The 70,971-nt window shown below is 53.4% G+C and overlaps 1 protein-coding gene, 2 non-coding genes and 1 pseudogene across 4 annotated transcripts; 2 read left to right on the forward strand and 2 right to left on the reverse strand.

Moving 5' to 3' along the window:
• Positions 1 to 2,962: 2,962 nt before the first annotated feature.
• On the reverse strand, positions 2,963 to 44,419 carry PLPP4 (phospholipid phosphatase 4). 2 transcript variants are annotated; one of them, XM_008159504.3, is made up of 7 exons: positions 44,318 to 44,419; positions 30,723 to 30,831; positions 25,819 to 25,909; positions 19,879 to 19,942; positions 17,921 to 18,045; positions 5,180 to 5,350; positions 2,963 to 3,224 (listed from the first exon to the last, which is right to left on the reverse strand). In XM_008159504.3, exons 1-7 carry the CDS (start codon positions 44,371 to 44,373, stop codon positions 3,025 to 3,027), a joined length of 816 nt encoding a protein of 271 aa, XP_008157726.1. In that variant the 5' UTR covers positions 44,374 to 44,419; the 3' UTR covers positions 2,963 to 3,024. The 2 variants fall into 2 exon arrangements, with proteins under 2 accessions (XP_008157726.1, XP_054584648.1); XM_054728673.1 differs by lacking the exons at positions 17,921 to 18,045; positions 19,879 to 19,942.
• Positions 28,473 to 28,600, forward strand: LOC114229002 (small nucleolar RNA SNORA38). The gene has a single exon (XR_003615103.2). It is a non-coding gene; the product is annotated as a small nucleolar RNA SNORA38 (small nucleolar RNA).
• Positions 31,890 to 32,477, forward strand: LOC114228996 (40S ribosomal protein S7-like; annotated as a pseudogene).
• A 23,202-nt stretch (positions 44,420 to 67,621) lies between the features above and the next one.
• LOC129152118 (U1 spliceosomal RNA) lies at positions 67,622 to 67,785 on the reverse strand. The gene has a single exon (XR_008558833.1). It is a non-coding gene; the product is annotated as a U1 spliceosomal RNA (small nuclear RNA).
• Between the last annotated feature and the right edge of the window lie 3,186 nt (positions 67,786 to 70,971).

The raw sequence follows: 70,971 nt of genomic DNA on the forward strand, positions 1-70,971 counted from the left end.
CTCGAGCAGGAGCCTGAACCTGAGGAGCCAACCCTGGAGGGAAAATGGCGAGAAAAATAGTAAAACGATGACCCATCATTAACTCCGCGGCGTACCAGGCTCACTGCCCCGGCCCCGGGCCAGGCCCCGGGACAGGCTGGGGGAGGCGGCGAGGGGAGAAACGCACGCGTGCGCCAGGCTGCGGGCCGGGTGCGGAGACCACGGAGCCGTCCCACCATTCAGGGCCGGGAGTCCGAGACCCGGGGTCCGCAGGGCTGGGGCCTCTGGGGGCCTCTGGGGAGGGTCCGCTCCGGCCTCGCTCCCGGGCTCGCGGACGCTCGTCCTCGCGGCTCGCCCCTCTGTGAGCAGCTCTCTCCAACGGACCCCTCATCAGGGTCACCAGGCACGCTGGGTTAGGACCCGTCCGATGACGTCCCATCGAGGAGCCCAGGGTCAGGACCTTAAAATATAAGCTTTAAGGAGCACAATTCACCCGTGAGGACATGTGAATGCCATACCTGTGACGTGAAGGAACTCAGTAGGAGAAGAGGAGAGGAAAACCTTTGGCTCTAGCCAGTGTAGTTCAGTGGATAGAGCATCGACCTGCAGACTGAAGGGTCCCGGTTTCAATCCTGGTCAAGGGCACATGCCTGGGTTGCAGGCTTGATTCCCAGTAGGGGGCGTGCAGGAGGCAGCTGGTCAATGATTCTCATCATTGATGTTTCTCTCTCCCCCTCTCTTTTCCTCTCTGAAACCAATATATATATATTTTTAAGAAGTGCCACATTTATTAAAAAAAAAGAAAGAAAAACCTTTGTGTGGGACCCTCACGTTGTGGGGAGGGCATCTGAGCTGAGACCTGGAGAGAAACCCCAGGCTCATGGAACTGAGCAGCAGCTGCCGATGCGGAAGGACCCAGGGTGCGGAGGGCCACGGGGTGCGGAGCGGGGAGGGCCATGGGCGGGGGAGGGGGAAGAGGGAGGACACTGGGGTGTGGAGGGCCATGGGAGGGGGGCCACAGGTGGGGAGGGACCCCAGGCAGGGAGGTGCCATGAGCAGGGAGGGCCATGGGGGGGCATGGGGGGTAGGGGGGCCACAGGCAGGGAGGGCCATGGGGAGGCATGGGTGGGTAGGGGGTCCCGGGTAGGGAGGGCCATGGGGAGACATGAGTGGGTAGGGGGGCCACGGGCGGGGAGGGCCACGGGGGGGCATGGGTGGGTAGGGGGTCCCGGGTAGGGAGGGCCATGGGGAGACATGAGTGGGTAGGGGGGCCACGGGCGGGGAGGGCCACGGGGGGGCATGGGTGGGTAGGGGGGCCACGGGCAGGGAGGGCCACGGGGGGCATGGGTGGGTAGGGGGGCCACGGGCGGGGAGGGCCACAGGAGCAGAAACAACCGTGCAGCGTTAGAGCGTCGGAGAGGAGGCACCATGAGCAAAGGGGAGAGGCCCCAGGAGACCCACACGGGTGGATATCGGGGAGACGGCTCTCAGAACGGACAGAAGTGGAGAACAGGAGGCCACACGCCTGTGACTGTTTTTATGACGTTTTAGAAAAGGTGAAACTGGAACAACCAACGGAAGGAGAGGAGCGAGGGAAACTTCCAGATGAGGAAGCAGCGTCTGTGGACCAAAGGTCACGGGTTCAATGCCTGGCCAAGCGCAGGTACCTGACGTGCAGGTTTGATCTCCGGCCCTGGCTGGGCACATGTGGGAGGCAACCAATCGATCTCTCTCTGACATCAATGTTTCTCTCTTCTCACCCTCCCACTCTCTCTAAAAACCCGTGGGAACAAATATACCCTCCGGTGAGGATCAACGGCAACAACAAAACCGGCTCTCACACACGTGACGTCATTCTATGCAAAGAACCGTTAATGGGAAAGGTCACAGACACCCACTCCCGCCCGAGGGGAGACGGAGGAGGGAGCAGGCGGACGTGCGACAGGAGGCCTCACACAGCGGTGACACGGGTGGCACAGCGAGGGGGCCCCGGTGGGGTGGGGACGTGCGAGGTGTATCTGAAGGCAGGACCCAGAGTTACTGATGGGCCCAACGAGGGGATCGCTTAGGGGAGGCGTCGATGGCGGTCCCACAGCGCGCGCATAGTGAGCCGACTGTGAAATTCCAACCGAAAGTGAGGGGCACCCTGTCGCCGTGGCCAGGGCTCAGGTGGACACACACTGTCGCTGTGGAGACCCCTCCCTCCCTGAGAGGTCACCCTCAGACCAGCCTCCTCCCCATCCTTCCCTCGGGGACCACGGAGGCCGATGCAGGGCTCCCGGCCACAGGGGCCGAGGGTCACCTGGGGTGAGGGCTCCCCGTCCCGGAATCTGACTCAGGAGCCGCAGGAGGCAGGTAGGACGGCAATCAGACCAACAAGAAAACCACCTGCACCCGAGAGTGAGGGCCTGGGAACCGGGGGTGGGGGTCCAGGGGAGGGCAGGGCCCGTCCACACTGCCCACAGCTGAGCCTGGGATGAGTCGGCTCTGCCTTCACCGGCAGCTCGGGGCAGGCAGCTCTGAGCCCGGAGGCACTGCACTGGCCCCCACACCCCGAGCCACTTCCGAGGCCATGAGCTCGGGCCGCCTGCTGAGGACGCTGTGGGATCAGTGGGTCTTCAGGAGATGGGCTCGGTCCCGGGGCCATGACTCAAGGCCGAGCGTGAGACCACAGCCCAACGCCCCCCCGCCCCACCTGTGAAACCTGCCACGACCTGCCACGACCCCGCTCCTGGCTTCCACGTGGGAGTTTATTTTGTTTCACAACCATGAAGACACGGGAAGTGGCCGCGACAGCGAACCTTCCGGGGGCAGAACGGACCGCACGGCACCCCCCGCCCCAGCCTCGTCCCCGTCTCCCTCCCGGGTGGTCCCGTGTCCTTCCTCTGCGAATCCAAGGACGTGCCAGGTCCACATCTAAAGTGGCGGGAGCCAGCGGCAACGTGAGGCAGGACGGAGGAACACGGATGGGGACGTGGCAGGAACCTCGCGTGTGACGACGTCGGTGGGAGAGGTGCCTCCTCGCGTCCACCTCCTGAGCCCTGGTCACACGGGGCCCTCGGTGGCGCCCTCCGGGGGCAGGCTGGGCGCGCTGTCGGCCGCCGGCACCTCCTCCTTCTTCAGCGAGGCCGGCACCCGGAGGCTGACGTAGGGTTTGTGACACGCCGTGTTGGCCAGAGGCGGGTAGTGCTGTCGGTAGCAGATGTAGGCGAACAGGAGGCCAATGACGCCGCCCACGAACGAATCTAGGCAGAAAGAGCAAACCGGGAGAGGGGTTACGATGACGAGTCCTTCAAAGGGGCCACGTGTGTCTTCCGGGGAGCACGTGTTCCAGGAGCCTGCTTGCTGGCTGGGCCCTGACGGCCTCCAGGAAGAGAAGCTGCACCGGAGGAAGAACTTGGTGGCCCTGCAAACTTTCCTAGACCTTACACATCCCTTCAGAATGTGTCCTTGAGCCCGGCCAGCGTGGCTCAGTGGTTGAGCATTGACCCAAGAACCAGGAGGTCACAGTTCGATTCCCAGTCAGGGCACATGCCCAGGTCGTGGGCTCGATCCCCAGTGGGGGGCGTGCAGGAGGCAGCGATCGAGGCCTCTCTCTATCCCTCTCCCTTCCACTCTGAAGGTCAAGGTGCGTACCTCATCCTTAGCTCAGAATGTCATGTACAGCTCATCTTTCCGTCCTGTCTCTGAGTCTGCCATGAATGTGGGGCCTCTAACTCTCTCACGTATGTGGGTCTCCCGTACGCATGTAGTTAAACGTGGCCATTTCCTCATGTTAATCTACCTCGTGCTGGTTTAATTATTAGACCCGCGGAGAGAACCGAGAGGGGCCGAGGAAAACTCCTTCCTCCCCCACAGCCCAGGTGCCGGGGGCAGGGACGGGCTGCCGGGTTCACCGTTCTCTCTCAGACATCCCCTCCCCTCCCACCTTGGTGGCTACTAACCAGGCTGAGCCGGCACCAAGGCTTTGCTTGCCCTTCTGCCACCCACACAGCAGGCTGACCTGGGCCTCACATTCCTCTGAGCCTCATGCAGGTGTGTGAAGCGCTATGTGACACCTGCCACGAGGGACAAGTGCCATCTGTGAGGTCACCACGGGGGTGGCCTGGCCAGGCGGGACCCGGGGTGTGCCGCTGAGGACGCCACCCGTGGGCCGGCCCTGCAGGGCGAGCAGGCGCCACCGGGGAAGTGAGAAATGGAGGCAGGGAGGCCCCGCAGGCTCCCAGCCAGAAGAAGGAGAGGCTTAGCCAACGTGAGAGACGGAAGGCAGGCCCAGCGGACACCGAGGGGCGGAGTCTGTGATTCTGCAGGACGTACGTTGGCCAGGCTCCCGGTGTGGGCCCTTCCGGGCTCAGGTGAACCCTCAGCACAAGCCGGGGCCCCACTGGCTCCTGTCTGCCTCTCTTTAGCCCCCTCACCCCCCCCACTCAGCGCCTGGTAGGGAGGCATCGCAATCATCCAGGCAACAAGCAACGGGGTTTGCACTAGACGGGGACGCGGACGTTGGATTCTGGAAATATTTCGGACACAGAACCAAGAAGAGAAACCAGGGAAAGCCACGGGGAGCAGAGGGGAGGGTCCGGGAGGAGCAGGAAGCGAGGCTGCCCGTGGGCTGGGAGCCGCATGAGACCCCGAGCGAGGCCTGGGAGATGACGGCTGTTCACTCGACATGAACGTGTCATCAGAAGCCAGACGAACTTCGCGAGAGGAACTCCCACCCTGGGCACAGCTACTCAAATCGAAACAGAAATGGAGTCACGAAGCCTCATCATATTCACGTTAACGACGTCTACATGAGGGATGGCCCCGCCCACGGACGCTGGGCAGCTCAGTCACCACAGAAAAGCAGCCACTCCTCTATCTCAGTCAGGCCGCTGCCCCGCGCCACCTCCTCTGCAGCCCGAGGCCTCGGGTGGGTCCCTTCTCCAGCTGCAAACCTGAGCCTCCTTGTTACCCCCCCTAATACGTGAGTGGGAGGAACACAGCTCCCACGCCGTGAGCACTGCTGCTCCTGACGAGTGACGAGGGGGAGACCGAGCTGAGGCTGTGCGGCTGCGGGTGTTCACCGGCCCTAGCGCTGCCTCGCCACCACTGGCACGAACCCCTGGGAGAGGGGAGAAGGGCGTCCCACCGGCCTGGGCGGCAGGAACAGAAAGAGTGGAGGAGCAGCAGCACCTGGGCAGAGGAGGGGGAGGCTCACCTTGCCAGTGGTGCTTGTAGTCGCACATGCGGGACAGCGCGATCATCATGGCGCAGTACAGGGGCAGGATCGCGGCGCACAGCCGCCAGCTCTTCCCCCGCCCGCTCTCTGTGAAGCAGTGCAGCTTGCCGGCCAGGTAGAACGTCGTGAAGCCCAGTCCCGAAAAGGCAACTGCCGAAGAGAAACAGCAGGGGTTACCTGGCAGGTGGTGAGTGGCAAGGATGCAGAGCACCCAGACACCTGTCTGCCCTCATGCCCTCCACCAGGATGGCACTGGCACCTTCTGGGAAACCTGTGCTCTGCTAGGACCAGGCTGGTATGAAGCTCTCAACCATGAGAATGCCCTCCCAGGCTTGCATGTGACCAAATCTATTTTATCCATCCATTCATCCATCATCCATCCATTCACCCACCCACCCACCCACCCATCCATCATCCATCCATCCATTCACCCATCCACCCACCCATCCATCATCCATCCATCCATCCATCCATCCATCCATCATCCATCCATTCACCCATCCACCCACCCACCCACCCACCCATCCATCATCCATCCATCCATCCATCCATCCATCCATTCATGCATGCATGCATCCATTCATGCATTCATCCATCCATCCATCCATCCATCCATCCATCCATCCATCTATTCACCCATTCATCCATCATCCATCCATTCACCCACCCACCCACCCACTCATCCATCATCTATTCATCATCCATCCATCCATGCATCCATCCATCCATTCATGCATTCATTCATGATCCATCCATCCATCCATTCATGCATTCATCCATCCTATCCATCCATTCATGCATTCATCCATCTATCCATTCACCCACCCACCCACCCATCCATCCATCTATTCATCATCCATCCATCCATCCATCCACCCATCCATCCATCATCCATCCATCCATCCATCCATCCATCCTGTTGAGGAGCGTGGGTTCCTGAGACACACCAAGCAGGGGTGGTACTCAGCTCTGCCATTTACACCTGTGAGCTCCCCTCAAGGCCTCAGTTTCCTTATCTGTACAATAGTGGTAGCACACCATTCACAGAGTGACCCTGAGGGTTAGTCTGTGAAGAACTGTAAATTGCCAGCATAGTGCTTGGGACCTACTGACCAAGCTCTTCACATTGCTGGCTCAGTGGCCACTACTGTGTGCAGCCTCAGGTCTGGAAAGTTCCATCCTGAAGAGAAGCCTTTGCAAGAGCTACCGTGCAATCTGCGCTCCTGAGTTATGTAACGCAATGCTTGCTTAGAGAGAATTCCAGAGCCGGTTCTCAAGATCTCATCATGCTGCAGCACTCGGGGCTCTCAGCAGATGCAAAACCATCCCCACTGTAAAGTAACGAACCCGAAGGCTCGTGAGGTGAATCAGGAGATGGTGTTCCCATCCCGCTCTGCAGAACGCCGAAGCTCTCACTGAGGTGAGAGGGACAGACAGCCAGGAGCCATGCCTGCTTTTCTCCAAGATTCTTCAGAAACAAATTTCACTTTCGAACCCGTTTCCATGCCCCCATGACCCCAAATCCCTTAATATGGCCAGTTTCTTGGTTATGGTTTTAATTTCACAGTTTCTCAATCCATAGTTTAGCCTAGCTAAGATGCTTGTTCTGTTTCCTTTTTTATGACAAGCTCTATGCACTAGTATTCTAGGATATTAAGGAATTGCACTTTCAATAAGAAGGTGAAAGAAGACGGTTACAAATCTGAGAAGGCGGGTCTACAGTGCACCTACAGGTGAAACCATTCAACGGAGCACCCAGCAAGGCAGTGATTTCTTCCTCATGAAATCAACAGAAGTTCATTATCATCCGATGTAGCGACCCAGCCAGAGTTCAAATTTCAAGGAAAAATCTTGATGAAAACTGCAGAGCAGACTCAATATGCACAGTAACTTTTCAAAAAAAAAAAAAAATCTCGCTTCTCTAAACCCTCAGCCACGGGATACTTGCGCTCTGTCTGATGTAGGAAACAAAATCTGTCTCTGCTGGGTTGAAGAGAATTCTCAGAATCCTTGAAATCTGAATCTCACACCAATAATTCCTTTAAAATGTCTTTTAAAGACAAGAGTTCATTGCAATTATTGGTGGCAATAATTCAACAGCCTAAAAAATATCAATTAATTCAACTAGATAATTTAGGGGAAATGATTTGGTCCTGATATAATTTAATAGGCTCATTTTATGGATGAGAAATAGAGGCTCAGATAGTCAATTATTTACTGAAGGTTAACACTGCCCTTAGAGAAATGAATTGCCCGGGTGGTGTGACCCATGAACCAAGAGGTTGCTGGTTTGATTCACCGTCAGGGCACATGCCCGGCTGTGGGTCCATCCCTAGCAGGGGGCATGCATAAGGCAGCTGACCGATGATGTCTCTCTCTCTCTCATTGCTGCTTCTACCTCTCTATCCCTCTCCCTTCCCCTCTCACTAAAAAGCAATAAAAACGAATTTTTACAAAACCACCACCAACTGTGAATTATTTCTAAATAGAAAAGAAAAAAATCACCATAGGATTCCTTGCAGAAGGCAGTCACAGGACTGCTAACTGCCCATTTGTTTCTATGCCCTGCAGGCGTGTGGCCATCGGAATGGAGTTAATACGGAGGGAAGAGCAAGGGAAGTCACCGTTCATGTGTGACTGAATGGATATAAACATGGCTGTCCCTGCTACGTGTTCCTGCAACAGGCCACAGTCCTTGGGGGCAGAAAGACACACATGGCCACCAAAGGTCATGCCCTTGACCCCTGTTTTGGGCAGGGCGATACTTAAGCCACCTGAGCCAGGTGCAATGTCCATCTCAGAATGGAAATGACAGTGCAGTCTTGTTTGAGCATGAGCAATGGGGAAAAGGAAAAGGAACTAAAATGCTCGTCATTAGCCTGGAAGCAAATGTCAGAGGCAGGAAATGCAAACAGAAAAGAAGCAGACAATAAACTCCTTCTGTGGCACCAGTTTGCATCTTCAAAGAGGATTGTGTTTTGGGGGAAAAATATCCCACCTGGGCACAATGCACGAAGGCGCTGAGGAAGCATGAGGGGCAGGGAGAACGGGCTTTGTGGGGAGAAGGTGGCTGCCCTTTGGTCAATCCTGTGGTCCTGGGAGTGGGCAAGGCCTTGCCCAGGAGGATTAAGGACTTTGAAATGACAGAAGCCACTCTGCCCTCCCCCCTTCACCCCGCACTACTCAATGAAGAATCCTTATTAGATGCTGCTCCTTACCCTAGAGAGAGTTACGAACTGTCACCGAGATCGGAAGCAGTTTCAATCCCCAGGACAGCCTTCGCGTTTCCCGTCTTGATGATGTGCCACAATGATCAGAAACATAAATATGAGAACAAGACTTCAGGAGGGAGAGATTACCCTGCTCCATATCACCGTTAGGGGAGCTGGTAAGAGCCTGGGCAGGATTACATAAAGATAACATTTTTATGAAAAATAATTGCATTTTACTTCCAAAGGCCTTACTAGGACATAAAAGCGATAGCAAGATTCGAATGGCAACGTACACGTTTGAGAAACAACTACGAAGACCGTAGCCCTTACTTACCCAGGGTGCTCATGGGATTACCCTCTCCTGGGGGGCAAGGACCTCAGGAGTCCTGGAAACTGTAATGACCGCCACTGCCCAGCCACCATCGAGGAGATGCCTCAGATGCACCTGCCTTTGGTGAGATGTTGTACCACCTGCACTTGGGTTTGTTAGGAAAAAACAACCCTTCTGATCAGACCCCCAGCCGTCTAGATTGGGGACTTGAGCCTCACAGGAGGGAAGGTGTGAGAGAACAGAAATACATATTGGTCTCTGCCCTCGGTTCCTGGCACAGAGCTCCTAACCCTACGTGATAAGAGCACCGAGAACAGCTTTTATCCTAATGAGGCGACGCGGGTGGTGCCTGGATGGGACCTGAATGGAGGCCGGTCACCCCAAGACCAGGTGATGAGAAGCTTGGGGTTTCAGCCCGATCCCCCATTCTCCAGAGCTGGGGAGGGGCTGGGAGCAAAATGAAGACTTAATCAGCCTACGTGATGAAGCCTAGATAGAAATCCTGCCCTGTGTTCATTGCAACATCATTCACGGTGGCCACGACATGGGAGCAACCGAAGTGTCCTGCGATCGAGGACTGGATCATGAAGATGTGGTCCACATGCACAGCGACAGCACGCATCCATAAGAAAGGAGGAAATATCGCCATCTGCAACCAAGGATGGACCTAGAGAAAATGATGCTGAGTGAAATACGTCAGACAGAAAAAGCTAAGAACCATAGGATTCATTCCTAGGTGAGATATAAACTGAAACAGCAGTGTGGTAGTTGCCAGAGGGAAGGAGGTGGGGCGGAGTGGGCGGGGGGAAGGGTCCTAAAATATGGTGACAGGAGGAGATTGGACTTCGGGTGGTGGGCACACGGTGCAACGAACAAATTTTGTAACACAGAGACCCACCCTGAAGCCTTGTTCATGTTGACCAATGTCACTCCAATAAACTTAATTAAAAAAAAAAAAGAAATCCCAACAGCACAGGGTCTGGATGCTTCCAGGCTGGTGAACACGTCTACATGCTGGGGGGTGATGCACCCCAACCCCACGGGGCAGGAGCTCTGGACCTGGTGGCCCTCCCCTGCCCCCAGACGCTGCCCTGCGTCTCTCTCCATCTGGCTATTCGCCTGTGTCTTCATCACACCCTGTAATAAAGTGGGAGGTGTCAGTGTAATAAAGTGGGAGGTGTCAGTGTAATAAAGTGGGAGGTGTCAGTGTAATAAAGTGGGAGGTGTCAGTGTAATAAAGTGGGAGGTGTCAGTGTTCCCTGAGCTCCGTGAGCCGCTCTAGCAAATGAACCAAACCCAGGAGGCAGTCACGGGAACCTGAGATTTATCGCTGATCGGCCAGATGCACTGGCAACACCTTGGACTTGGGATTAGATCTGAAGTGTGGGGGCCAGTCTTGTGGGGTTGAGGCCTGAGCCTGTGGATCTGACACTCAGCGTCAGAACTGAGTTAAACTGTAGGACGCTTGGCTGGTGTGGAGAATCGGTTGGTGTGGGAAGACCCCCACACGGCTGGTGTCAGAAGTGTGACTGTGACGGAGGGTGAGAGTAGGGAGAAACGTGGAGGGGAGACTGGGTGTTTCTACACAGAACTCGAATGGCTGGGCATCCGTGAGATCTCAACCCAGACGTCAAAATATTCCCCAAATAAAGTTCTGGGGAGAAGTAAAACACCCAGAGTTAGAAAAGTCTAACACAAAAGATTTCAGGGCACAACGCAGGAAAACGGGACTCACAACCACGTTAGACAGTAAGAGGCACAGAACGTAAAATCATTATTTGCAACAGGTTTAAGGAAACTACGGGGAAGCATAAAAAGAAAGACAGAGACGAATCATCACAAAAAAATAACGAAGCAGGTACTTTGTAAGACCAACGTTGAACTTTTATAAAAACTCAGTAAATGGATTAAATAGCATGTGAGACAAAACCTAATAGAGAATTAGAATTGGAACGTGATGGGTAGATAGATAGATAGATGATAGACAACATGAACATCTTGAAGGAGAGGTTAAGTGACGTGGATAACACGGTGAGAAAGGCTAACAGATGTCTAACTGGAGTTCCACATTAGAGAGAAATGAAAGGAAAATGGGGAAGAAACAATATGGACACACGTAACGACTGAGGATCTCTCAGGATGTTGAGGGACACACACCTGAGGGCTAGAAAGCCAATGACGCTCCTACAAGAGCTGTGACAGGAAACCCACGCAACAAAACACAAGACGCCGAAAGCATCCAGAACGGAGAACAGGAAGCCAAGGAAGGAGCAAGACCCCTGACTTCAAAACACCGAGCTACTGACGCACAAAACCTCAGAGTAACACCCTCACAGCTCAGGGGGAGCGACGGCCAGATCAGAATCCCAACGTGATAAAGCGGCCGCCCAAGGCTGTCAACGAAGGAACACGTAGAAATGAAATACACGTGTTACCACAAGGTACAGCCAAGAAGGACATGCAAAGGGCATTGTTCAGGCAGAAGATGGAGCGGCTGGGCTACCAGGTACGTTGGTCAGAGCTGAGGTATTGCGTGGTTCTACATTGCTCAGAACAAAAGGAGACTTATGTCATGTCCAACGATTTTAAAATTCACGTTCTTTTAAAGCCACGTGGGACATTTATGAAAACCGGCCACATGCCAAGCCTCAAATCCAGCCTGGGATCTTAAGATCAAAGGACGAGCCATTTTTACAGATCAATCATCTGACCACCATGCAGTTAAGCTATAAATCATATAAAAATTCAACAGCCATTTTAGTGTATTTTGTAGGTCTTGTACATCTTTTTTGTACTTCTCTCTGGTGTGGTAACAGAGATTCTAAAATCAGACAAGCGTGGTACAAGAAATGAGAATAATCGACCAATATCACTTAAAAGATATTTACAAAATTCATAAACAGAATATTATCAACCAAATTTTTAGCAGCGAGTGAACAGGGAATGCATCTTAACTGAGGTGGGTTAATTCCGGGAATAAACACTGGCTTAATGTTTTAAAAAGTGATTACTATAAATCATCACATTGACACATTAAAGGGAAAAATGCCAACTTGTTAGATGCACAACATTCAAAATTCATCCTTAGCAAATTAGAAATAGAAGGAAATGGGGAGCAGGGGGGCAGGGAAGTCTACCAAAAAGGTCATGCTTAGCGGTAAAATGCTGAAGATCCCCTTCATAGCAGCAATAAGACACAGGGGTTCCAGAAGGTCACCGGGGCAATCCTGGTCAGTGAAGTGAGATAAGAGAACCAAACGAAAGGCTTACAATTGGAAAGAAAACAAATAAAACTGTCATTATTTGCAGGTGATATAATTATCCGTGTAGAAAACCCAAATAATTGACAGACAAGGAATTAGAATTACTAGGAGAGTTAGAAAATTTATGCATTAAAAAAACTAATACACCAAAGTCAACTGCCTTGCTGGACAGCAGGAAACCATCAGCTAGGCAATTCAATTTAAAATATAAAATTTACAAGAGCAATAAGAACATCAAGTGCCCGTGGATTAGCTACTAAGTACTGTGTCAGGCCTTTTCAGAGCGGAGGGTAAACGACGGGAACATACAACGCACTGGGACAGGAGGAAGCCACCGCTCCCCCAATGGAGCCCTGGAGGCAGCAAAAGGCCAATCAAATCTGAGAAGGATTTTCCTGGAACCGAGTCTCAAACACACAGGGAAGAGCAGAGGACGGGACCAGCCACAACCACACGGAGAACACGGCAGAACACGACAGGCTCTCGTCCAGTCCACAGGTTAGATGCCCCGCACCTGTGGTCACGTGACGAGCTCCACCGAGGGGTGCCTGTGGAGCTGACGGGGGTCCCGTCCGGGAGGAAGCTGCAGGAGCCGAGTGTTACTCCGAGGCTCTCGTCTCCCTGGGACGCTGGGTGAGAGCAGAGCCTGTCTGTCTGGGCCCTGAGGGATGACAACCCTACATGGAGAAGCGGAAACAGCCTTCTGGGTGTTAAGCCACTGAGACTGGTATGCAAAGACAAACCAGCCAACCCTGACGACATGGACATGGCGTTGGCCCTACAAATTTCACAAGTTATTACAAACCTACAATGGCTGGGACACTCCCGAGAGGGATCAGAGTAGAGAGGCCCGCCCTGGCTGGGGTGGGTCAGTGGTTGGAGTGTCCGCCCGTGGGTTCAATTCCTGGTCAAGGACACATATGTACCTGGTCTGCATGTCTGAAATGAGGAAGATAACCAATCAATGTGGCTCTCTCACAGTGATGTCTCTCTCCTTCTCCCCCACCCACCTTCCCTTCCACTCTCCAGAAATCAATGAAAAAAAATATCCTCAGGTGAGGATCAACAACAACAAAACAAAACAAAACAAAACAAACAAGAATAGAGAGAACCAAGAAAAAGGCCCATTCTCACATGGGTGTGAGATAAGGCAGATCAGTGTAGATCAAGCATGTCAAAGTCAGCAGCCGATGGGGCAGCGTGCCTGATGCCCACACCCCCCTCCATTCAGGGCGCTCTGCCTTCTCTGCCTCCGTCAGCAGCAGGAGAGAGCAGTGGCCCCCGCTCCCTGCACTGTGTTTCACAGGCTGTCCCTGCACCAGATCCATCGGCTCCCGCCTGCACCGCCCCCTGGTAAGACTGACAGCCTTCCAATCACTGAGCAAACCTTCCATGTGGGAATGAGGCTCAGGGGACAGTGGGTCATGGATTCAGTCAATTCCGTGTGTTTGTTTTAAAGAAAAAGCAGCCACCGCAGCAGCCACTCGTCAATCCCGACAACACACCCACTGGCCCGCCAGCCAGAAGCTCTCCTGGGAATGAGCAGAGTGGGCGCGTGGGAGCCCCAGAAAGGGGGTCGCGACCCACAGGTTGAGAACCGCTAGCAGGGTCGCCTAAGACCATCGGAAAACACAGATATTTACATGACGATTCATAACAGGAGCAAAATTACAGCTATGAAGTAGCAACGGAAATAATTTTAGGTTGGGGGTCACCACAACATGAGGAGCTGCATTAAAGGGTCGCGGCGTTAGGAAGGTTGGGAACCACTGGTCTAGAGAAAGATGACTTGATTCCCTAACACAATGCAAGGTTTTGTCCAAGACGAAGAACCTGACCTGCCAGGATCTAGGAAAATAGGCGAATGTCACAAGACACACACGTCACAAGACCATCAACATCTCCGCCTGGGCTGGAAGGTTAAGGATTCTACCTTAAAGGTGTTTTCCCGACAAACATGTATTCAGTTCCTGCTACACAGCTGGCCAGGTATGAAGCTCAGCTCCAACAATGAGAGGCTTGGTTCTTGGCCTTAGCTGAGGAAGCAGAAACAGAAGTGATGACAAACCGTGGAGAGCGTCAGGAAAGGAACAAATGGGCTCTCGGAGGAGAGAAAGCTTGAGGGGACCGGGAGGCATCGCTGTGTATAAGGTCCTGGGAAGGAGCGGGAGTCACAGGGCATTGGAGGGGCGTCCCGGCAGGAAACAGCGCTGCAGGCCTCGGAGGAGAGTCCACGCAGCCAGGAGCTGTTGGAAGCCGGTGTCCTGACCCTGGAAAAGTGCTGGGCGTATGGCCGGCCGGCGTGGCTCAGTGGTTGAGCGTCGACCTATGAACCAGCAGGTCACGGTTCGATTCCCTGTCAGGGCACAAGCCCGGGTTGTGGGCTCGATCCCCAGTAAGGGGTGTGCAGGAGGCAGCCGATCAATGGTTCTCTCTCATCACTAATGTTTCTCTCTCTCCCTCTCCCTTCCTCTCTGGAATAAATAAAAACATACTGAAAGGTGGAGGAAGGGAGAAACTGCTGGAGAGCGTGAGCTGGAATGCCGGCCTCCCGCCCCTGGACTGGGACCCTCGCCATCAGCACCTGGTTCTTGGGCCTTGAACCCAAACTGGAACTTACCCCCAGCTCTCTGCCCCACCCCGCCCCCTAGTCCCCCTGTCTGCAGATGGCAGATCGCGGGACGTCTCAGCCTCCATAATTACATGAATTATGTATTAAAATTCCTCACCGTGAATCTCATTATAGCTACACCATTGGTTCCGCTTCTCTGGAGAACCCTGACTCGCATGGAGAGAAAACTCAACTCGCTCCAGCCTGGCTGGGGATCCCAGACTAGAATTCCCGGTGAATTATTCAAGAAGCTGCTCGGCTGTGTTAACGTAAAAAACCACTGAAATCTGTAAAGAATTTTTGTGAGTTTATTTGGGCCAAACTGTCAACATATGCCAGGAAGAAGAACCTCAATGAATTGAGATAATGCTCCGGAGAATGGCGGGTTACATCTGTATTTATACATTGCCATCAAAGGAAGGGACGTAGGTGGGTTACATGAAATCCATTGGTGACAGATTAGAGAGGTGGGAGAAAGCAAAGCGGAGAAACCCCTGGGATTGGATAAAACCTAAAATGATGGACACATACTTAGGTGGGTGCAGGAACAATTAACATGATAATGAAGGAATTGGTGGTATCTGTCCTGGTGCCCAGCACATTAGGCTGTGCCCCAGGGGCTCCAGAAAAGGGGAAGTTACAAGTTACCCACACATTTCAAGGGTGTGTTATCATAGATGCAAAAAGACAGACTCAGTTACGGTAATGGTTGACCTTGTCAGGGAAGATAGCAGCCTAGGAGGTGACTGCCCACCATCACTGCTTTTAGTTCAAGTTTAATTTCAGACCATCCTTTGTGGTCACTTTAGGTCTCTGAGTTTGCAGGACGGCCACGCAGGCCTCCCCTGAGCTGTCAGGTCAGCATGTGGCCCCTTTCGTCCACAGCTGCTCAGAGGGACGCTCAGCCCGTCTCACGGCCTGAAACATGGAGGAGCCGCGAGGCATCGGGGGCCTCCATGCGAGAGGACGGAAGGGGAAGATGGCACGTGTGCACCCGGGCGTCGGGGAGGTCACCCAGGTCCAAGTTTCATTCCTGGGAAGGATTTAAACGCAAAGCTGAAGCACAGCCAAGCCTTCGTCCAGCGGCCTTCGCGCTGCACCTCCTCGAACCCTCTCCCCCGGGGCAGAGTGAGGAAACGGGGTGACGTTCCAGGGACCCTCAGGCCCGGCTCTCCACCTCGGGGTCCACAGGCAAGAACGTGCTGGGAGCGGTGGCAGCGACAAGGTGTTGGCGCTGCAGATGCCGAGTGTCCCTGGGACTCCGGCTGCTGGGACCTGGGACGTCCCTCACTCAGCTGGGGCTGGGCCAGGGCAGTGGGTCCTGCTGGTCCTCCTTTCTCCCCAAGGTGGCCCAGCCCTGCCACCCACACCCCCGACGTGGCTGGGGAGAGAGCGGTGCCATGTCCTCCGGCCGACTTCGCCTCCTAACGAAGCTGGTCCAGCTACCACTAAAGTGACTGCATTTCCCAAGCAGATGCCAGCGGACGGGAGAGGCAGCCCAGGCCCTGGGAGGCGGGAGGAGGAGACTGGAGGGGGACGGCGGCTGGGGACCCCGAGGGCAGTGACTCGGGGATGTCTCTGAGTTTCATGCGAAAGGGAAAAGAAGGACACACCTTTCTAAGGATGCGCACACCAATACGGGTCAGAGAAAACACAGAGGCATATGTGCCCACGGCTGCGCCAGCTGAGGTCGGCACCACTCAGGGCTTGGACACTTTCCAGAGGAGGGTTTTGTGAAACACGTTGGCTCACGATTGATCGATCGATTGATTGATGGACTGATTTCTCTCCTTCCTTTCACCCATTTATCAATCCATGAATCTACCCACATCCCAAAATGTGTCTATTACAGAGGACATGTGGTGATTTGAATTTTCATCTTTAGAATACACGTCATATCTTGAACGATCTTGGGCCCAAACTGGAAGTCTGAGCTAAGAGCCGAAGGTCTGGAACAGCCATGAGGAACCACACGTGGCCCACGGGGGCGAGGAGGGGCTCATGGGTGGACGCTCAACCACTGAGCCGTGCCGGCCGGCATGATGCATCTTGTTTACCGTTGTATCCCCGGCGCCTGGCACCGTGCCCAACACGAAGCCCTTCGGCGAACGCGACGGAGCGAACGTGCACGACAGCCCGGAACCTCGGCTTTGGCGATAGAGCAACACGGACAACGACGTCCATTAACACCAAGTACCTGACACATGCGAGTGGATCAAACAAGACAACGCACCGAACGCTTGGGAACGGCTGCGCTGCAAAATGCCGGGGCCAGCATCGCTTATCCCAACCCTCACCCACAGGACGGGGCGTCCTCTCCCCACTGACCACAGGGAGGTCCTCGCAGAGCTGGTGCCGGGCAGAGCGGGCACTGCCACCCTCCCAAGTCCCGTTCTCTCCATCACACCTCCCTGCACCCCTCTCTCCACCACACCTCCCTGCACCCCTCTCTCTCCACCACACCTCCCTGCACCCCACTCTCTCCACCACCTCCCTGTACCCCTCTCCCTTCACCACACCTCCCTGCACCCTTCTCTCCACCACACTTCCCTGCACCCCTCTCTCTCCACCACACCTCCCTGCACCCCACTCTCTCCACCACCTCCCTGCACCCCTCTCCCTCCACCACACTTCCCTGCACCCCACGCTCTTCACACCTCCCTGCACCCCACGCTCTTCACCACCTCCCTGCACCCCTCTTCCTCCACCACACCTCCCTGCACCCCTCTTCCTCCACCACACCTCCCTGCACCCTATTCTCTCCACCACCTCCCTGCACCCCTCTCCCCACCACACCTCCCTGCACCCCTCTCTTCCTACCACACCTCCCTGTACCCCATTCATACTATTTAGTCTTGACCTTAAGGCTGGTCCCAGCTGGAACATCTATAATAGATTACATACTGTGTGTAGGCATACATGTATACATATGTGTGCTACATAGTGGTACAGACACACACACACACACACACACACACACACACACACACACAGCGCCGTCCCTGAGGGAATAAACTAGAGTGAACCCGGAGCTACAAGGCAGCAGGCCCAGGGAGCACGGTCCAGCACCCGAGTCACAGGACGTGGATGAAGGTCACGTGTGACACCTGCTGGGCAGCTGCACCAACGTTTCTGAGCCCTGGAGCCGCGTCCACGCTTATCCTGAAGCTGAAGATCCTGTTTGTGAGCCGACGCCCCACAGCGAGGAGACAAACAGAGCCCAACACACACACCCTCACTGTCCCCCCCCTGACCCCGTGGGGCGACCGGGAACCGCGGGGAACCCGTGTCCGCGGCACTTACAGGAGGAGTGGATGCTGGGGAAGCTCTTGCGGCCCTCGGACACCAGCTCGGGGTCCCCCGTGCAGTGCATCTCCGCGTTCATCACCCCATCTGGAAAGCAGCGGTGAAAGAAATCGGGGCGCGGTCTACAAGAGACACCATGGACACGTTCCATGTAAACGCTGCCGTCACGAGCCCAAGCTGACCCCGCCAGCCCTCCACTCAACTCCTCCGGCCACACCCCAACTCCTCCGGCCACACCCAGCCCCTCCAGCCACACCCCAACTCCTCCGGCCACACCCAGCCCCTCCAGCCACACCCCAGCCCCTCCGGCCACACCCCAGCTCTGCCCAGGGTCCCAAACAGGACGGACAGACAGACAGTCCGGGTAGAGCTTAGGCCTCGGGTCAGAGAAACCCGAGCTGAACTCCTGCTCTGCCTCCCAGGAGTGTCCTGATCTCGGGAAGGTCAAGTGCCTCCTGAGCCTGTTTCCACTTCTGTCAGGGAGAGGCCACCACCTACAAGGTGAGGCCTGAGGGGAACGGGGCTCAGGAGGAACCTCACTCAGCGCTGGTGACGTCAGCACCCCACCCGCCCAGGGCCCTGCATTGAGGCTGCCTCGGGATCCAAGCCTCAGGGGGGCTCCTGTCCCTTCACTGGGACTCTAGGTGGCCGGCTGGCTCTCCCCAGACAGCAGGGCTCAGCTCCCCCCGAAAGGACCCCGAAGGTCCCATGAGCGAGTGCCCGGCCGCGCAGTGCGGTGGGAGAGCGCCCTCCGCAGGGGAGTGCACGGGCCTCCTGCCGCAGCCTGGGCTCGGGCTGGGATCAGATGGTGCTGAGTGCGCAGCTGTGCGGGTCCCGTGACAACCCTGCGGCCGCCCCCGGGGCATCTCACTTTACAAGTGCAGAACGCAGGCTTCCAAGGGTACCCCCTCCAGGTCACACAGGGCCAGCTCTGAACCCTGCCCCCCAATGGGTTCCTGCACCCACACACCTCACCCTGCCATTCTGCCTCGTTCCAGGGAGGGTTTTCTCCCAGGTGTGCGGTGGCCGATGGCCAACCACCTCTCAAGGAGTCAACCCAGCAACGCCACCTTGGGCACGGCTGCAAACATGAGGCCCCTTTTCCACACGCACTGGGGCACCGTTCACACACACGGGCTCACCCCCCCCCCCACCAGCTCTAGGAGGTAGGCCCCAGGAATCACCAATACCATGCCAATAATCAATTCCAGTCATCTATCAGAGTCTTCCCCTACTGAACCACACCTCCGAGCAGGCAGGCCTGAGAACCAGCATTCCAGCAGGGCCCCTGGCAGCTCTAAGCACGGGCTGCTCATGGGCGTGGCAGCCCAGGTCATGGACCGCCTGCCGACCCATGTCCCTCCCCTGCCCCCAGCAGATGATCAGTAAAGGCCGAGGCTCTGCGGGGAGATAACCTGCCTGAGGCCAACACCTGGTCAGGGCCCAGGCAGGTCTCGAGTTCAGGCCTTTTGGCTGCTCTCCTCTACGGAGACCGGCCCTCCCAGGCAGGCGGGGAAGAAGGCAAGACACGGAGAACAGAAATCACTTCCCAGGAAGGTAAGAGCATCTCCGTGCCGATCCACCCTTCTCGTCCCCGAGAGAACGGTAAAGGGTGACCTGATTGATTCTGGAGGCAAAACCGATGAGCGAGTGGGTGTCAGAGGCCCTGGGAGCACAGGATGGACTGGGAATCCCGGCCTCGGCCCCGGCCCCGGCCCCGGCCCACAAGGAAGTGGAGTCGGTGGAACCCTCTTTACTACCGACCTCCTGCTTCCTGGGATGGGCTGGGAATTCAAAGGGAGGAAAGACCTGTGCTGAGGACACAACCCCAGGACAGCATCGGAGGGGGGCCAGCCGAGCGGCATCTGCCTCGTGCTGTGCCCTCCCTGCGGCCCAGGTGCCTGCACGGGTGACCCCGAGCGCCTCGGTCACAGCCGTTTCTCCGGGGAACTCACCTGCCCACGATCAGCTTAATCGTGTTTGTGCAGACGCCGTTCAGAGCGAGAGCCAAGGACACGGCTGCGAGACAGAACCACAGACAGAAAAGTGACCAGCTGGTCTCAAAAGTCAAAACCATCCCCCACATCACAAAGCGCTACTTCCTTTACGGCCGCAGGAAGACGAGCCAGCAGCTTTAAACACAGGGATGGTTGGGTGGCGAGTAAAATGTGATTAGGACAGGACTTCAGAGAGCGACTCATAAAATCCTGAGTCCTGAGCCGGAGATTTATCTCCTCCTCGACGGCATGCTCAGTATCACCGAGGAGCCATCTGTCACGGGCAGATGTAATGCCGCACCGGCAGTTTCTTTTGCTGATAGCAAAAAGCGTGAACTTCTCATTTCCTTCTGCAACCTTCTCAGACACAGTTCTCATGAGAAAGTCCTTCTGCAAACGACACTCCCATTTGGCAATTATCCTTTTTATTTTATTGAACTTACGGGGTGATGCTGGTTAACGTGGTCATACAGGTTTCGGGCGTGGACTGCTGGGTCCTGTGGTAGCTCTAGTCGCAGCTTTTCTGAGGGACTCAGAGTGGCTGTAGCCTCCCCACCAGCAGTGCACGGACGAGGGCTCCCTCTTCTCCAGTCTTGCTATCACCTGTCTTGTTGATAACAGCCCTTCCAGCAGGCGTGCGGTGGGCTCTCACCGTATTTCTGATGTACAGTCCCCTCATTGCCAGCGAGGTTGAACATCTCATATATCGATAGGCTATTTGTACGTCTTCTTGGGAGAGGTGTCTGTTCAGGTTCTATGGCCTTTTTTTTTTTTTTTTCACTAGTAAATCTTTATTTTGAAAGTATTACATATGTTTCCTTTATTCCCCATTGACCTAGCCTGCTCCTGCCCCTGCTCCCCCCATCCCAGGCCCTCAGCACCCCTTGTCTGCACCCCTAGGTTATGCATATAGGCATACAAGTTCTTAGGTTGATCTCTTCCCACCCACCCACCCTATGGCCATGCTCTTCTTGGGTTGTTGGACTGGTGTTGAGTTTTTTGAGTTCTTTATATGTTTTGGATATTAGACCTTTGTCGGGGCTCCTGTTTGCAAATATCATCTCCCATTTGGCCGCTACCTCTGTTTTGTTGTCGCTTCCTTTTGCTGTGCAGAGCTTTTCAGTTTGAAAGCGGCAACTCCCTCCTGTTGACCTGCCAACAGCTGCCAACTGTTATCTAGCAGGCGGCTGTGTCTGAGGGGAGGAGTCCCACTCCCGGGCGGGTTCTGAGAAGGCTGGCCTAAAGCACCAGGAATCCCGGGATATTCCTTTAAAATACCCAGCAGGGGCTCCCCGGCTCCGAAGGACTTTGATGCCTGAGGGACAGGCCATCCAAGGGTGCGAGTGACCGAGTCAGAGAGCTGCCCTGCAAGGGCGTCGCCCCCGTGTTCATTGCGACCTCACACGTGGCGAGTCCGTGTGCGGGAAGCTCAGATGCCGTGCACACGGAGAGCCCTCGGATGCCCGTCCCATTGCTTTGCTGAACGACGAAGCACAGGAGCTGCCCTTCCCTCTGGCAAACAAAGGACTCAACAGGAGCCGAGACTCGCGTGGGAAGAGCGGTGCAGGGACGTTTCCCGGAAATAGCTGCCCAGGGCTACTCATGGCCACCAGGGGACGAGCGTGTTGTCCTACGAGCAGAGAGAGCTTGGAGTGGCAGGGGGCACTGCGGGCACAGGGGAGAGATGGAGAAAGCCGCTTGCCTTGTTAAGATGTTTGTGTTGGGCTGGGGTGACCTTGGTTAATAAGATTACAAAGGTTTCAGGTGCACAATCCTACAGCACCCACAGTCTAGTCCAGTGATGGCGAACCTATGACATGCGTGTCAGCACTGACACGCGTAGCCATTTCTGATGACATGCGGCCGCTGAGGCGGCCACATGCCGAGGATGAAACATTTGCGAAATAATGTTTTTTCCTCAAAGTGACACACTACCCAAGTTATGCTCAGTTTTTTGGCGAAGTTTGACACACCAAGCTCAAAAGGTTGCCCATCACTGGGTCTCTCCCATCACCATTTACTCCATTTATCCTCTCCCCCCACCTTTCCTCCGGTAGTCACTGCACTGCCGTCTGTGTCCACCAGTGTATTTTTTGCTCAATCCCGTCACCTTTTTCACCCAATCTCCCTCCCCTCTGACAGCTGTCAGGCTGTTCTCAGTATCTATGAGACTGTTCGCTTATTTTTGTTCATTAGATCCCACGTGAGTGAGACCCTATGGTACGTGTCTTTCTCTGATTTCATTTAGCATAATGCTCTCCAGGTGCATCCATGCTGCCGTAAAGGTGAGACTTCCTTCTTCTTTACAGCTGAGGAACCGATCACCTCACACCTGTCAGGATGGCATCATCAACAAATCAACCAACATTAAATGTTGGCAACGATGCAGAGAAAAGGGAACCCTCACGTACTATTGGTGGGAATGCAGACAGGTGCAGCCAGTGTGAAAAACAATATGGATTTCCCTCAAAAAATTAAAAATGAAACAGTAACCCTGGCCAATATGGCTCAGTGGGTAGAGCATCAGCCCTCGGACTGAAGGGTCCCGGGTTTGATTCCAGCCAAGGGCACATACCTCTTGGTTGCAGGCTTGATCCCCGGCCCTGGTCAGGGTGCGTGCAGGAGGCAACCAATCAATGTATCTCTCACACTGATGTTTCTCTCTCTGTGTCTCTCCCTCTCCCTTCCATTCTCTCTAAAAAAAAAAAAAATCAATGGAAAAATATCCTCGGGTAAAGACTAATAAAAACCAAAAAATTAAAGAAAAAAAGAAACAGTATGACCCAGGGATCCCACTTCTGGAAAATATCCTAAGAAACCCAAACGCCTCTCAGAAGAATGTGTGTCCCCTGTGCTCACTGCTGCGCTTTTACAACAGCCAAGATCTGGAAGCAGCCCAGTGCCCATCGGGACGAGTGGACCCAGCAGCTGTGCTGCATGTGCACATGGAAAGCCCACCTGCTTTTAACACGTCGGGGGAAGCAGAGAGAATGGGAGCAACCAGTTCCAATGAACACCTTTGTCAGAGGAAGATTTACCACCTGAGTGTGAGGGGGGAACTGTGTATCTTGGGGGTAGGGGCGGCGAGGAGGGAGGGGCCACGGGCGGCTCAGCTGCGTGGTCCTACCACTCAGACACCACGCCTGGGGCGGGGGGGTGGGGGGGGAGCAGAAATGGAAACTGGGAGTAGGAAACTCAGGGAAACCCTCTGATTGCATCCCGCGTGCACAGACCCTCCTCCTAAACGCTGGCCTCCTGCCCTCTCGCAAGCTCGGGGCCTGCTGGAAGGTCTCCTGGGCAGAGAAGGGGATCCCCGGATGGTCTTCATGCCGCTTCTCCCCGAGCCATGACGACGGACAGGCTGTGAGGACACCAGGACGTGACTGGGTCTCCCCCACACCGTGGTCCGAGGGCGCACTGCTGTGCTCCAGCCGGTCCGACTTCCCACGTGGTCCTGGCCTGGCCTCTGGCACAGACAAGGTCTCCGGGAGGAAGCGTCTCCAGCTGAGCTGCCAGTGCCTCAGGGAACTTTAAGGGGAGGCGTCAATCCAGAACCCCACACCCCGGCCTCTGCACCACTGGCTCGCCGCCGCACAGAGCGGGTCTTTAAAAGACCCAAGTAGCAGAGCTGGAAAGCGTGTGCATGTCACGTACCGCCCACAGCTGGCAGCCTCACTTCTGACCCGAAAGCTGGAAGGAGAAGAGAAGAGGGGGGTCTGGGGTGACAATATTGAGGGCGGAGGGCATCTCCTCATGAGAGCCATGGGGAGCTCCTTGCTGCCAGAACACAGCCAGACTCCTCCTTCTGGAAGCGACCTGAGTTATTTCCATCTGAGCAGCACCCCAGGGCATCGGCATGGCCTCTCGGGCAGACACCAGAGAGGAGACCGCCGAGTGCAGATGCAGGAAAGGCCGCGAGCAGGAAATGAGTGACCCGATCCGGAGCTTCCTGACGGATAGCAGCCGGGGTCTGGTGTGAGGGCTGGTCTGCAGCACCCACAGCTCTGTGGGCTCAGAGGCCAGCCAGGCTGTCTGCTGGCAAAATGCAAAGCCACGTGGTGTGAGCTGGCCGGCAAGAGGCCCGAACCCTGGGCACCTGCTCACCAGCACGTGTCCCTGAGGCTCCGAGGCCCTGGGTCACTTTTGTTTACTGGGGATCAAGCTCACAACCCAGGCCTGTGCCCTGACTGGGAATTGAACTGTGACCTCCTGTTCCTAGGTCGATGCTCAACCACGGAGCCATGTGGGCCAGGCCGGTCCTTGCTTTTTAAAGCCCTTCCCTCCCCCTGTTTCTAAGGCTTCCTAAAAGAAGGGCTTTTTAGAAACACGAGGCTCTCCATCGTTTCTCCAGGGCAGGCTCTCATTTGTGTAGGCAAACAGGACGCCCGACACCTCCCCCTTCTCTGTTAACGTGAGGAGGCGGGTTTGGGGTGCAGTTCGAAATGCCTCCTCAGGAAGACTCACCGAGAGCGAGGAAGCCCGGAGAAAGCCACGGCCAGACCTCAAGAGCCACTGGCAAATCACCCCGAGGCCCTTCCCCACAGTCCCAGGTCTTGGGGTCTCATACCAGAGGGGAGATGAAGAAACCGTGAGGGCAAGGGGTGGGAATGCAGACGGGTCAGCCACAGTGGAAGACAGTCTGGAGTTTCCTCAAAAATTAAACATGGAACTGCCCTCTGACCCAGCGATCCCACTTCTGGGAATATATCCTAAGCATCTGAAACACCATCAGAAAGAACATATGCAGCCCTATGCTCATCGCAGCACCGTGTACAAGAGCGGAGAGCTGGACACAGCCCCGTGCCCATCAGCAGACGAGTGATAAAACGCTGTGGGATGTCTACACTGTGGAACACTAGGCAGCAGTAAAGAAGAAGGACCTCTGACCCTGAGACAGCAGGGAGGGGCCTGAGAGTGTGGTGCTGAGGGAAATAAGCCCGTCAGAGAAGGACAAGTACCCCATGACCTCACTCATATGTGGGAAGAACATAAACTGATGAACAAAAATAGATCCAGAGACATGGAAGCATGGAACAGGAAGGCAGAGATGGGTGGGGGCATGGGAAGAGATTAACCAAAGAACTCGTATGCATCTATGCATAACCCACGGACACAGACAAGAGTGTGGTGAAGGCCTGGGAGGGGAGGGGAGAGTGGGGAGGGGGAAGGGGTCAATGGGGGGGGGAGGGAGACTCTGCAATACTTTCAAGAATAAAGACAATTTTTTTAAAGTGAGGGGGAGGGATTTCCAGGTCAGTTGAGAAGGCCCCCAACAGGACATCCTGGGACCACAGTGATATCCATCCTAACCCAGCCCGGCCGCTCGGGCCATGGGTGGGAGGGGCTCCGGTGCCCCGGCTGGAAAAGCTGACCTCCCACCACCAGCCTCGGACACTGGGCCGCGTGACCACCAAACCCAAAGCCACAGATGAGCAGCTGGGTCCTCGCCTGGCCTGCGGGGGGAAGGGGGAGATCACGACCTCCGTGGCCAGGCCCGAGAAATGACGGAGCCAGGGTCTCTGGGAGTGTGGACACGGTCGATTTCTGAGCTGCCTGTAACGTGGGCTTATTCGCCACAAACGTGAGACGGACAGGCAGTGGTGACAAAGTGTCCGGTTCACTTTCTTTCACCACCAAGAGCTGCCCTGCGCTGAGCCCGAGCAGCACCCGTCCCGGAGGGAGGCGGACGCTAACGTTCAGCACAACGGACAGCGGCCACGGGCTGCAGGGGAGGGTCCACCGGTGCCCTGGACCTTCCCCGCTTACAACGCATCGTCTGCTTCTCCCAAGCTTGATTTGACCCAGAGAAACGTTAGCTGGGAGCAACTGAGGTTTCCTTAAACCCAGCATCTAATTCAGTCCTGCCCACCCCTAGAACCAGAACCGTGGATACCCTACCTAGGAATGCTTCCTTAACTTCAGTCCTGTCTGTTCGCCGGATAATCTTCACCACACAGATCACAGCCAGGGGCGTGAGGAAAGAAATGGCCTGGAAGAGAGAACAGACGTGTCTGTGAGGACAGCGCTGGGCCACCAGAGGCTGAGGGGTCATCAGGGCCAGAGGCTGATCGATATTCAGGACCAGTGACTGATCGACCACCAGGGCCACTGGCTGATCGACCATCAGGACCAGTGGCTGATCAATCATCAGGACCAGTGACTGATCGACCATCAGGGCCAGTGACTGATCGACCACCAGGACCAGTGACTGATCGACCATCAGGACCAGTGGCTGATCAACCATCAGGACCAGTGACTGATCGACCATCAGGACCAGTGACTGATCGACCATCAGGACCAGTGGCTGATCGACCATCAGGACCAGTGACTGATCGACCACCAGGGCCACTGGCTGATCAACCATCAGGACCAGTGACTGATCGACCATCAGGGCCAGTGACTGATCGACCACCAGGACCAGTGACTGATCGACCATCAGGACCAGTGGCTGATCGACCATCAGGACCACTGGCTGATCAACCATCAGGACCAGTGACTGATCGACCATCAGGACCAGTGACTGATCGACCATCAGGACCAGTGACTGATCGACCACCAGGGCCACTGGCTGATCAACCATCAGGACCAGTGACTGATGGACCATCAGGGCCACTGGCTGATCAACCATCAGGACCAGTGACTGATCGACCATCAGGACCAGTGACTGATCGACCACCAGGACCAGTGGCTGATCGACCACCAGGGCCAATGGCTGATCGACCACCAGGGCCAATGGCTGATCGACCACCAGGGCCAGTGACTGATCGACCACCAGGACCAGTGGCTGATCGACCACCAGGGCCAATGGCTGATCGACCACCATGGCCAATGGCTGATCGACCATCATAGCCACTGGCTGATCGACCATCAGGACCAGTGACTGATCGACCACCAGGGCCAATGGCTGATCGACCATCAAGACCAGTGGCTGATCGACCATCATAGCCACTGGCTGATCGACCATCAGGACCAGTGACTGATCGACCACCAGGGCCAATGGCTGATCGACCATCAAGACCAGTGGCTGATCGACCATCATAGCCACTGGCTGATTAACCATCAGGGCCAGTGGCTAATTGACCATCATGGCCACCAGAGGCTGAGGGGTCATCAGGGCCAGAGGCTGATTGATATTCAGGACCAGTGACTGATTGACCATCAGGACCACTGGCTGATCAACCATCAGGACCAGTGACTGATCGACCATCAGGACCAGTGACTGATTGACCACCAGGGCCAATGGCTGATCAATCATCAGGACCAGTGGCTGATGGGTCATCAGGGCCAGTGGCTGATGGGTCATCAGGGCCAGTGGCTGCATTGGGCTCCCTGATGGATGATCTGACTGAACTCCTGACCCAACCGAGGGGGAGGCTTTGCATCTATGCTGCAGACTCCAGACGCTTGAACTAAGGTCTGATTGCAGGTTGTAATTGATGTGTAATTGCCAGAGCCGTGTTTCAAGTGGTGGCTTTTCAAACAGAAAGGACTCATCTGTAATTATGATGACTCGTCTTTGCCAGGAAGCCCCTCACGTCCTTCCCTGCAGCAGGTGGGGGAGTGCTCCCCCCCACCCCAGCTCTCCGGCCACACGAGAGCCCGTGGGGCTTGCTCAGCGTCCATCATTCATTCCCCTCGGCGTTCTGCTGAATACTCATCTCCGCACAGCAGAGACCAGTCTGTGAGCAGGAACGTTTTCTCTTCCTTTCCTCAGGTCCTTTCCCGCCCGGACCCACAGCACACAGACGCGCAGGGAGCACCGGAATGAACCAGGAGGTGGGATTCGGGTGCAAACAACACCCTGCAGAACCCGCTGTGAGGCAGGCTCTGCTCAGGTGCCACAGGTGCCACAGGCACGGAGTCCCTTCTCCTCACCACGGCCGGGCCTCCCTGGCCCCCTTGAGACTCCGCGATAAGGCTGAGGACACAGCTGGTGGGAGCGGGCAGGCTCTGAGGGCAGGTGGTCTGCCTCCCACACCTGGTCTACAATGAGGAAGAGGGGCTTCCTAACAGGACAAAGCATGGCCAGAAGGTATGTTTGTCAGGACAGAATTCATCCATACGAACAGGCTTTGCTGCCTCCTCCAACCAGAGCTCAGAACATCGTGGGCGGGGCGGGGGGCGTGTGGGAACTGCCTGCAGAGACCGTCCATGAGACCTGAGAACCCCTCTGCTCACTGTTCCTTTCTGACCACGAGTGGGAGCAGCGAGCCTGACGAGCCCTCTCATCAGCTGTGGCCCTGAAGGCCCTGGCTGTTCACACCTCAAACAAGCAGGTGCCCCCGAGGGCATCCAGGAGAAGGTGCCCAGGTCTGTGGCAGCTGCGGGAAGAGACTCAGGGAAGCGGAGCAGCAGAGCTTGCCCCAGGGCCACTCGAGAGGCGACAGGAGGACACTCACTCCTGGGGAGTCCGGATGTCTGGGGGTTCCACCAGGCCCAGAGCTCTCACGCCCCTCAAGCACGCACCCAGGACAGGCGGGGCTCCGTCTCCTCGGCGCTGATGCTGGTGACAGCCCGCTCAGACCCACTCGGTGTTTAAACAGCAGTGACTACCCTCCTGCAAAGGCCTGTCTGTGGTTCCCTGTCTTTGGACATAAGAACTGGAGGCAAAGAAATGTGGACGTGGAGAAGTCTGCAGGAGCTTGCTCCCTGCAGGCTCACGACCAACCATCCCACGTCGAATAAATCCTACATAATAAAAAGGTAATATGCAAATTGCATCACTCCGCTACGCCCACGATTGGGCCGGCTGGAGGCTCAGGGGGTGGGACTCAGGGTGGCTGATTGGCTGGCGGTAGGAGCGCATGGGGCCAGCGGAAGACGCTGGTGGTGGAACTCGGGGTGGCCGATTGCGTGGCTGCCGGCACCAGCACCAGTTTTCCTCTGGCCACCCGCCCAATCGGAGCGCCTCCCGATCTGAGTTCCTCTCGTGCTGGCGGGAGGCGCTCTGATCGGCGGGTGGCCAGAGGAAAACTGGTGCCGGCAGCCAGGTGAAGGAAAAGTCTATTGCATGAAACTTCGTGCAACGGGCTCCTAGTAAATAAATAAAAAACCAACAGCGGCGGCTGAGGGCATGCTCACTTCAGTACAAAGTGAGAGTCAAGGTCAGAACGTCCTTGGCTCCTTGTTCCTCTCACGTTAGGCCACAGAACAGGCCTCCACTCCCAACAGAGACGCAACTCAGTGACAGCAAACAGCTCTGCCATGACCCACAGTCCCACCTCAAACACTGAAGAAAACCTTACAGGACAACCTGGATGATACCCCAGTTAGACAAGAACAGGACCCAGAAAGAACGGCCGCTGGGAAGACTCTCCCAAAGAGGCTCAGAACCTGAGCGGGAGTTTGCCCAACGACCGGGAGGCAAGGGCACACCCGGGAGACCCACCCTCAGGCTCGTGGCTCGATGGCCACGGGGCGTCTCAGCACGGCTCCCTGCCTCAGCTCTCCTGCTCCGCACCCAGAAATCTTAGCATTTGTATCTAGACTTTGAAACAATCCATTGCTCACCTAAGCCCAGGACACAGCCACAAATTTCTCACGTCACCCCACACGAACACTCATCTCTAAACTATGTTTCACAGCACATGGAACTTGAAGAACGGGGGGTACGTGATAAAGAGACGCTCCCCCCCGCCCCATGAAAGCCACACAGTAAACTAGTCAGACACCCCGGTTCCTTTGTTCTAGGATTCACAGATTTGACTTAGAGCCAAAATGGAAGAAGTCTCATTTAATACTCAAGTGTTAGGTAGTGATCTCCTTATAACCACCCTAGTTTTTAATTGCTCTAAGATTGATGAAAATCCAGTTTATTTTCCAGCAGAAAAGCAATGATTAAAAAGCGATGGAAATTAGACTTGAGTGCTCACTAGTGCTCGGGTCCGTTGAAGGAGTTTGCAGACACAAAGACCTTCCCATCATCGCTAATGACAAGAGTTCCTCCATAAAATCAGAGGATCTCTTTCAAAACGCAACCATGATTCTCGTGTGCTCTGGGAGAGCTGTGGGACCAGGGCCGCTGTCGCCAGAGGCAGGAGGGCTGGCAAAGAGGAGTGACCTTCCTCTCTCATCGCCTGGAGGGCTCCTCTCCGCCCACAGCGAGGCCGGAACCAGCCCGGAGCCCTGAACCCGGTCCCAGCCCGAGGGCAGCCTCGCAGAAGCGGGGCTCGGGGCTGGCTGCTCAGATGGGGTCCCGGCCCTGCCACTCACTCGCTGGAACGCAGTTCTGCATCTGCCACCGTGGAACTAAAGACCCTCCTCCACGGTGTGTGGGTGGGGCTCACTGAGACCATCTGCCCACGCGCCACCAAGGGCCTGCGAGGAGGGGGTCTCAGAGGGTGCGGCTGCCGTGGGGCAGGTGACGCACAAACACCCCAGCGTAGCCACGCGATGTGGGCGCTGGCCCTCTCATTCCAGAAGCCGAGACGCAGGCACTACCCAGGGGTGGCGTCACACTGGGCGCCTGGTCGGTGGCGGGCAGCTGACCGGCTGAAACCCGTGGCAAAGACCTCAGCTTCTCTTCGCAGCAGGCGAGCTGCAGTCTGCAGCGACTTCACTGTGAATATTGGGGACAGCCAGCGCAGCTCGGCCGGCAGGCCCCTCCTCCCAGCGCCCACCATCACTCTTCGTGTGAGCCAGCGGCGCCCACCACCATTTGGTTTTGAACTTGAACCTGATGGACTGCTCACCGTCTTTCTCTCAGGTGCTCCCCGTCTCCGGGGGTTAGAAAAGCGGAAGGGGAAACTCACTGGGTTTGTACGTGGGAGAAAGGCCGAGCCAGCGGGAGACCTGGTACTTACAAACATGAGGCGGGTGGGGATGTTGTCCGACTGCACCAGGGGGTTTTTGTACAGCCAGATCTCCTCCGGCTGGATGACTCTCTGGAACGGGTCCAGAAACTCCGTAAAACTGAAACAGCAAAGAAAGATGCGTGAGGGCCGAGCGCTCAGCTGCTGTCTTAGTTCTGGGAAGGCCGCGTCCTCCTCACCCCCAGGGAGCACCAGCCTCCCCCCACCGCAGGGGGCACCAGCCCACCCCCCACCCTCAGGGAGCACCAGCCCACCCCTCGGGAAGAGGAGGGTGATGCTGCCCCAGCTGGTGGCTCTCAGCCGGACCAACTGGGGAAAGACAGAAAGAATGACAGAGTGGGTGGCATCTTCCCTCGCCACCTGCCGGCGTGGACCGATTCTGGGCATGAGAACAGCTGTGAGCGTAACATGCAAAGACCCTAAGAACCGGGGATTCCCAAGTGAATGGGTCTAGTTCTGCCTGATGCCGAGCAGGTGCTCACAAGAACTTGTGGAGGAATGAGTGGCCCCTCTCGAATTTCAGAGAGAAAACACGTTTGCTCATGTCCCCTCTGACAAAGGATCGTCATCGCATTCTGGCTGCAGAAGAGAGTTATGGGAAATGAATTATACCTCGAGGGGTCACACACCGCCCCCCCTCCCCCAGACACCGGGAAGCCGCGTGCCGGCAGGATGGCCAAGGGCACAGCAGGCGGCCAGGAGCCTGACGATTCGATGCTCGCCCGTCCCTCTGCTCCGACACCTGACTGAGGGTTAGGAAGAGCGCCACAAACGAGCTGACTCACGTGGAAATCCTCCATCTAACGGGTTCGTGGAAACGCTCAGCTGGACAAGCTCAGCCGGAGCTGAGACCCCGGAAGCAGGGGGAACGCCTGTCGTCAGGGGGCCCGAGCCGAGTGCTTACAGACTGGCTGAGCTCCGGGTCAGTAAGTGATCGGACGTGGCCCCAGAGCCAGGAAGTGGCGGCAGGGACCTGAACCCAAGGCTGTCGACTTCTGGTCCGAGTGGCCCGTGGGAGGCCAACGCCTGCGAGGCACCAACACGCACGTGGTTGGCCGTGTGCTGCCCGCGGGATCTCCACCGCCTGAGCTGGCCGGGCACCGAGGGGGGAAAGCTGCGGGGCCGCTCTTCTCAGGCGGCGCCCGCCCAGGAGGAGCCATGCTCAGTTCCAGCGCCGAGATCGTGAAGCCGAACGGCGGGAAGCCAGACGAGTTCGAGTCCAGCATCTCCAGACTCTGCCGGGACGGGAGATGAACTCGGACCTCAAGGCCCAGCTGCGGGACTGGACATCACAGCGGCCAAGGGAAGTGAAGTTGGTGGCGGTCGGAAAGCTATCATCTTCGTTCTGGTTCCTCAACTCAAGTCTTTACAGAAAACCACGCCGTCTGGCCCTCGAGCTGGAGAAGGTGGTCATGGGAAGCACGTGTTCTTCGTCGGGCAGAGGAGGTCTGTCTGCGCCGACCCGAAAAAGCCGGACGGAGAACAAGCAGGAGCGTCCGGAGCCGCACGCCGACCGCCGTCCTGGAGGCCTCGCTCTTCCGAGTGCGATCGTGGGCAAGAGGATCCGCGAGAAGCTGGACGCAGCCGGCTCCCAAGGTGCATCGGGACACAGCGCAGCCGAGCAGCTGGCACAGGGCTGAAACTTTCTCCCGTGTCTGTAAGAGGCTCATGGGCCAGGACGTTAATTGTGAATTCCCAGAGTTCCAGTTGGAAAGAAAAATGACTAAAATATCGTTCTCAGTTTAAAAAAAAGGGTGAGGTGCCAGCCCGCACACAGAGGGGGCGGGGGGCAGGGGGCAGGGGTCTCTACTCGACGGGCAGAGTCCACAGCACTGATCCCGCGGGAGCAGGCGCTGCAGAGCCCAGGGCACTCACAGCCTCCCAGGCCTCGGCGGGGCCCAGACCAGTGACCGGCTCCACGGCCGCCTGACTGACGGTCTCCGGGGCCTCGGCTGCTTGGCGGAGCCCCGAGGCGCACACACCCCTCGGAGGCGGGTGGGCTGACGTACAAGTGCCCGGTGTCCGGGAGGCGGAAGCAGCGTTGATGTAGTGCTTGTTATCACCATAAGTTTTTGTTAACCTTCACCCAAGGATATTTTTTCTATTGAGTTTTAGAGAGACTGGGAGAGAGGGAGGGGGGAGAGAAGAGAGAAGAGAGAAAAGAGAGAGAGAGAGAGAGAGAGAGAGAGAGAGAGAGATTGATTGGTTGCCTCCCAAATGCACCCTGATCCTCGAGCCTGCAACCCAGGTTCGTGCCCTTGACTGGGAATCAAACCCACGACCTGAGTTACAGGCCAACACTCTAACCACTGAGCACACCGCCCGGGACTATCGTTCGTTTTCAACTCCTCCCCTCCCAGTTGGAACATCCTCTCCACAATCAGCCGGAGGTTAACGGGAGACCCCCAAGCAAGCAGTCTGCACGTGGTTAGATGGCGCCCATGATTTTGAATCTCTGTTCAAGGAGCGGAGTCACCCCCACCCCCCGCCAGCCCCGTGCTCCTCCGGACTCCCAGGATGGTCCGCACCTGGGCATGGTCTGGTGCAGCCTCCACAGGTCCACCACCTGCTCCCCACAGGATAGGCCTGCACACCTGTCACTACCTGGTGGGAGGGGGGTGAGATCCAGAGATGTGGGGCCCAGAGCCCTCGCCCAAGTCTGAGAATGCAGAGGCCACCAGCCAGGTGCCCTGGGCATCTGCTCTGTGCCAGTCGCGGTGTCGCTGCTCAGGGCAAAGGTCTGACCGGCAGACAGACTTGCAGGAGCCCCGGGTCCGAAGCAGAAGATGGACAACCGGACGATGGCCGCATTTGGGGAGCACCGTGCAGTGGGAGAGGCTGGGCCTCAGTGGAGCATGACGGACTCCACGCTGCAGACTTGGAGGAGCTTCTCAGGGAAGGTCAGAGCCTGCCGGCTGGAAGCCAGAGTGAGATCTGTCAGGGCGGGGCGGGGCGGGGCGGGGGGGGGGGTCCGGAAGCGGGGCTCCGGGAAGGACGTGCTGAGGCCGTTCACATCCTTAGATCTGCAGCTCCTACTGCAGTTAGTAACACACGTTACACTTACAGTCACCACCTGGGAACCCCAGGCCTTGCTCTGCACAACCTGCCTTCAGGCTGGGCCTCCCGGCCCCCCGCTGCCGGCGTGGCTGCCTGCCCAGCAGGACCTCACAGGTAATCCTGTTAGGCTCCCTCATAGTTCAGCCCCATCATTCCTGCCAAGATTTTTATGAACCTTGATTCTATTATCCTACATATTAGCCTTCCATCCTGGTTCTGTGTCATTCGCAAATTTGATAAGCCTGCTTTCTATGTCTTTATCCAAGTTGCTGATAAAAACCTTGCACAGGAGGTCAGAGGCCTGAGGCCTGGCCCAGGCAGCCCCCCGCCCCCCGCTGCGCCCCAGAGCACAGCCAATGCCTGCTCCCTGGATGCCCTGCTTGTTCACCCTCCAACTACTTCAGCAGCCAGAGGACTCCCTCCCCTTGTCCCCAAGGGGCACAGACTCGGTAACCATGGTAACACCTCACCCACCCAGAATCACACACACCCCTCCCTCAGAACCAGCCAGCACCCAAACAGCCCCTGGGTGTGCAGGACTCCAGCCTAAGACAGGAGCCTATCAGACCCTCCGGCTGAGCCTGTAACTCTCATTTCACCCACAACCATGTTTACACGGTGACCATCTTCCTTTCAAGGCAGCTTAGCAGCTGCAAGTCAGAAGCAGGAACATAACTTGGTTTAAGTAAGTAAAAGGTCTGTATCCTTTCAAGAAGACAGATAAACTTTCAACTCTAAGAAACAAACCACAATAATTAAATTCCCACTAACGCGCCCCGGCTGGTTTGGTTCAGTGCATAGAGTGTCGGCCTGCGGATCAAAGGGTCCCGGGTTCTATTCAGTCAAGGGCACGTACCTCAGGTGCAGGCTCCTCCCGGGCTCGGGGCCCTGGTCAGGCTGCCTGCAACCGATTGATGGGTTTCTCTCACATCGATGTTTCTCTCTGTCTTTCCCTCTCTCTTCCACTCTTCCTAAAAATCAATGGAAAGATATCCTCAGGTGAGGATTAAAAAAAAAATCCTACTACTGCATGGGAAAGGGGTCTATGCCTCAGTACACCAAAAGGAACCACAGACCTGGCTGGCGTGGCTCAGTGGTTGAGTGTTGACCTATGAACCAGGAGGTCATGATTCGATTCCCCGTCAGGACACATGCCAGGTTCCAGGCTTGATCCCCATTAGAGGGCGTGCAGGAGGCAGCCAATTGATGATTCTCTCTCGTGGATGTTTCTATCTCTCCCCTTCCCTTCCTCTCTCTCTAAATCAATTAAAAGATATTTTTTTAAAAAAGGAATCACAGGTTCCACCAGTGACAGGTGGGACAAACAGAAAACAAATAACAAGGTGGCAGACTTGTCAACCTTAAAAATAAAACAGCCAGTTGTTTTTCCAGCAAGAATGACTTCACTCGGGAATAGCAGAGGAAACTGTTGCAAACTGCATGCACGTGTGGAGAACAAAGGAGGGAAGTGTTACTTTTTAGAGAAAAAGGAGGAAGTTGGGAGGAGCAGTTAAGAACAAAACTCCATCGGAGGAGAGCTGAGTTCCGCGTTGCAGTGGCTTCTCACTGGCTGCGTCGGTGGTTTCTCATTGGCTGGGCTATTGCTGGGCAAGGAGAAAACCTTCCTTCCTCTGCTGGGGTTATGACGTCAGCTCCTTCCTGCCCTCGCCCCCCCCCCTCCCCCGTCAACGTGAGCTTCCAGGGGCGGTACCTGCGTGAGAATGCCCCTTTGGATGAGGTTTTCCTTTATTGTTTTCAGCCTTAGACTCGACCATATCAATAACTGCATTAAATGTAAATGACAACCACTCTGAGTAAATGGCAGAGACTGGCCAGACTGGATAATACTAAAAGGTAAAACTAAACGCTGTTTATAAGAGACACACATTAAACTTAAAAATGCAGGTAAGTTGAAAGTAAAAAGATGGAAAAATATATTCTGTGCAGACATTAATTCAAGAAAGGTAATGTAGCTATGTATTAGCATTAGATAAAGTAACTTCAAGATAAGCAATATTAACACAAAGATGAAACCCTAATAACAATAAAAAGGTTCATCAGAAGAAGGCAACATTTAAGAACACCAACTTGAAATGTAGACATGAGAATTTTTTACTTTGAAATCATCACTAAAGGAAATAAAGGAGGGTAGCAGGAAAATGTTTTTGAACTATTCAGTTAAACCAAGAGGAAAAAATATAAACATGAAGCATCACACAAAGGAAACAGAAAACGCTGGCAGCAATAAGACAAAATATGTTCTTTCCAAAAAAAAAAGAGGATGCTTCAATACCCTTGTTTGACACAGGTAGCCTATCTACATATTAAAAGTCACAAATTAAAAGGAAAAAGCATCGTGAGAATATAGCAGATTTGACTAGCACAGCTGACTTGCTTTCATAGAGTTAGAGCTTTATACCCACAATGCATTATGTTCAAGCTCCGTAAATTTACAAAAAAATTGACTGTGTGTGGCCATACAGAATATCAGAGAAACAAAACACAGAAATCCCACGAGCCACAGCCTCTGATCTCAGCACTCAGACAAAGCACCCACCCACCCACAGAGCTGGTAACAGCAGCACAGGGTGGTGAACCCGGGTGTCCTGGCCCTGCAGCCGGCAGCGTGACCTCTGCTCCTTCCCAGGGAGAAGCGGCCATTCCCTCAGTGATCTGAACATGCTCTCAGACGCAGTCACTAGAATATTACCCTGAGCCAGCACCAGGCAAACATAATCAGAACAGAATTCACTTGCAATCCCACCGACACGTGAAAGTTTGTATCTGATAACAATATCACTGAGAAAATAATGTCTCTTTCAATCACTGACAAATGGAAGAAAAAAAGTAAATCCACTACCTCTCTCTATAACTTAAAAATTCTTATAAAGAATTAAAATTGAAGAACAATGATATAAAATACTGAACAACGCAGAAAACAATATTTCTATTTTGGATGAGAAGGGACTTTCTAAATTGGACAGAAACTCTTAACCCATAAAGGAAAAAGATAGATTTAACACATAAAATTTAAAATGTGCACAATAATAGAAATTGCAAAGAAATATAAAAGTGAGCCCTGACCGGTTTGGCTCAGTGGATAGAGCGTCGGCCTGCAGACTGAAAGGTCCCAGGTTTGATTCCGGTCAAGGGCGTGTACCTTGGTTGCAGGCACATCCCCAGTAGGAGGTGTGCAGGAGGTGGCTGGTCGATGTTTATCTCTCATCGATGTTTCTAACTATCTATCCCTCTCCCTTCCTCTCTGTAAAAAATCAATAAAATATACTAAAAAAAAAAGAAATATAAAAGTGAACCATAGACATGGAGAAAATACTTGCCAAATAGGAAAGATTAATATACTTAATGCATAAAGCCCTCTTACATAATAGGATAAATTTAAAGATCCAATAAAAGCATGAATGAAGGAGAATAACAGATATTTAATTTAAAAAATACAAATTGCCAATACATGAAGTGAAAAGACGCAAACGTTTTATTCCCTCCCATGAGATAAAATAAGCAAGTAGATCTACAGAGATAGACAAACTAAGAAAAAAAAAAAGTTAAACTATGGATAAAATATAGCCTCAGTTTTAGCTATTACATAGAAACTGGAGGCCTGACGCATGAAGATTCGTGCAAGAAGGGACTTCCTTCCCCTGGCTGCCGGCACCGCCTTCGCTCCGGCCCAGAGCTGCCTTCCCACGCTGCCCAGAGGCCCGGAGCAGCTGGGCAGTGTGGAACACCTGCATCGTCGCCATGGAGACTACGCAAGCATCCCGCTCCTGGCCACTTGGCACCTGTGTACACAAATTAACCCATCATCTTTGTTGGGTTAATTTGCATACTCACTCCTGATTGGCTGGTGGGCATTGTGAAGGTACAGTCAATTTGCATCTTTCTCTTTTATTAGTGTAGACTAGAGGCCTGATGCACAAAATTTGTGCAAGAGTAGGCCTTCCTTCCCCTGGCTGCCGGCACCTGCTTCCCTCTGGCACCTGGGACCCGGGCTTCCCTCTGGCCGCCAACAGGCACCAGGGACCCGGGCTTCCCTCACAGCCCCAGCTTTTGTCTAGAAGGTTGTCCAGAAGGACGTCTGGTCTAATTAGCATATTATGCTTTTATTATTATAGAAGATGTGTGTTTGAAAGTTTAATTTTTAAAAATGAACAGAATAGAATTGGCAGACAGAGGTATAGAAGTTCAGGGAGCACTGCACTTTTTGTATTTTAATTTTCACAACTATTTTATAATCTTGAATTTTTTTAAGTGAGGGATGATAATTGATTCCCATTACAGTCACTTGTGTGTAAATCTTCCTCGTGTGTGCCCAAATCAGACCTATTTTTGATAGCTGTAATTCTGAGACATGTTTTTGATTAGTGCTCTTTTCCTTTACTATTAAATCATAAAATCTGTTTCTCCATGGTTTTCAGAATGATTGTCTCAGTAGCTAATAACATCCTCTGTGCCCAGAGTCACCAAATTATTCTTCAAAGGGTGACCATTGGAGCGTTCATTTATTTTTATTTGACAAAAGTATTAACTTTGCTTTGTCCAGAGCACAGCAATGAGCATCTTTACACAGGAAGATTTCTGCATCTGTAACCCTCGTGCCTCTTGTAAACTTTTCTTCTAAACGTTTTCAATCAAAGGGCAGGAATAATTGTGTGCACTATTTTGCTCTTCGAGGGGGTGTGTCCACTTACAGTTCAACTGCATGCTCCGACCACATCTGTCTCGCCACAGTCTCGCAGTCCTTGGTTTTTCTTTAAATAGTTAGCGGATATAAAACATAGAAAGGCTGATTTCTGACACTCACTGCAGGCATTCCCAAAGCAATCACAAAAGAATCAGAGCCGCTCTGAGGATATTTCTTTTTTCCCCCAAACAGGAAACATCGATACTGATTTTTCTGATTATGAATGAAAGTAATACACTTTACTGTAAAATAGTTTAGACCATAAATAGCATTAAAAAAGCAAGTATTACAGAGTTCCATGGCATTAAGCTTGCACTGCGCACACTTCCGTGACTGGCTTATCACTTAGCAGATATGGATGTCCTCACAACTCATCCACACAATTAATTCCAATGGCCGCACGTTCTTCTCCTTGTAGCACACGAAAGCTTGTGCCGATCCACCCTCGGCGTCGTTTGTGTTCAGACACGCCTGGCAGTTCTTCGGGAACCACAGCGTTAGGGGTGTCTGAGTTACCAGCACCTGCTGGTTCCCTGTTCGCATCTGCTGCCCCTGTGTCTACTGAAGAGCTCTTCTGTACGCTCTCTTCTGAGCGGCAGGTGCTCTCTGTGAGCAGCTCTAACTCCTCGCCCTGTAAGTTAGGACAGCCGTGTCACCTGCGGGGGGCGGGGGGGGGGGGCAGAGACTAAACCATCTGAGGGCGCCAAGCCCCTGGCACGAAGCCGTAGGCAGGGAGCTCAGCTGTGACCTTGCCTCCCTCCGCCTCCCTCCCTCCTTCCCCCCAAGGTGGAGGTACAGGCCAACTAAGAGGCACCTACACATGTACACACACTGGCCGCTTCCCTCCCCAGGGGGGTCCTGGGTAATTCTTCAGAACGCCTTCCCAACTTCCTACGTCCTGCTCAGGGCTCAGCTCCCCTGCAGCACCGAGAGCTGCGCCCTCATCAATACACTGTGACATGAGGAACCTTTTAAGTGACCTATTGCCTCCGCCTCCTCCTAGGAGGGAAAGGTGGGGTGGGGGGAGCGGAGATGGGCTTTAGCGCGGACCACGTGCCTGCGTGTGCTGGGCACCATCTCACATCGTCATTTCATCTTCACAGCCTCCTGGACGAATACACAACTCAGGTCAGGATGCTCACGTAAACTAAGATTACAAAGCACGTCTCACAGCCAGCAGGCGGGTTTCACCCCAAAGCCTGAGGGAACGGCCCTCCTGCCGAGTGGGGGGCCCTCCTGCAAAGTGTCCTTGTCGCTTCACCCAGAGCAGCTGCCCTGCAGACCGAGACGAAAGCGGCGTCCGGGCCGTTCTCTCTCTCAGAACGAGGGCTGTATAGAGAGCAGCTAATCCTTCTAAACCTCAGGTGAGTGCCCAGCACTTCCACTCCTTAGTATATACCAGCAGAGACTACAAATCATTCACCACCGAGAGTAGCATTAGGCTTAAGAGCCCAAACCAACAAACAACCCAGGTACCCACAGGAGTAAATGAGTGAATGAGGAGAGGTACAGGGATGCAACGAGATGCTCACAGCAGTGGAATCCACAAACCACCACACACACCACGCGGATGAATCTCCAAAACCTGCGGGCAGCCCTGGCTGGGTGGCTCAGTTGGTTAAGCGTTGCCCATACACCAAGAAGTTGCAGGTTCGATCCCCAGTAGGGGCGAACGGGAGGCAACTGATGGATGTTTCTCTCTCCTGGGGTGAAAGCAGAAGCATCAGTGATGGGATGCACCGGCACTGACAACTGTGAACAGGGCCCCGTGTCCATGGGGTCACACACCTTTCTGTTTCAAGTCTCCTGGGGACCCCCAGTCAGTGCCTGTGAGGGACCGCCCAGGCTTCCCCTCAGAACACGAAGACGTCGCATGCTGGCTCATTTCCAGCCACCCCCACTCACCCCCCCCCCCTCAAGCTCCACGCTGAGGCCACACCTGGTGACCTAATCCCACCCACCACTTGCGCCCAGGCCTCCAGGTCTTTGCTCCAGGACACTCCGTCTGAAGAGCCGTCCTGGGCCGGGCCCTCTATGCCTGTCCCCGATGCTCCAGCTGAGAGAGAAGGGACTGCCGATAATTCTCAACACGACCGTGTATGTTCTTACAGCAATGCACTCACACACCGTGCCCTCTGGGCTCCAAAGACCTAAGGACGACCCCTCGGGGTCTGCAGCGTGTCCTCGTCCCATCTCTTCGAGGATGTGGGCCACAGCTGCCACCTCCCACTGCTCAGGTGTCGTCCTGAGTCTGACTTTACACGGAGCGACTGTTCTTCCTTCCCGCGTGGCTCCAGGCCGCACACGTGCTTTTTTGGAGATCAGGCCGTGGTAGGGCCTCGCTTCCGGGATGCGGTCACTTCCGCTCAGTCTGCAAGCTGGAGCTGGACGCTCCAGCTCAGTGGCTGACAGTGCGGGGCCAGGCCCGACTGCCTGTCTAAATCCAGGCAATGGCTCGGCTAGTGGAGCAGGTGACGTAACCTCTCCAGGCCTTAGTCTCTTTGTTCGTGGAGTGGACAGAATCTAGAGTGTCCACTTCGAGTGAGACGGCGTATCTTTGGTCAGGCCCTCGACTGACCAATGCTGGCCGCTACTTTTGCTACAGCAGCACAGGGAGGCGACTGAGAGCCGGACGAGGCAGCGGGAGCACGGAGATTGAGATCTCAGCCTGTGACGCGGCAGCTCCTTCACCTGCCTGTGCTTCCGTTTCTCCATCCGCGAACAGCGCTGTCAGCATACCGTCTAAGGGCTCCCCACAGACATGTGACCTCCTCCTCAGGGCCTGGCACACGGTGAGCCCCGCATGCAGTCACTACCGGAGTGAAACTGGAAGGAGTGGGCACTGGTCTCAGGGCTGTTGACCGGCTGCCACGTTTCCTCGCGGTCTTGCTCACGCAGGCCGAGGGCTGCAGCATCTGCAGAGACGCTCCCAGAATCTCCCCTGGATGACGGAGGGCAGGGCACAGGAATCTTGTGTGCCCTGCTCCTGCTCTGCCCACATCCATACGTGAGGGCCAAGGGGCCTCTGAACCCAGAGCTTCACGGTGCCCGACGCAGCCTCCACGCCCCCGTAACACGTGGACTTTTCCTAAACGCCGCGTCCCTCTACCAGTGCATTCCTGTTCGGCCACCCTTCCTGAGCCAGCTCCGGTTTGCGTTACTCACCCTCATTCTCTTCCCAGTGACTTGAAGTTCTCAGGCTGGACTGTCCCAAAGGCACAGAGCGCCGTTCGGGGCGTCTCTCAGGGCAGCTCTGGGGGCTGGGAGCACCTTAGAATCCCGAGTCACCAGCACCTGCCTGCACACTGAGCACTGGTCCCCAGGTGAGCCGGGGACACTGTCCTCTCACCATCGTGGTCCCAGATGCACTTCATTCCTGCAAACGCAGACGCCACAGGACCTCCTGGCATCGGGGGATGGGCTTCCTGGCCTCGTACAGAGCAACTGGTCAGAGAACAGGTGCGTCCACAGGTGATACTTCCCCAGAGGCACCAGTTTGCAACGCAAGGTCTCCCTCCAACCAGATTTTTCTCTTATCCAGGGCAATCAACAGGGTAGAAATGCCGAGCAGAACCAGGTGAATGAGATCAGCTACGTGTTCCCAGCAGCGGAGACATTGGGTTCTGCCTGCCCAAAGGGACTTTCCACTCCTGCCCAGCTGAGGCCCTTCGGCTGAGGCCACCGTCTTCATGAGCAGAGGTGAGTACAGCCCACCCAACCTTGCCATCCGACCAGCACCGGCAAACGAAGAATAAAACTCCCCCGCCAGCCTCTGTCACCTTGCCAGGGCCTATCGGAGAAGACAGAGGGTCATCTGTGTCTGGGAGCCCAGAGCCTGTCCTCCGGGAGCCGCCATCTGCCTGCCATTACAGCTCCGAACATCAGGATCCCGGGGGGGGGAGGGGGGGGGGGAGGGGGCTCCTGCCAACACTGACACTGGTCTTTGCAGGTAAAGGAGCCACAAGTTGACACAGCGATTGGATATGAAAACCAGGAAATCGGCCCAAAGAGCCATCCATGCCCAGGCGTTTCCCTTTGGGTGAGTTAAGTCGTTAATTCCAAGGGGGAGTTTGGAGAGAAGAATAAAAACTGGCCTGCTTTTACACATAAGAGGGCTCAAGAAGCACGTTAACAGTAATCATCAAATTTTCAAATCCATTGCACAGACCTTTATGTATTTGTAAACATCTCATAAATGTTTGAGGAAATATGAAGGAAAACCTGAAAACAATATGAATATGATTGGACTCTTTATTTTTTAAATCCTCACCCAAGGATATTGTCCCATTGACTTTTAGAGAGTGGAAGGGAGGGGGAGAGAGAGAAACATCGATGTGTCAGACACATCAATTGGTTGCCTCCCAACCTGGGGCTGGGGATCAGGCTGGGACTGAATCGAACCCAGGACCCTTCAGTCCCAGGGCCAACGCTCTACCCGCTGAGCTGAACCAGCCCGGCGTGTTGACCCTTTCCCACCGAGAGGTTCTCAGCAGCAGGCAAACCAGGCCACTTCGGAGCTCTCCTCACTTCCCTTCAGCACCACTCGGTCCCAGCAGGTGCTCAGTCCCACCTGCACCCAGCACTCCCATCTCTGACACCTAACTTCATGGGGCTTGGCCTCTCTGCCCATTGGAAACTGTCCAATCACTAGTCTGAATGTTTATTTCAAAGGTAGGAAAGTAGAGTAAGAAGAGGAACCGTGTTTTCCCTTTTCCCAAGATCCACTGAAGTTCTGGGCTCCTGTCCCCTGAATCGCACGTGTTTCCTGAGGCAGGAGGGCCTCCTGCACCTGGGGGCTGGGCCCTTCCTGACGTGGGGGTAACACTGGTGGCTTTCACCCGGGAAGGAAAGCAGGCGAGACAGGGCACGTCTGTCCCCGTGTGCCCGGCCGCCAGCAGCTCCCAGCCTCCCACCTGCCCGCAGCGACTGGGCTCCGGCAGAAACCAGGGAGGAGGGGCCTCCAGACTGGAATGGCTCAGCGAGCTTTTCAGTAACAAACAAGCAAAACAGCCAGCAAATCCATCAAGTCCACGCAACTTTAACCTGTGACACGTGTCAGAACAGCGTGGGCAGAGGGGAGAGGGGACCTGCCGCCAATGGAGGGACAAGGCCGGGGGTGAGCCCTGGTGATGGGCGATGGCAGGCCTGGGGGGTGTGAGCTGGCAGAGGCGCGAGGGCTCCTGCTGCTGGGCCCAGGGGCACCCCCATCTCTGCCAGGCTGACCTCCTCCTTCCCAGATCTCTATTCCGGGGACCCCGCCGCAGCCTAAGGGGCCCTGGGTCCTGGCCTCCGCACAGAGCGCCCAGGGGGCGGCGGGCGTCTGGAGCCCACACCGGGGCTGCGGGCCCCCCACGTCCCGAGCTCCCGCAGCCACGACTTTGCAGCCAACAAGTACCGCCGACGCCTCCGGGAAAACGCTCACCTGCACCCGGGCGCTCAGCCGGGGACACGGCAGGACCCCGAGCCTGGCCCGGGGCGGCGGGAGCCACGGGAGAGGAGCCCGGAGCCAGGGCTGCAAACGCGGGCTCCGAACTCAGAGCAGAAACTTCCCGAGGGCGCGTCCGCCTCCAGGGGATCCCCGAACCCCCGGCAGGTGCGGCGGCGGCGGCGAGGAGGACCCGCTCCCCCGCCCGCTGGTGGCGGCGGCGGCGGCGGGAGCAGGTCTCAGACCCGCGCGGAGGGTCCCCCGGTCCAAAGGGCACATCCCGGGCTCGGAGCTGGGCCGGGACCTGGAATCCAGGCCCCGCCGGGACGCGGTGGCCCAAACAAAGTTGGGGTGCAGCATCGCTCGGTCCAGGGGTCCCCGCGCCTATGCGCCCCTACTTACACGAAGACCCCGAAGAGCAGGGCTCGGACCCCGATCTCGACGGCCAGCTCACGCATGGTGCAGCCGGAGCGGACCCCGAAGGGAAGGCGGCGACTGTGTCGCGGCGGCGACTGTGTCGCGGCGGCTCCCGCAGCTCGGCCCGCGCGGCTCCCTGGATCCAGGGCGGCTGGGGAGGCGCTCCAGGCCGCGGGCGGGGGCGGGCGCCGGGCGGGGGCGGCGGCGGGGCGGGCTCAACCCAAACCTCCCGCCTCCGGCCAGGGCTCAGGGACGCGGCAGCTCCCCCGACGCTCCGGTCCCGGTCCCCGCGCCTGGGGACTCCCGCTTCCCGAGCGCCGCCTCCGCCGCCGCCGCCTCCACGCCGGGAGGGGAAACCCCGCCGCCCCGGCCTGCGCGCCGCTCCCCGCGGGTGGGCGGCCCCTGCGCAGCTTCCAGCTCCCCGCGCGGGGTCCCTGCCCCTCCCCGCTGTCCGCTCAGGTGGGCGCCCCCCGCACAGGCCCCCCGCACCCCGAACACGCCCCCCGCTGTCCTCTCAGGTGGGCGCCCCCCGCACACCCCGCACACGCCCCCCGGCACCCTCTGTCCTCTCAGGTGGGCGCCCCCCGCACACGCCCCCCGGGCACGGGCGCGCACGTGGCCCGGTGCCCCGGGATCCGCTGAGCTTCTGGCGCCTCCCTCCGCGCCCCTGCACCTCCCCGGCCGGGAATTGTTTCTAGGAAGTCTCCCCTGCACTCGCGGGAGCCAGGTGGTCCTGCGATGGGACGGGGTCGTCAGTCAGTGTCTGTCTGTCTGTCTGTCTGTCTCGGAAGGATTTATAATTAAGGACCCGTCCCTCGCAAGGACAGAAACGCTTTGCTCCTAGGAAAGGACTGACATGGCCCGATTGGTGTCACAGATCCCACAAGGCAGCCAGCCCGGCCCAGGATTGGGGGGGGAGGAGGGGGCAGCAGCTGCCCAGCTGTGAGCTCGCACCACGTAAAGGCCCTGGGGCGCCCTGCTGCTCCCAGCGGGTAAACGCGTGGACCCGGCACGCAGGAAAGGCAGGCTGAGAAAGCCATGCAGCCCCAGCACCCCGGTGCCCAGCCGGGGCTCCTCTGGTCTGCGTGACCCCAACGTTCTCTTATCGGGAAGGACGCCTGGGTGGGAGGGCCTACGGCTCAGAAACCCTCTCTCATTAGAGTAAGCAGGTTTGTAACTGAAGTGTGAGGCTGATCTTTCAAACAGTCATGGAAGTGCAGCGTCCCCGAGGCTCTCAAAGTGCCACTCTGTGAAAATGTCTCGTTTCATGTCAAGAAAGTCACCTCACAGTCGTGCCTCTGCTGAAGGGTCTTTTAAATCCCCAACATGTTGTCCAGTAGGATGACCCCATGTTGACCGGACTATTTTCAAAGAGAAAGCCACCGTGGAGAATACCATTGGCAACAATTCCTTATAATCTAATTTCCCAGTGCGACCATCGGCATGGCGACCCTCACCTATAAGGACCCCTACATCCAGGCTTCCCAGGGTTACCTGGTGTGAACTTGCTGATAAGCCTAAAACACCAAGGATCCAAGAGAATTCCAGAGGTCATCAAGTTCAACCCGGCACACGACTATCTTCCATGATGGTCTCAATACACAGGTGTCCTGAACACCTCCAGGATGGGAACTCACTCACTGTTCAGCTCGTGGGCCGACCAGCTGTCCTGTCCTCTCAATGACCTCTCCCAGTGAGTGATTGGCAGATGTTAATGATTCTGTTCTGAAAACAATTACTGCCCATCTCTCATGCTTCTGGAATTTAACTGAAGAATCCACGCTGGGTTGAAAAGGTCTTAAAAACCCCGTGTTCATATTTGTAGCTGTGTACTTGTATGAAGACAGACGTTTTTCTTTTCCACACGATCCAAACACTGCTACAGTCTCGTCATGTTGCTTGTCCTGGGCTTACTCTCTCCTGGTTGAAAATGCAGATGAAAGAGTGTATTTGAAAGGAGTTTTGTGGGTGTTTTAAAAAAGATTTTTTATTGATTTGGAGAGAGACAGGAAGGGAGAGGGAAACATAATGCGAGAGCAAAGCATCAAGCTGCCTCCTGCATGGCCCCCACCAGGGATGGAGCCGGAAACCCAGGCATGTGCCCTGACCGGGAATCAAAGCAGCAACCCCTTCCATGCAAGGGACAATGCCCAACCCACTGAGCCACACCAGCCAAGGCAATAATAGCTATAGTTTCTCAGCACTCACTGTATGCCAAGCATTGTCTTAGGAACTTTACATTCTTCATGAACTTAATTCTTACTCAACAGTGTAACCTGTATATTATTATGCCCATCGTTCAGATGAGGAATTTGAGATACAAAGAAATTAAGAATTGGGCACAAAGTCACCAGGAGTAAACAGCGGAGGCAGGAGTTGAACCTGGGGACTTGAATCCCTCTGTCCCAAGCTCTGTGCTTCCAGGAAGAGGGGGCATGTGGACCTGAAGATGAACAGCCATGGGGAGAGCCAGGGAGGAGGTGTTGGCTGGAAGGTTCCTTAGATGCCGGGAAAGTGTTGAGGTTTTAGCTTCAGGAAATGATTTGCAGGAGACAAAAGGAGGGTGAAGCCAGCCCTGGGCAAGAAGTGCAAAAAAGAAAGCCGAGTCTGCCCTGGCCGGTGTGGCTCTGTGGATAGAGCGTCAGCCTGCAGACTGAAGGGTCCCGGGTCAATTCCGGGCAAGGGCACATGCCTGGGTTGCAGGCTCAGTCCCCAGTATGGGGTGTGCAGGAGGCAGCCGAATGATTCTCTCTCATCATTGATGTTTCTATCTCTCTCTCCCTCTCCTTTCTCTTTGAAATCAATAAAAAATATATTTTAAAAAGAACTCAGTCTCAGATGAGAAAAAAAGAATTGAGAAGTGAGGAACATAGCTACATCAAGGGACTTGGTCATACAGAATAGAAACCAGAGTTAACTAACAACAAGCAGTTCTTTAGATGGATTTTATAACACGGACAGAAAAGACAGAGAACCAGACTAAAACAAACAAATAGAAAAAACCACCACTGAGAAACAAGCAAGAACAGGAAGATCCCGCAGCAGGAAGTACACTGTGGCCACAGGGAGGGAACCGCCTGCTGAGGCCGAACAGAGGGGCTCCTGCGTCAGGTCAGGTCGCAGAGGCCTGGGGACCAGCGGGCCAGGTGCCGAAGGATGAAACCCAGCAAGGCGGTCACCGAGGAAAACCACAGGCCTCTCGGGAGATGGCTGAGCACTGAAGACATCCGCTCTCAAGGTCTTGTGTCTGGGGTCAGCGTCACCGCCTTGTGCAAAGGTCCCTCTGCTCAGGAGTCCCCATCCCATCCCGACAGCAGACCCTCATTATAAGTGATGGAGGTCGGTGGCCAACGCCATGGCCGCACGCTGCTGGGCGAGTACGTGGCTGGGAACCTCTGCCCGTGACCGCCTGAGCACCTGCTTAGCACGGCCGCTGCTCAGAGGAACCAGGGCAGGAAAGCGAGCCTGATGGGGGGAGAGGGTTCAGGGCTGCCCGCTGACCTCACATGGACACGAGTCACCATGACCACGGGGTGTTTTCTCCATCCGAGCAAAGGCTGTGCCTGCGTCGTTTCCCTGCCTGTGCCTGTGCCGACCTGACATCTCAGCGTGAACCCTGTTGCACAGAGACACTCCCAAGTCTGCTGTTGTAGATTCCTTTTTCCTTTTTTCCAGCTTGACCTGGAGGGCTGTTACAGCGAATCAGCAAGCAGGACTCGATGCTCGTGCAGGTGTCTGACAAATCTGGCCACTGACGCCGAGGCAGGAACTTGACATGACAGGGAGAGCACAATTACCATTGTGAACGTGACCCCAATGGGTGATCGAGCGCACGAGGAAAGGAAACTTTTACTGGGGAAGTTTCATTTCAAAGGAAAAAGCTCCAGAAAATTCTAAAAACAATCCTTCGATTTAATCATTAGCATCTGAATTGCCCTGCATGAGAAAACGCCTTTAAGCATTCATAAGATTAAGGTGCCAAAATTAATGTGTAGCTATCATAGAAATGCTTACAACTGTCCAGAAATCGTGTATAATTAAATAGCAATTTTTCAAACGCTTCAATAAAACGCAGTCAAAAAAGAACATGAAGATTTAGGGGAAGAAACGTTTGTGAGCTGTGAGCCCTCTTGTGGCCATAAAGCGCAGTGCAGCCAAGACCTCCACCCTGTCCCCCGCCCCAGTCCTGGAGCAGGCGGAGTTGGGGGCCAGAGTCTAATTGTGAGGCCTGACTCCCTCACCTCACCTGCCGGGGCCTCTGATTCTAAGGAAGCTGCTGGGCAGTAAGCAAATGCTCTTCTCTTTCTGGCGCCATCGAGGACATCAGAACAGAGCCCGGCCTTTCCCGCGCCTCCCTTGTTACTGGGCAACAGCAGGCAACCCTTAGGGAGCTTCAGCTGCTTTGATGGACAGGTTGTTGGACTAGGGAGAAAGCGCCAGGATTCCTGTGTGCAGGTGCTGCAGCCCAGGCTCCAAAGGGCTGTGTGACTGGCCCACGGTCTCACTCTTCCCGCCTGATGTTAAATGCCACCCTCCTGGGCTTGTTTATTTATAAACTAGCAGCCCGTTTGCACGAAGATTTCGTGCAATAGACCCTCATTCACCTGACTGCCTGCACCAGTTTTCTGCCGGCACCGGGGACCCAGGCCTTGGCTGTGGCCACCGCCTTCTGCCTTTTTTCAGGGTCGGGGCTTGGCCCTGGGCGGCGGCCTTGGCTCTGCTGCACCCCAGCTTCCCTGCTATGGATCGTAGGAGCCGACCCCCCTGCCCCCCGTGGTTGCCTGCGATCCATGCAGGCTTCCCGCTGGTGCCCAAGGCCAGGAAAGCCTCCGCCCCAGGCTTTCCTGGCCTTGGGCTCAGCCACACCCAGCCTCCCTGCTACAGATCTTAGGACCGATCCCCTGGTCGTTGCCTGCGATCTGTGCAGGCTCCACCACACCCCAACGTCCCTGCAACTGTTTCCTGGTGGGCGTGGTTGGTGGGCGTGGCTTGTGGGTGTAGCGAAGGTACAGTCAATTTGCATATTGCTCTATTATTAGGTAGGATATGGTTTTATTGATTTTAGGGAAAGAGAGAGAGAAACATCGACATGGGAGTGATTCATCCATTGGCTGCCTCCTGCACGCCTTCTACCAGGGATCCAGCCGGAAACCCAGGTGCTGCCAATTTACCTCCCATGCACCCACCCGCGTGCACCTGCTGCTTCCCACCCGCCGTACTTCCTCGCACAGGTTGTCCTTGCGACTCATTGGCAATAGGGCAGCAGCCAGCCAGCTGTCCTTCTGGCCCAGGCCACTCTCCAGGCGGCAGCCAGAGGGGCTTCCAAACCTCAGAGCCAGCCAGTCTGTCACTTAGAACCCTCCGGGGCCCTGTTGCTTTAGGAGAAAGTCCAAGATGGCCACTGTGACCCGTTCAGCAGCCTGCTCCCCACACCCGCTCTAGCCTCGCAGACATTCCTCTCAGGGCACTCCCTAGTGCCAGCCATGACCCAAGGCCCTTTCAGGAACATCACCCTGTTAATCTCCACACCTTTGCAGGGAGAATTACTATTCCCATTTTTTAAAAAAATGAAGCAGGCACAGAGTGGCTAAAGGGACTTTGCCAGGCGTCCTGGTTTGAAATCGACGGCTCCTTCTGTCTCAGGCTGCTGCTCCACACCCTGATTATCATCACTGACCATGTTGTTAAGCCCCTACTGTGTACAGGACACCATGCGAGGCCGACTTAGGGCACTCTCTCCACTGAACAAGTCATAAAGCACCTTGTTCACACACAGTCAGCAAGGTGCTAACTGGAGACCACCTGACTCAGCCCTTTAATCCTGGAATCTAGGACAGCGTCCAGCATACAATGGTGCTCAATAAACATTTGTTCTTTTCCCTACTGCATGCCATCTTTCAGGATGTGTAGTTTGTAGTGTTTCTAGAGGCCTCCTCTTATGAAAGATAAAACATAAGAAAATATGAGCTTTGCTTATGTTCTTCCTTGGTCTTTGGGCTCCTATGAGTCTAGAAAATTTTTTTTTACCTCTCCAGGTAAAAACTGTACCATCACGCAAGTCTCTCGCCCTACTGGCAGGTTCTATGATGATGTGGTGAAGATGCTGGAGGATGTGAGCCATTCGTGGACTATGTCCCGCGGTTCCCATAGGACAGGAGCCTCAGGGGTGGTCAGTGTTGGGGCTGGAATGAGCTCTTGCAAAGCCCAGGAAGGCACTGGCTGCTGGGATGGGCGGCAGACCTAGAGAGAGGAGCCTGCCAGGCGGCTGCTCATCCGGTGACAGGCGTTGTCAGTTTCCACGTGTTGCTTCGGCAACCTTGCCCTCAGATTTGGAAAGTTTCATGAACAAGATCGCCCTGGTGTTAAAGATTCCGTGTTTTTTTTTTGTTTTGTTTTGTTTTTTAAAAAGAAACAGGCCGACTCAGCCCCGGGGAGTGGACTTGTTTGGAGGGCCTTTCCCATTAAGCCAGGCACAGGATGAACAGACAGAAGGCCGGAACCATGAACAGGAGAACAATGAAAACCACTTTAATGTTCATCCCACTAATTCAGGATTTGTGGAAATCGGAAACCATTGCCCTGGGATGCAGTTGTTGAAAACTATATTTTGAATATCTGATGAAGGAATGTCTTTTGTAAAGTGGACTTCTCCTATAAGTTGGCACAGCCTTAATGGAGATACAGATCCGTCTGCCCCATAAAATACAGCTGGGAAAATACAGCGACTGGTGGTTTACGGAACATCCCACTGTCGGTGGGAAAGCTTGCATCTCCCTGAGGATCAGGTGCCACTAGTAAGTGACTGTCTCAGTGAGGGTGGTCATGAGCATGAATAAGACAGCACATGCTTAAAAATACTGCAAAAGCGAAAGTGCTAAACCACTGCTGTTTGTTTAATCCCATCTCACCGGATTCAGGGGCTTACGTTTCTGCTCATTCGGACCCTCCTCACATCACAAAGAGGGTCACGAGTGTGAAGTTCGCAGAGCAGAAGTGTGTGCAGAGTGGACACAGCCTCAGGACACTGGTCACTGAGCAGAAACCCAGGCCATCCTGGCCCAGTAAGCAAAGTCCTGGTGATTGGCCTCTCAGCATTGGGTTTGCTTTGGGACAAATGACTTCACTACTGGACATGGGTTGACAGGTCTGGTTGAAACGTCCTTGCACCTTTTATGTGCCCCCAAGCCACAAAAATTCCTTCCTCCACACATATCAGTTTCTTGGAAGGAATGATAGTACCTAGGAGTCATGTGACACTTGAGGGGCCGTCAAATCCCTCCAGACTGAGAGGTCTACTTGGCTCTCTCATCCTCCAACGGGTTAGGATGCTCACCTGCTTCTTCTCCAGAATGAATGGGACGAATGAACATGGGCAGATGGTATCTGAGAGCAGAAGAAAGCCTCTCACCCATTCATATCATCCTTTTCTTCACTCGTTCATCCATTCATCACTCACTCACTCACTCACTCTATGAATCTGGTGGGTACCACACAGTGCTATGTCCCACACTGGGTATTACAATACCTGGTGAACAGGACCCAGACCTGACCCCTCACCTCTGCTCTCCATGCTCCCATCACACGGGTGCTGTTCCTACACACCTGTTCCTGCCCAGGGCACTTGCACTTGCTGTCTCTTCTGCCTAAAATGCTCTTCCCCAAACTCTCTCAGAGCTTTTGCCTCCCTATCTATCCCTCTGCCCCAAGTTCACAGCCATCTTTACAAAGAGGCGTCCCCTGACTGCACCATTTGAGAGGAAATCTCCCCTCCCACCCTGCATTCATTTCCTTTTTAGTTGCTGTGAAATTTTTCTGATTTTTTGGACAGTTCTTTGTTTTCTTCCCTATTGGGTCCTCAGCAGCTGGCACACTGCCTGGCATATAATGAGGGATAATAGATTGCATTGATTTAGCCAGTTGCCCTTTAGAGTGCTTTCCTTTTTATGGAGTGTTTTAATTAGTCATCCCCACAAGCCTATGAAGTGGGTGCCAATAGAGGCAGAGAAGCTATGCAACTTGGCCCTACAGTTAGTAAGACCTGCACCTGGTACACTGCGCAGCCATGTGCTGAGTAAGGAGAAACAGGCTGGTTTTTGAACTCAGGAAGTTTGGTTCCAGTATTTGGACCCCTGACCCTGTACCAGAGTTGGCAGACAGTGTTAGGAATGAATGAGTGAATGAGTAAATGAATATAAGAATGAATGAATGAGTCTAGGGTGGAAGACAAGATAATTAGTTAACACCTGCAAAAGTACGAAGAACTGTAGGCTACTGAGCATCGGATAGAGATCAAACCTACCATCAGGGGACACCTGCCATGGCTGTGACACGCAGTGACAGAGAGCAGTGTGGGTGGGTGCTCCTGCATCAGGTAATCGGGGCGACACGGGCAGCACAGAAGGCGGCTGGACCCAAGATCAGCCTCAGGTGCAGAGTATCTTTGTGATGATGGGGAGGATGAGACAGGGCATATACCAAGGGAGAAGCAAAAATTGGTATGTGTTTTGGGAAGAAAATTTGCAGAATCATTCTATCTCTAAGCAGCATATAGAATTTGAAATATATCCTCTTTTCAACCCAGCAATTTCACTTTTAACTATCTTTCCTACCAATATACTTGCACATCTATAGAGAGGAATATGAAAGGTAGCTATTGAAATATCCCAAAACTGAACAATAAGCAAACAAGTATTTATCAATAGGGACATGGATTAAATGCATTTTGGTACCACCACAGTGTGTGGAATATTCTGGAACAATTTTTTAAAATGACTTTAATCAAGATGCAGTGGCATGTGAATATCTACACGGCATGGAGTCAAGTTAAAAAGTTAAGGTAACTTCACGATGCACGGAATGATCCTATTGATGTATTTAAAAAGGAAAGACACGAAGCCCTATATACGTATACACACACACACACACACACACACACACACACACACCCGTGCACACACGTTTAAATGCATGCTGTGAAATGTTGGGGGTGTTTTGAAAGCACATTCAGCAAATTCTTATTCATGATCTCTGGGGAGAAAGAGTAGGAGAAAGGAGGTTCTGACTAAATCTGAAATGTTTGCATTTCTATAAAAATGTAGTCAAATAGTGTTGTGATTTTAAAAATATATATCAAAAGCCTCACATCGAAATAAAAAGTTAAAGAGCACTGTGCTGTCACTATAAATAGTGTCCCCTGGCAACATCCCTCAAGGCCCGCCCAGGGGTCACACAGCTTGACCCAAGTCATCTTCCTAACATTTCTCGTTTACCTGCTTTGCTTCCTCATTCACTCGGGTCAGTGCCTCTCAGATTCTGACTCCTGGCTTATTTCTGACTCAGCATTTGAGTTTCATCCAAGGTTTGGGACCCCTACCTGTGCACCCACCGTCAACTCTGGGCCTGCTGTGGACCAATCGATGCAGTTTTTAATTTTCCTCGCCCGAAGGGTTTCCTACCTCACCAGGAAGTCAGGTGAATGTCCTCCTCAACCCCCCAGCCTCACAGCTCAAGAGGAAGGAACTTGGCACATCTATAGAGGAGATGAGGCCTTTCACAGCCGGGCCTGGGGACAGACAGGCGGGGATGAACTCTCTGTGGGAGCCTCCCCTCGCTCTGCTGTGCAGGTAGGATCATCCCTGTGGCGGTGCTTTCCTTTCCAGGATTCTGACACAGGTTAGCTCAATGTATGGGAAGGTGAAATCATTCTTGGTTAGTTGAGTTTTTTAGTTGCATTAATGAAACCAATGTCTTCATTAACTTGGGCGTTTCAGCAAAGTCTTTCTCGGATTGGCCCCACCCTGCGTGTTCAGTTCCTGCCTCCACACCTGTCCCAGCAGCACCTGTGACCTGCACCTGGTACACTGTGCGTGGCCCACATGCTGAGCAAGGCGAGAAGCAGCCCCCAGGAAGGCCTGGGGATGAAGGCCACGAAGAGAGACCTTTACACCCTGGAGCTTCCAGTCCAGGTGGGAGGACTGGCCCAGGACACATAATCTCAATACCTCTGCTGAGTGCTGAACAGTCACAGGCACAGGGACCTGAGGAAAAACTCCGAGGTCCTGCCCGGCCGGTGGCTCAGTGGTTGAGCATCAACCCATGACCCAAGAGGTCACCAGTTTGATTCCAGGTCAAGGCACATGCCAGCCTTGCAGGCCCGACCCCCAGTAGGGGGCCTACAGGAGGCAGCCGATCAATGTTCTATCTCTCTATCCTTCCCCATTCCTCTGTCTCTTAAAATCAATAAAAACATTTAAAACCAAGTCTGAGGTCCTTAGCTTGCACAGGGTCTAGGGTAGAAGACAAGATAAATAATTAGTTAACACCTGCAGAAGTACGAAGAACTGTAGGCTACTGAGCATCGGATAGAAATCAAACCTACCATCAGGGGACACCTGCCACGGCCGTGACATGCAGTGACAGAGAGGAGTGTGGGTGGGAGCTCCAGAAGAAGATCCGGGACAGGCTCCGTGGAGGAGACGAATGAGTAAGAGCATCAAGGGAGAGAAAGATGGGGAAGCAATGGAAGATGCATGAGATTTGAAACGAGCAGACTGGCATGGCTCGAGCAGTGACGACCATCAGTGATGACTGAGTGGCCAGGGAGGAGGTGACCCAGGAGAGGCATGTGGGCCTGGCCAATGGGGAGCCTGGAATTGCCACTCCCACCCCTTCCACTGCCTGAGAACCCGCCCACTGGCACTTCAGTGCTGACCCTCCAAGCTCTGCTGTTACTTCCGCATCTTTGTAACAAACAGATATGACTTATCTCCCATTTGAATTGATGGAAATTTATTTCAACCCTTGTTGACTTTCTTTATAAAATAAAAGGTCCACTTTTACAAAGTCCTAGATAATGAGCATATGGACGACGGCTGTTCGGGGATTTACAATGGCAAGGAGGCGAAGCCGGGTGTCTGGGCCGATCTCAGGGCGGCCAGGAAGCTCACTGCTTTATGGACCAACACACCTGCCCCAGCATGTCATCAGCTGTTTCTCCTGAGTGATGGGAACTGCTCCCCCCCCCCCTCCTCCCCGCACGAGGCAGGCCAGGGTCTACTGCAGACACCTGGCAATCTCTCGTTCTCCAAATGGCAGGTAAGACACTGAGAGACTCTGAGCACTGCCACCTAAAACCCTTCCTGGGTAACTTTCCGAGAAACTCAGAAACAAATGTTACAACACTTTAAAGAGATTTGGCATTTGGGGCCACAGGAGGATACATAAAGTGAATTAATTATTTAGCTATTTTCTGTAAAACAGCCAGAAATACCTTGGAGGCATCTGAGTTTAATTCTGCTAAAGAATTAGCAGTCTGCTGATTTCACCCTTTCATATTTTACTGTTTTTCCCTTCTGTTTATGCCATTAAAGTCTGTAACAGCAGAAAAGATGAAAGAATGCACTCAATTGCTATAAAATGCTAATCTCACTCTGGCCTGAGGTGGCTGTTCAAGGTGCTTTCTCCTTTAATGAGGAAGCCTGGGTATATTTCTGCCTCCCAACGGAAGCTGTTGATGCTAGGGTCACAGCCTCCTAATTTATGGGTTAATTTGATCAAAAGCAGTTTACATTGCAAACCTGCATTTCCTTCACTGTTGGCAGCAGCGAGGAACCAGTGTGTACAGCCAGCATTTGCTCCTCCCTGAAAGGAGTGCAGGAGCCACAGGGATGGAAACCATGAGTTGATGGAACTTCCTTGTGCACAGAGGCTATGAGGAAGGAGAAGTGATGGGATAGAACGAAATTCGTGGCAGCAGCAGAAACAGGCACAAAGCATTGTTATCCTGAGGGCTGTACTCCAGGAAAGGGGCAATGAATGGCCACCTGGGGCGGGGGGGACGAGTTAGTGATGTCACCTCAACATGGCAGAACCCACCTGGCGTCCTGTCCCTTGGGAGGCCCAGTGAGGAGGTGACACTTGGGCAGAGATTTAACTGAAGCAAAGGAGTCGGCCCAGGAAGGCGGAGGTGACGGGTTTGGAGCAGAGGGTCTGAGGCAGGAGGTGTTTGGAACATTCGAGAGCACAGACTCATGAGTGACCTGGAGTGAGGGAGGGGCGTGAGCCAGGTCTAGGCCTGGGAGTGGCTGTGCTGTGTTTGATAGGGACCTATCCAGGATTTTAAGCAGGGAAGTCACATGATTTGATTGGCTCAATTCAGAGACGAAGATCACTCTGGCTGCTCAGCGTAGAACTGACTGTGACGTGGTGCAAAGGTGGGAACGGAAAAGGGGAGAAGCTAGCACAGGTGCGAGGAGGACCTGAAGGGGAAGTGCTGGGGAGAGCCCAGTGGGTCTGGGGTGCAGTGTGAAGGCTGAGGAGACCAGGAGCAAGATTTGGGTGCAAGTAGTTTACGGAGAGGTGGATCCCAGGAAGCACCCCCACCTGCCGTGACCTCCAGGCTGGGCCAAGGGAAATGGGGGGGTGGGGGGGACTCCCACTGCACCTGCTCCTCTCAGACCTTTGCATCTTCAGAAGCAATGGGCCTGGTGCCCAGGAGGAGAGACTGCGGGATAGCAGACAGGGGAGGTGTTGGGCACTTGAGGAAGACGCGGTGTGAAATGGTCATCGGGAAGCGTGGGGAGGAGAACTGACCAGAAAACGGCCTGGGCTGGAGCAGAGAGGGCTCTCTGAGCTCAGAAACATCCCCTCAGCCCCGTGTTTTTCCGCCACATTCAGGCGCATGGCAGTCAGCGAACAGGGGGCTGGCTTCCCAGAGCTGGGACATGGTCAGGTGTGTGTGAAGAACTGGGGGAGGGGGACCAGGGAGTTGGTTTATGCGATGCATCAGGAGAAATCCAGTTTTGTGGGGCCTGAAATGTAAGCAGTTTGGGGCCCCTTTTCAAGGAAAAGTGTACAAAATCAAATACAGAATTAAACATAAAAGTGAGAATATTTTTAGAATGAGAAAATATATCATAAAAAATTTAAAACTCAACAGATATCACAAAATCCAGAAAAAGCACACAACTTTTTTGTGAATTAGCTGCTTAGCACAACTTCATGTTCCTTTCTTTCCTGCTTCTTTTGCCAATTTACATGACAATAACTCTGTGTTATTTTCTACACAGAGAATAGAAAGATAGTTCAGTCTTTCTCCAAACAAGATTGACTGATAGTTCTTTTTTCTTATTGATAGTTGGGACAGAGAGCACATGCACTTTCAGCCAGCTAAACTTCACTGTTTGTAACACTGCCACAGGTTGTAGGCCACAAACAGGACGTCTGATAAATTCTACTACACACGATGGCCATCAGGAAACACACAGTGCATTTTTCATTGTAAATGTTGCATCATTAGGATCTGCCCACCCATTCATTTACTCACCCACAAATCCACCCACCACCCACCTAAGCATCCAGCTGTGCACCCTGTCCACCTGTCCACTTGCCTGTCCATCCATCCATTTAAACCCTTAAGCACCTGGTAAGTGTAAGACATGAAGCTTACTGTTTTATTTAGACAACAAAAGCCTTTCAAATTTTTTTCATTTCTCACCGCACTCCCTCCATTTCTCTTTATAAGGATGGATTTTATGCAAACTCCTCATCTCATTTATAATTACATCTTCAAGACCACAGTGAGCCATTTTCTCCCCATAGAGGCTCCTTCTCCACGCTACTTGCCCTGCTGGTGCATGACTAATTAGCTCCTCTAGTCATAACGACCCTTCTTCTAACATTCAGGCACCCAGCATCATGGTGTCACTTCCTAAAACTTAATAAGAAACAATCGCTTGGGGGTTGTAATTTTACCAACGGTAGCTACGTTGCCCAGGGAGAGGTGAAGAAATAAGGTCCAGCTCAGTAGCTAAGAGAAGAAAACTGCACAGAGGCAAGGACTGTGGAAAGTAAGGGAGGTCCCTACCACGCAGGCTGAGCTGCCCGTGCGGGAGCCTCACGGATCACACGCGTTGATAGACATCCGGATTGTTCTCTTCAGCAGCTGAAAATATCTCTACTCCCACCAATCTTCTGACACTGACCGCCACTCCCCCCTCCCCCATCCCCAATGGCATTTCATAACTTTGGACAATGTGATAGGTGAACAATGGCATCTCTTTGTTGCTTGATTTGCATTCTTTAATTATGGAGTGAGTTTCTCACTTTCATTTTTAACCTGTCACTGCAGGTGGTGACAGGAGGAGGCAGCTTAAAGCCGAAGGTAATGTGAGCAGCTTCCTCTTAATCCCAACACCAACCTCACCAGGTGAGATGACTCTAATTTAGCTTTCAGAGAGCTGGGCTGTGAAGTCTCAGCAGCACCTGGAGCCCCAACGTCTGCCGTTTCCACTGGAGTTCTCTTCAGCACACCAGGAGCGGGGCTGTCTCACACCTGGCCGCTCCCTCTCCTGGCCTCTCCTGTGGCAGGTGATCGTGGCTCCACCGCCGGCGCAGGGCGGCCATGAGGCTTTGCATGCCTGTAGGAGCTCCTCGCAGCCTTCTCGGACCCAGTCTGAGTTTCGAGCCCTCCCTGTGGTCGGACACTTCTCTGAGGACGGTGTGAGCCCAGCCGCGTGGGTTTCAGGAAGCGTTGAGGGGGCTGTGTCAGTCCCCGGGCAGCTGTGCTGGTTCCTTGGACAACCTGGGCGGCTTGAAACAACAAAAAATAGTCTCTCTCAGTCTGAGGCCAGGGTTTGAAATCCAGGTGTGGGCAGGAATATTCTCTCTCAAGGGCTTCAGGGGAGAAGGTTGTCAGCTTGAGAAACGAAGGGAGCGGCGAAAACAATCTTTGGGGCTCCTTGGCTTGTAGCTGTGTAACTCCAATCCCTGCCTCCATCCTGTCGCCGGGCCTCTTCGTGCGGCCAGTCCACGGTCCCCTCTTCTTATGAGGACACCCTAACGGCCTCAGCATAACTTGATCACATCTGCAAAGACCGAGTCCCCGTCAAGGTCACATTAACAGGGACCAGGTGTTAGGGCTTCGACACACCTGTGGGAACACAATTCAACCTGTGACCGCTGCCCAAACCTGGAAACCTCCCTCTAAATCTCACCTCCAGCCCATTCTCCACCTCGCCACCTGGGTCCACTTTCTCCATTCTAGGGACTGCCCTCCCACCCTTTTCTCAGGAGCCCGTCACAGCCCTGCCATCTGCAAAACCAAACCCGGACTCCTCAGCACATGTGGGTCTTTGCTAATTTCTGCCTCTTCTTGAATGTCTTTCCTGTCCCCGTGCTTTGCATTCCAGCAGCCCCCAGCCATCCGCCCTCCCCAATGCACCCTGCACTTTGACTTTTATATCTGTGTCCAAATATCCTTCTTTATCCTATCCTCACCTCCTGAGCTCTCACTCATCCTTCAAGCCTCAGAGCAAGTGCTGCCTCCTCCAGGAAGCCTGCCCCATCCCCTTCTTTGTAAACAGAAACTGCTCCCGGCACAACATCATTCTGCCTGGTCTTAACATGTCTGTTTTCCCTGCAAGAACATTTCTTCCAGCCCGAACTGTGGCCTCCATGAATGAGCCTGGAACACAGAAGGTGCTATGAAGCTTCTGGACAAGACACATGGATGATCATGTGACTCTCTGGTTGCAACAGAGTAAAGCTGGCACATTCCCATGTCTGATGATCATAGAAATACTGAGTATGAAGCACCAAGAATCTGTCTCTCCCTGGACAGCAACTGCCCTGGTGGAATCCGGATGATGGAAGCCTTTGGAGCTCTGGAGTCTGCTGAAGATTCACGATGTCAGCAGGAGCAGGTTGAGGCGGCCAGTTGTGGCCATTCCCATGCATTTCAGAGGTAGCAGCTCCCACCTGCCACTCCCCAGTCCCACGGCAGGCACGACACACAAGTTCCTGAAGAAGCCTGCACTCAGCTGGCAGGAGCCAGGGTGGCAAAGGGACCCTTTCCTCCAAAGACGGGGGTGTGTGCTTAGACCTCTGATTGTGGCTTCTGACCCCAGAGGTGCAGACTGAGAGGCAGGCACCTCCGTCGTCGCCCCTCCCCATCTGGATGAAATAACTTCCGGGAGGGGGGGGGGGAGTGGATTGTTTTCTCCCTCTTAGTTCTTCTCTTGTCCCCCTTTTGCGAGCCAAACGTTAAAAGCTAGGACATGACAAAGCAACGGTATACAGGAGGGAAGTTAGAAAGTGATCACACACATCTGGTCAGGGTTTCTGATCTGCCCAGACAGACTGACAGCCTAGAGCATGAATTTTAATCTGACCTGGGATTTTTCCCCAAAGATGCTTCTCCTGTTCCCAGAGCAGCTTATCCCAGAGCCCAGGCTGGGAGAGCCACCGCCCAGGCTGGGAGAGCCAGCCAAAATCTTCCTGCCAAGAGGCTGAAACTGATCTCTGATTGCTAACACCCTCCCTCCCCTGGAAGGTTTGAACGATGTCACATCTCCCAGGAGACCCGTCAGCCCCCAGACACTACCGAGCCAAAGAAGCCTCAGAGAGACGGGGCTCTGAACAGTTTAAATTACATCCGCAGGGAAGGGAAGGAGCCAAATTCAAGGGAGAAATCCCATCAGTGATTCCCAAACAAAAGGTCTCTTCCATTATGACTTCAATTATTCTTTCCGCATTTCTGATTAAAATGTAATCACTCTCACAAGGGTTCACAGAAGCCAGGATTCTGGGAAAGAGATGGCCCTTTCCACAGAGATAAATTCACAGATTGGGAGACTATTTAGAGTCAGAAGTGTGGTTTGGGGGCAGGACCAGACCTCACCTCTGTCTGTGGTCAGGAAGGGGCTATGGGAGTGTCCACGGCCAGAAACTCCACAAGGGCAGGAATCTTGGTCTAGAGCAAAGGCTGACATTTCATAAATGCTTAATAAATGTCTATTGAATGATCAAATGTGGAGAGCGGCCACAGTGTTTGGACAAGTTCAAGCCTCGGACTAATGAGAGGGCACGGACCTCTCATGGCAAAGCCACGTGCAAGCCCTCCCAGCACAATTATAGCCAAAGGCTGTAGTTGTAAGCTTGAACCTGTGGTCCCACGTGGCTGAGTGATGTGGGCTTGACAGAGTTCAGGTGCAGGGAACGGAGTAGATTAGGACATCGATAACATCGTGACCGCGCCCTCACTTTGCCTCGTGGAATCTGCCTGTGAAATAAAGACTTGGCTCGCAGGCGGTGTCGCCGTCTCTCCATCAGAGAAGCAGCGTCCCACCGAGACCCAGCTCTCATTCTCTCATCTGTCTTTTCTAAAGCCTCACCGCGGCCCCTCAGGTTCACCCTTGGCCGTGCTGGCGAGGCACAATAAAAAAAATGGAGACAACCAAAATATCAATCAGTAGGGAATAAGGAACAGAGATCAATTGTAAAACACGTGTGGACAGATAAGGTGTCCCTGTCCAAATGAAAAGAACAACAGCCGTAGGGGGGAGGGGTGTGTATGTGTTTACAGGCCTGGCTAAGGGTACACCGAGCTGTTAGCTAGGACAGTGGTCGGCAAACTGATTAGTCAACAGAGCCAAATATCAACAGGACAACGACTGAAATTTCTTTTGAGAGCCAAATTTTTTAAACTTCTTCTAACGCCACTTCTTCAAAATAGACTCACCCAGGCCATGGTATTTTGTGGAAGAGCCACACTCAAGGGGCCAAAGAGCCGCATGTGGCTCACGAGCCACAGTTTGCCGACCACGGAGCTAGGAGATTGGACAAGAGAGGGTCGAGGGAGTAAGTCTTTCACTAGTTATTTTATATTCATCTGTTGGGTTTTAATTTTTAGCAAACCACATGTTAATTTTGTAACACAATATTTTGTTGCCTGTTGACGTATAAACTGAGACTCAGCTGTACCAGATTTTGTTTCCAGTTCTCTGAACTGAGCCCTTCACTGGCATTGCTCTGTCTCTCGGGAACTCCAGGTGCGAATGTCAGCCAGGCTTGGCTGTGGCCACAGGACAGGAGTGATGGGTGGGCAAGGATGGAGATGCGGTTTACAGATGAGGTCGGGCACCTCTGGGTGGTATGGCTGTAGACTATAGGTGACAGTTTACAAAACACATGGCTGAGCCCTGGTTAACCACTTTACATGAAGCATCAGAAATCAAATGATCCACCTGACGTAACTGGGGAAAGCATGGAGGTCACCTGTCATTGGAGTTGTGAGACAAGGCTCCAAACGCCACCAGAAATGCGTACGTCGTCCACAGTGACCACCGTGCATCTGCTGGGTAAGGGCTGACATCATAAGCGTTAAGTGCTTAACACCCAGAAGGGCCAGGCCAGGAAGGGCCTCAGAGACAGTAATGGTGGCCTGAAGGCTACCTACACCCATTCTTTCCCCTTTTCCGTTTCCTGTCTCCCCCCACCCCGTAAGAGCCTCCTCCCAGCCCCCAGGTGGGCATGCTCTGTTCCTTCCTCTTCAACCACCCCTCCACCTCCATCTCCTGGGCTCCTCTCCCGTCCCACGCTTGGCTCTGGAATAAAATGCCAGTTTCCTACTGTCTGACTCTTTAACATGACACTCCAGTTCCCCTTCTTGTTTATTTGAAGAGAGGTGTTGCCAGTTATGAGGGACAGAAAGGATTACAAAATTATGCACTTAGGGAAATTACAAAACTATGAAGCGATGGTTCTAACTTTAATATTCATCAGAAAAACTGTAGAAACACCCAAAGACTCCTAGGGCTGATATATGTTCAAATAAAACTGTCATGTACATTAAAAATTTTCCACATGGAACTTAGATTAGTGAAAACACTGGGAGACTTTTTTATTTTATTTACCCAAGTAAGAAAGAAAGCAAAACAATACTCACAGTCCAACTAGTCACATCCTGGTAATAACAGAAGGAATCCAAGAAAAGCAGGAAGTGGAGGCCACAGAGAAAAAACATCTGTACCTTTTTATGCCTAAAGTTAACTCAGAATATTTTAGAAAGTATTCCAGAAAATATTCAATTAAATATTCATTGTATCGTCCATTCTTGTGTATATTGAAAATATAGATCATTGGTTCCCCTTAGAAACCCTTAATTCTAAATTTAATATTTAGAAATTAAAGAAAAAGAAAGACAATAAGGTTCTTCTATTGTCATTTTCTGAAACAAACATCAAGATGTGAACACTCAGGTCAAGTGGAAGACCTTGCACGAAAGCAGCCAGGTGGCCTCTGGAGGCTGCAGTTGGAGGAGGTGCCCCCCACTTCTCCTCCCCCCTTTCCCCTTCCCCTATTCCTCATCCAGTCCCCTAGGAGCATCTGCTGTGGTGGCGGCTGTCCTGGAGGAAGAAACAGAGCCGGCTGCAGCCTAAACCAGATGTGGGGATGCCGGGTGGGACGGGGCCGCAGGGACCATGGTCTCCCTCTGGCCACCTCCAGGGGAGCAGACTTGGGGAAACCAGGAGTAAGACCCCAGCTGGGAGGGGCACCATGGGCTCCTGATGGCCTCCTCCTCGGCCCAAATGACCAAAGTCTCTTTGTTTTGCCAGGAACAGACCTGCTCTAGCTAGATGGGAGCGGGGGGAGGGTGAAAGGAAACTCTTGGAAGGACACTCTCGGAAGCAGTTGTAATGGCTGAGGAGCCTGAGGTTTTTGCTTGAAATCTCTACCATTAACATGACGTGGCTCTGCAATGCTGCCATGAAGCTCTGACATAACCGTCTGGAGTTAGCACAGACTCCGCAGGTTAAGGGCTCAGTCCCCAACAAGACTCTCACTTCAGACACAAGTCACCAGATCGGGGTCCAGGCCACCTGCTCTTCTGACCAATTGGCTACAAATTCAGAAGGTTCACATGAACCCCTGAGATTCCATAATTAGCTAGAAAGACACAGAACTCAGGAAAGCGTGGACTTACCATTGTGTTTTCTTGTAGAGGACGAAGCAAAGGAGAAGACATACTAGCAGAGGTGAGGTCGGGATGTCTCAAAGACAGAGCTTCTGCGTCCTCCCCCATGAGGTCAGGGCACACCCCCCTCCCAACATCTGTGCTCACCAACCAGAGCTCAGCCAAGCCTAGGTGTCCAGAGTTCTTGCCCGAGTTTTGTTTTGTAGACAAGACTGAGTGAATCACTGGACTTCGTCTCCAGCCCCAGACATGGGATGTGCCACCCAACTCAAAGCCCAACCCTCTAACCACATGGTCGGTGCTTCTGGTGTGACCAGCGCCCCCTGGAGCCATTGGAGCATAAACGCGGGTGTAGTCCAGTGGACCACCATGAACAGCAGACACACTCCTGCCACTTGGGATGCTCTGGGGTTAAAGCTCCCTCCCAGAACCAGGGACGAAGGCCAGGCATCATCTCTGCTACACAACCGCTCTCCATGCCCAGCTTCTGGTTCTCCATGTTTTCTCAAGAGAACAAATCTAATTGGTCCAGCCTGGGTCCAGAATCCACCCTTAGTTTAATAAGCCAGAGACCCAAGGGGCACAAATCCAGCTGCTAGGCAGACTGCTACCTGGGAGAGACTAGAGGAGGGGCAGGCGGACTCCGCTCCCCACAGGTGCCTATCAGGTCCTGAATAACAGCATCACATTGAGAACCCAGCAGCCTGGAACCAGGAGAAAACAAACCAGTAATTTAATATCATTAGTGAAAGTATTGAATGTATTCTTAGAATACTGTCAGAGTTGAAATGAGCGTCATAAAATCCATCAGAAATGTGACAGGAAAGCCTGAGTTCTGTGTCTTTCTAGCAAGTATGGAATCAAACTTTGCATGAGATGATGTATTTCATTAAAAGGACAACATTTTCTTCAAGTAATTGAAACCTTCAATCTTGCTATAGCAATACCAACAATATTTTTATTTTGTGAGGTTCAGAAATTATATTAGGTCCTCAACTTTTTAAAAATAATTTAGGAAAATTCATATGAGGGAACTATACCACTCTGAAGATTCTAAATTCTAAAAGAGCAAAGGATAAAGTGAAAAGATTGGGTCTGTTTAAACTATTGAAACACATTTTTGTGTGATTTTTATAAAAGAGAAAGCTGGAAATATGAACGTCGTTGTCCTACCTGATTCACAGAGCAAATCCTATCCCACGAGAACGGAGAAATGCCACCGAAGGGCTGATACCCGGTGGATCGTGAGTCCCACAGAAGCTGCTATGGAAGGTCGTCGGCTCATAAAGTGAGCTGACAAGGAAGCACTGTTTCTCTTTTAGAAACAGCCAGACAGAATGCACTTGGATACTCAGAGTCCTGTTATGTTTACGAGACACGTGCCCTTTCCAACTCGCCCAGTCGAGTGAGCACGGCACTTGTGTACAGGACGCCTCTGATGACGCTAATCTGCATAAAGCCCAGCACCGCAGCCCACGAGCTCCCACTGCCGGAGGAAGTCGGTGTGGTTCATTGCCTCAAGCCTCTGGAAGAACAACACAGTATCATCACCACCAAGGACTGTTTTTGAACCCACTGGCCATTGTGTTAAACCACTGAATGTGGGCTCAAGACCCAGCCAAGTTTGGGTCCCATAACTCCCATCTTTACAGGGTTTTGACTTGGCCCAGGGACTGGGGACCCTGCAATTATCCACGGGCTTGCCTCCGTGTCTGCGTGGCTTCACCCACAACAAAGAACTTGGGAAATCAGAGTCCTCTCAACAGCTGGGGGAAGAGCGCCAACAGGACCAACATCATCAAGACCCAACTGCCAACTTGGAGAGTTACCAGAGGGTAGTTTGCTCTCCCGCTGTGCATTCCCACACAGCTCCTGCAGAAGACCCCCACCCCGGAGGGCAGAAGACAGGGTCCCTGACACACTCTAGCAGGGGCTTTCTTAACCTACACGTTTCACAGACTCCTGGCATCTTCAGAACCAAAGAGGAAAAGAATAGCTCCCTGTGGCTACTTTGAATGCTTACATTTTCAGACATTTTACAGGAAGTGGTACTGTAAGATAGCACTCAGAAATCAGTATTTTAAAAATCTTATGACCCCATTATTCAAATAAATGTGCCAACCGAGCACTCCCTTGCTCCGAGTGGCTCGGGGAGCCATTAGAAGTGGACCTTACTCCTTTAACCTCCTGTACGTGTATTTCTATTACTGCTCAAATCTATGTTAATGTCATAATGGCTCTATGCTGCCAGCTAATGGGGTGCATCATAAAGTTGAAGAACTCTGTAATCTTCAGATTATGGGAAACCTATTGTTAATGGGCACCTAAATATGTATTTATTACCGCCTCACAATAAATCACAGAAATGACCCAGAAGTGTTTAAGTACACATTTAAAACCTCCTAACAGCCCCAGAAACCTCAATACATCTCTTTGTATAAATTATTAAATTATTACATAATGTTTCATTGGGTTCCCACAAGAAAAATGTATTTTAAATGCCTATGAGCAAAAAAAAAACTACATCTATGTAAGTCACTTTTGAGTTCACTTGTCAAAAGGAGAAAAGGGGAAAATGTGCCATTTAACTGAAAAATCCATCAATTTAATTATTTCTCATAAATGAGATCTACTATACAAAAATAAAAGACTCCTTTAAGGAGAAACTTTGAGTTAATTATCCAGATAGTTTAAATTAATATGCATTTGAAATATATGGATTATTGTGTCCAGTTGGAGGTAAATTACATGATATAGTCACATAGGTTGTCCTTTGAGGGTCTTGGACCCTCTGTGTTCTGGGATTGTTCTGACTCTTGACCCAACTGGTGTGGCCATAAGATTGTGGTATTTTCTTAACTCCACCCAAGAAGACCTCGCTTGCAGCTTCTTCCATGGGAAGAAGGAAACATCCTGCTGACTCAGCACGAGCACGCACCCTGTAGAAACTGCTCTGACCTGAGCCACAGCTCATTGGTTTTTCGGGGCCTGGGCCTCCGCCCACTCTCTGGGCTGGCTCCTCCTCACCCCACTCACCCCGCAGACCAACCTCGGCTTTGGGTCTGGATGGTTTCTGCTGACCCTACAGTTTTGCCCTCCATCCTCCTCCAACCTGCACTGCATCCTAGAGGCTCCTCCATGGCCAGCACCCACGGACTCCGCTGGTTCCACCTGAGAGGCACCCCCAGGGCACGGAGGCAGGGACAGTGAAGCTGGGGTGTGATGTCCCATTGGCCCAGTCTCTGTCTCGCCGGCTTGGCCGGGTCCCTCTACCATGGCCCCTCTTTTCCGCCAGCGCCTGTTACTAGGTGTACCGGTTAATAATGCAAATTTTTTTTCAATAGATGGAGTTACACATATGTTGATATATATGCCGATTTGATATGTATGCTATTCTGTTGTATTGCAACAAGCTTCAAAACTTCGTATGTCAAATTTTCTGAAGGTGTTAACATCATAGCTATTTTTACACTTAAAAATGTCGAATTTTGTGCCAAAAAAAGCATTTGGGGGAAGTTTTTTTTTTTTTTTTTACTTAGGGGAGAGCGCGAACGCGGTCCCCCACTACCACAAATTATGCAGTCGAGTTTCCCACATTTGGGGAAATCGCAGGGGTCAGCACATCCGGAGTGCAATGGATAAGCCTCGCCCTGGGAAAACCACCTTCGTGATCATGGTATCTCCCCTGCCAGGTAAGTATTGGGGGAAGTTTTAATTCATTACTTTATTTTGAAGAAAAGTGCTGCTGAATACTTCGGGAAGCTTATGCTCCATCTCAAGATACTTCTGAATGCTGGTTTAAACGCTTTAAAAGTGATGATTTTGATGTGAAAGACAAAGAATGTCCAGGTCAACCGAAAAAATTTGAAGACCAAAAATTACAAGCATTATTGGATGAAGATGCGTGTCAAACTCAAAAACAACTTCAGAAAGATTAAACGTTGCTCAGCAAACAATTTCCAATTGTTTACAAGAAATGGGAACAATTTTAAAAGAAGGGAAATGGGTGCCACATCAACTGAAGGAAAGACAAATGGAAAATCCGAAAAGTTATCAGTAAAATGTTGCTTCAACGGCATGAAAGTCTTTTTCGCATCGAATTGTCATTGGCGATGAAAAGTGGATTTATTTTGAGAATCCCAAACACACAAAATCATGGGTTGATCCAGGTCAACCATCAACATCAACTGCCAGGCCAAATTGCTTCGGAAAGAAGACAATGCTCTGCGTTTGGTGGGATCAGGAAGGTGTGGTGTATTATGAGCTTCTACAACCAGGTGAAACCACCATTAATACTGATTCCTACCGACAACAAAAAATCAACTTGAACCACGCTTTGATTGTGAAACAACCAGAATGTGCCAGAAGACACGGCAAAGTAATTTTGCTTCATGATGACGCACCATCACACACTTTAAAACCAGTTAAAGACACGTTAAAAGATCTTGCCTGGGAAGTATTAACCCACCCGCTGTATTCACCAGACCTTGCTCCTTCAGATTACAACTTGTTCTGATCGATGGCACACGCACTTTCTGAGCAGCACTTCAAAACATACGAAGAAGTGGAAAATTGGGTCTCTGAACGGTCTGCCTCCAAACAAGAAAAGTTCTATTGGGATGGTATCCATAAATTACCTGAAAGATGGGGGAAATGTGCAGCTAGCGATGGACATTACTTTGAGTAATGCACTTTTGATGTTTCTCTTGAAATTACCGTGTTTCTTTGATTACAAAATCTGCATTATTAACCGGCACACCTAGTAGAAGGCTCTCACCTCCAGGTTGGCTCATCCTCCTGGGCCCTAGCAGCTGCCCATCAAGCCCAGGGTAGGAACATCCCCCAGCCTTGCATCACCCTCGGGGTTTTCTCTCCCGCACTCCCACCTTATAAAGAGCCTCTGATGGCTCGTTTCATGTGTCAACCTGACTGGGCCATGGATGCCCAGATGCCTGACTGAACATCGTGTGTGTGTGTGTGTGTGTGTGTGTGTGTGTGTGTATGTGTGTGTGTATGTGTGTGTGTCTGTGTGTGTGTGTGTGTGTGTGTGTGTATGTGGGGGGGGGCACGTTTCCAGAAGGGGTTAGGGATTTGATTGGTAGGCTGAGCGAAGCAGGCGATTCCCCTCAACATGGTGGGTTTCCTGACTCCACTGAGGGCTCGGACAGAACAAAGAAGAGGAGGAAGGTTGGCTTCCCCTCCGGCTGCCTGACTGCAGAGCTGGGACGGCAATGCTCTCCTGCCGCCCCCTCTCCTGCTCCTGGCCTCAGGCCTTGGCACTGGGACTGCAGACACATCTACGCTGTCGCTGTCGTAAGCAGGGGCAGGGCTGCCCAGGGACAGGCAGGGGGAACTTCAGGGGACGTAGGGAGCTGGTGAGAGTCGATGAGAATCCCCTCAGCTGAGCTCTTATGATGTGGGCTCTTTTCTATATGTATATTATCCTTTAAAATAAAATAATTAAGGTAAGAAGAGTTTAGGAGAAAGTGGGCAAAGACAAAGATGGAGACAAAAAGAGATGAACTGGGGTAGACAGAGGCCGATGGGACAGGCAGGGATGGCATAACAGACATCCCACCCTCAATGAAAGCATGACACCTGGCCGTCTTGGATACTAGATACACTATCTTGGGCTGGGGGTGGGGGTAAAAGATGCACTGTTTGAAACGACTAGATCTGGGCCCCATTCCAACTCTCAGGCAACCCACAAACATTGCACCCATGGACCACGGTACTGGAAATTATGAATTTCATAATGAGCAAAGCTGTGCGAGCTCTCATAAATGCCCAGCCCTAGAGAAAGGACTGTGGAGCCAGAGACCAGCCTCCGCACTGGTTTGCTGAGTGGTAAGTACGCAGCCTGCAGTGTTCCTAGGGGGAAATGCTGCTCACTCATAACTCACCGCAATTTAACGACGGTTATAAACGGTAAGTGATTTTTCCAAACACCGTGGTATTGCTGGGATCGTGTAGCAGCATACAAAGCTGTTGGGAAGGCTGAGCTATCACATGCCCCACCTCCCGGTCCCGATGGACCAATCGGCACCCCACCCAGCCCTGCACGTGGCAGTCCGTCTTCGGCTTCTCAGTAGAGACCCAACAAGGTGTTTTCCAGGGGCCTGAGGCGTTATTTTAGCAGGGGGCCCACGAGCCCCGGGGGGCAGCACCATGAATTAATTGCTGCCATTCGTGTACCGAAGGAGCATATACTAGTATTTGGACACGGCCCTCACTACTCAAGTGTTTCTCCACTTGATTTATTATTCTCCCTTAAATGAACGTGTTGATAATCTGCATTACCAGTCCTCTAATGATGCTGTGTCAGATCCAAATGTCACCTCATTATTTCTGACACTCAGAACCCACAACAGTAAAAGCCAATTATAGACGAGAACTCCCAGAAGACCTTGCCTGCTGCAACAGCTAATAAGCCTCAGCATCATTACACCCGGTGACAGCCCCACAGGTGGCGTCTGCGCGTGTCCGTCCCAGCAGTGGGTCCTCCGTTCACGGAGTAGGGACCCACTGGGGTATCGACCGCTGGCTGTGGGAAGCCGTTTGGAATGCCCTGCAGAGAGCCAAGCGAGTCCTTAGCAGCGTGGCGACCGAGTGCTGTGTTTTATTGCAACCCACACAGGGCTCTGTCTCAGACGGTGGCTCATCGACGGAGTCAGCAGCCAAGCAGGGACCACGCTTCTGGGTCCAGCAGAGACCTGGCCAGAGGAGCACGCTGCCCAAGACCTTCACAGTGGAAGTGAAGGGGCAGCTGTCACGTTCCGAGGGTCGCCAAGGTTACACAAGGTGAAAACAGGCCCAGAAAGGCCAGTGGGTTCCCACTCACCCTCATTCTCCACCCAAACTGTGTCTCCCTCTTTTTCCCAAATGC

Source organism: Eptesicus fuscus, chromosome 17, assembly GCF_027574615.1.
Source record: "Eptesicus fuscus isolate TK198812 chromosome 17, DD_ASM_mEF_20220401, whole genome shotgun sequence".
NCBI lineage: Eukaryota > Metazoa > Chordata > Mammalia > Chiroptera > Vespertilionidae > Eptesicus > Eptesicus fuscus.

Coding starts and splice junctions, on each gene's coding strand:
- PLPP4 (XM_008159504.3), bottom strand. CDS start 44,373: ATGCGTGAGCTGGCCGTCGAGATCGGGGTCCGAGCCCTGCTCTTCGGG. Junction 30,832..44,317: donor CTGCTCTTCGGGGTCTTCGT/GTAAGTAGGGGC, acceptor TTGCTGTTTCAG/TTTTACGGAGTTTCTGGACC. Junction 5,351..17,920: donor CCCCAGCATCCACTCCTCCT/GTAAGTGCCGCG, acceptor TCTCTTCGGCAG/TTGCCTTTTCGGGACTGGGC.